Source organism: Ursus americanus, chromosome 15 (assembly GCF_024610735.1).
Source record: "Ursus americanus isolate L20-20 chromosome 15, mUrsAme1.1.p, whole genome shotgun sequence".
Lineage (NCBI taxonomy): Eukaryota > Metazoa > Chordata > Mammalia > Carnivora > Ursidae > Ursus > Ursus americanus.
The window spans coordinates 63,609,504-63,681,592 of record NC_142141.1 but is presented as its reverse complement, the minus strand read 5'-3'; positions in this window follow the sequence as shown (position 1 = coordinate 63,681,592).

Sequence of the window (72,089 nt, the reverse complement as noted above, 5' to 3'; positions counted from 1 at the left end):
GGAAGGTTGTTTGATTTCCAGGGGAAGGAATTCCACAGGGAAAATAGAGGGACTTCTGTAGCCGACACTATCAGTTCTAAAAAGGCAATTTCCGGGTTAATAACAAAGGCACTATTCTAGCTCGCTAGCTCCTTTAGGACGCGTGCTTGTGACCCACGAACATATTGTGCCCTGCGGCTCCCGGCTGAGTCGTGACTCGACAGTCCTCCCCGTTTCAATGTGCGACGTCTATTAAAACGAGCCGCTGCTTGTCGGGGGCCCCGTGGAGATGAGGCTCACCCGCTGGACTGGCCACTGGTTAAATATTAAAGCTGTGTCTTTAATATGTGAGCGTCTCCACGCCGCATTGAGAGAGAGACCTCCAATATCCAAGGCATTCTGACTTATTTCTTCCTCCTTAAAGTTTTTACACCAAGGGACTGTCTGGACACGACAAGACGTGTGAATCACACACACACACACACACACACACACACACACTACGTGCACACGTGCGTGTCCCCACAGATGTCCACATACACGTGCATATTGATACACACACGAAGGTATTTATTAATATGCTAATTTTAGACTATTTCACCACTTGTATCTCATCAGCCACCTTTCAGCCGAGTGGGAGGAGAGCAGGTGGGCTTAATTTAAAACAGAGACTCATCAATTAAATAAGAAGTTAAACTTCTTCTTGGGGAAGTAATCACACTCCAGGCAGATGACGAATGATGACCAACCGAGTGAGGAAAGGGGAGAGGGCCGCACGTGAGCCTCGGCAGCTGGTCCACCTGCCTTCGTGGGTGGACGAGAGGGAACGGGCTCAAAAATCAGACCTGCCAGGCAGATGAGAGGCTGGGGGCTTCGAAGGACGAGGAGGGCAGATCTCGCCTCCGAGAGCGGGCTGTTGAAATCTGAACACAAGGTTAACATTGCCCACCTGCTAGCACTGGTTGTGGTGTTGAGTGGGTAGAAACCGAGTCTGTGTGTTTTAAAAAGGACAGAACACATACAAATATTCCTGGCGACTGCTGTCCTTGTTACGCGGGCTAACGTAGGCACGTGGGTCCCGTATCCCCTCATGGTCTAGTCAGGTGTGGCACACGGATTAATAAATAGTATTTCTTGGGACACTCATATATTGTGAATTGAACCTAATTTGCTTAAGGAAACTGCCCAACAGATTCTGAATGTCACAGTGAACTGAGGCAAATGTGCTCAGGGAGGAGGTTGTGCCCAGGCTCCTGGGTCCACTGGCCAGATGCACGCACGCCTGGGCCAAGCCCACTCGCTGACGAATGGCACAGCCTCGGCACCAGGCTCTTGGGGGGCGCCCAAGAGCTGCAGGGCATGAGAAGAGAGCAGGTGGCTATGCAGGCGGCTGGTTTGGGGTCTGGGCACCTGGCCCAGGTGAAGTGTTTGCATCGATTTTCTCTCCAAGAACGATGGTGTTCCGGATCCCACCTCGGTCCTGTGTCCTGACCTCTGCCCCTGGAACTCCAAGTGGAGGAACTTGAGATCCAGCAGGCAATTCTGCAGTCTGGGTCAGAGGTCATGGGTGATGCAGCGAGAGGTCATAGTGAAGGTCATGGGCAGTGGCTGGAAGGGAATGTCAGAGGCACCGTCAGGGGCATGGTGTTCATGGACGAAGGTTGTGAGGATGCCTTCAGAGAAAGGCAACAAGGCACAGTCGTCTGGACCACGGGTGGATCTGGTCTCATCCAGGACCGGTTCTGTCGTGCAAACGTCTCAGACTGAGTTTCCAGGGAGGATGTGGTGAAGCCAAGGGGCTTGGAGGGAACTGTGTGCAATATGGAGGCGTGAGTGAGCCCACTCGCAAAGAGCAAAGGCAGTTCAAGTGCCAGTGAGTTAAATCCAGAAAAAAGGATGGGATGCAGATTTGCAATCTTGTTGGATTTCTTCTGTGGGTTCTGTGCCAAAGTTCAGGGAGACAGACCCGGAGGCGCGTCTGGCGGCCGCCGTGAGGTCCACACGCTCGTCTGCACGTGAGGCAGAGAAGGACAGCACAGAACACGATCACGGGACATACGGTGGGACCGGGGGCCGAGAGGAGGCGGGGGACGGGCAAGCTGGCTCAGGAGGGGCAGGGGTGCAGGCTTGGTCGTTCTCCCAGCTCTCCGGGAACCTTGACATAGTCGGGACGCCTGGATGTGAATCCTAAGCTCCTGAGCCTCCGTCCTCGGCTTCCTCTGCAAATACGAAACCTGGCCACTGTCTTCAGGTCTCCGAAGTCAGCTGTGTCCGAGAACACACACGGCCCGCGCGGTGCCCTCGGATAAAAGCCCTGAAGCATCGGGCCGCCCTCGGGAGCAGCGTCATGAGGACTGATCTCCCAATAGTTCGAGATACTTCCGTGAGGGATTGGATCAGATGATCAGACAGTCTCCACAACTTACCCGATCTGTGGTTTCCTCTCCGAATGCTGGACCCGACGGCGTTTGGACCGCAGGAAGGGACTTTCTGGGGACCGTGAGTGGGCGTTTCTTAATTTCCCTCTGTTTCTTTGCTCCGTCCTGAGCAAGAGCCAAACAGACGAGCAGTTTCACTGAAACTTTCCGAACAAACTCACCTTTGTGCTGAGGGAATTATGGAAGATTTCCATCTCGACTATGAGCTTTGGAAATGGAGGCCAGTGCCCGGAAGCCGCTGGGCACCCCTGGCAGCTCCCAACCCGCACCTCTCTCGCGCACTAATGTGCCGACGTGCAGGCCAATTTCACAGCTGGCGTGCTTCCCGCTGACCTGAGACCGCGGCGGGAACAGCAGCACATGGGCAGAGCACACCGCGTCTACGGGACTTGGACAAAAGGATGTGCATGAATCGGCAGATGGAATCTGGTGGACTGGAAACCAGCCGCGTTCCGTGAGATGGGAGCCCAGAAAGTTCCGTTTGGAGGAGCAGAAATAAAATCAGCTCGATAAACAGCAGAGCAGGCATTTCTCCAAAACAGTATTTCCAAATCATACGTTTCACTCAGGCAGTTCTGCTCGTTTAAGATGGTGTTGAGGTGGGTTCCAGGCTTAGGTGCTAGTCCTGGCTGTCTTCAGGGGCGTTCGTCGGTGGAAGAAAGGAAACAAACTTGGTCACGGCAGATGGCTGGAGTCCCGGAGGGCGCGGAAGCCTGGGGCAGGTCCCCGTCCATGCCACAGTGTCCTGGGAGCAGGTCCGCACTGGCCACCCTCACACCAGAGAGGAAGCCACCCGAGGGACATGTGGGGACACTCTCCTGCCACCAGCCTCCCTGGGCCAGCCACATCCTGCTGCTGCCATGCTTCTGGGAGGCTCTGCACACGGGGATCCACCCCAGGCAGGCCAGGACCACCTCCTGGGAGAGGGGACAGTCGGCCCCCAGCAGACAATCACGGTGGCTTACCTGATTTCCACTGTGCTCTCCTGGGGGCTGGTCTGCTCGGCCTTCACCTGCCGGTGTGCTTCAGAGAGTCACGGCCTTCCTGTGGTTTGACGGGCGTGGCAAGGTGGTGTGGGTGCTGGTGTCCGTGACCCCTGTGCCTCATGAGCCCTTGTCGTGGGGACGGCGTGGGATTAGACAATGGGGTGGGCCGGCTTCTTCATGGGGAAGGGACAGCGAGATGAGAAATACAACTTGGGGTTATTTTGAGGACCAAACACAGAACCTAGAAGAAAACTTAAGAAGCATTCGGAGGAGATGGTTGGGAATTGGGGCAGAAGAGGTGAGACTGGCCCCGGGATGCGGGTGGACACAAAGGACCCGCTGGGCTGGCAGTGAGTTGGCAGTTTCCAACAAGGGAGGATGGGGCAGCCTCTTGCCTCCGCGGGGCTGTCCTCAGCCGGCGGCCATACCGCGGGGGACGTCGAAGAAAGCCAAGGGTTTTGTGGTCACATCTTGGGGTCCCTGCTTCTCTGAGTGACTGGCCCCGTGCTGCCTCTCCTCTGAGGAGCAGTGGTGTCTCCGGCGTCACGAACCAAGCTGCCTGATGCCTGGAGGTGCTTGTCCGGAGAGCCGGGCAGCGGAGGCGAAGGGGCCGCGTCTGCACAGAAGTGCGGTGATGGGCACGGAGCAGGCTGCCGTGCGCCCGTGGGGGGAGGACCTGCTGTCCAGGGACACCCCGGACATCCGCGGGCACTGGCTACCACCGCGTGTCAGCCATCCCCGACTTGGGGGTTAAAAGGACAATCACTATTTGATGCACAATTCTGTGGGTCAGCGGTGCGATGTCGGCTCAGCTGGACCCACTTGGGGCCACAGACAGCTGCCCGCTGACTGCAGGCTGGTCCCGGGTGCGGCTGGGACGCCTCGTCTCTGCTCCGGGGCATGTCCCATCCTCCAGCTGGCTCTCCCAGACTTGCTCATGGGGCAGGGGAGTGTGTGTTGCTTCCTGTGGGTGGTCAAAGCAGGTCACAGGGCCACCCGGCACGGAAGGGTGGGGACAAAGCCCACCTGTCAGAGGGGGCAATTGTGAGGTAACATGGCCAAGCACGAGGACACGGGGAGCAGGGAAACGGCCACTTTTGCAATTATCGAAAGTCCCCTTCTGTTGCAGCACAGCGTGCCCTTCCGAGGAGGACTCCACGCGGTGTCGAATGGTTCAGAGACAGGGCGTGGAATCGCGTCATGGAGGGTAGCCCGGTGGGGGGAGGAGGGCGGGGGCCTCAGCTCCAGCCTCAGACCACCGTTCACTCTCTGTTGCTCCAGTCCCTCCCAGCTCCTGTGCCCGGGGACACCGTACCCGAGTGGACGGTGGAGGGAGGACCCCGCCAGGAGTGGACGTGCCTCCCACAATCCTACCCGTGCAGGAGCCTCCGAGGACTCGCGTGTCACCAGGGAGGAAGCGTAACAGAGACACGTTTCTGAGGTACGATGCACGTGCAGGAAAATGCCCCCCTGGGTGCTCTCGACGGAGCCACCAGCAGGCCAGCACACGGAGCGCGTCTATGACCCTGCGGTGCTCGCGCCCCTTCCCAGCCCGCAGCACCCCCGTCCGGCCTCCACGCCCTGTTCTTCACTGTGGGTTGGATTGGGGAACCTCCATTTGAGGGATGTTATTGACTTATTCTTCTTCAAATTTTCTTTAATTCACCCTTTCCCCATTTAGTCCAAGGTATTTGTTATTGTCGTAAAAATCTTTAAGGCAACAATGCAAGGAAAAAGTCAATTTTCAGGTTTTTACTTCCAAAATAGTAATAACATGTAACATTTTACAGCAAGACATCAGGGATTATTACCGTGATGAACGAAGAGGGCTTCCCAAATACCAGACGCCCCCTCACAGAGGAGAACAGACAGGCGGAATCACTCCGTCCCAGGGGTCTTCTGCCGTGGGGAGGAGAGGACAGAGGCCAGGATGCAGGACAGGGTGCGCGCTGCTGACAACCCCCCCACCTGCACCGTCCTGGCCTCTGCCGGCGTCGGTGTGAGTGTGAGTGTGCGTGAGCGTGTGTGGACGAGCACCAGGGCAAGCGGTCCTGGGCACCCCGGTACCAGGGGTTGTGCTGGGAGGAAGGCCCCGGAGGAAGAAAGACCCAGGCTGCTGCAGAGCTCTGGGCAGATGGCCCAGCCCCACGGACAGAACACGCCTGCCACATGGGCTGCACTGAATGTGGACACACAGGACAGGGTCAGAATCACCCACGTGGTGGAGACCAGCGTGGACCCAGAACTCTGTGTGGACCAGAGCCGTCCCACACTGCCGTGAGGCCGTGCCCCTGGGACAGGCGCCCGCTGGGAGGAAGTGGCGGGGAGCAGCCGGGGTGCAGCGTTTGGACTTGGAAATAGTTGAATCTGCACCCGAAAGATCCGAGTCGGCCCACAGGAGGCGTCTTCAAACCCGCACGGCCTCTGGCGTGTTAGCCTGCAGCCAGACAGCAGGGCGGGGTGAGCTGCGGGGCGAGGGCCTTGACATGTCTGAGTGCCATGGGCTGTTCGCCCCTCGCAAGTGTGGGTGTGTAGAGGACATAACCAGCCACATTCAGTCCCGGGGCGCGAGCCGCAGCAGGGCAGGGCGAAGGTCTCCGTGACACCCTGCTTGTCCTGTGGACGTGACCAGGAGAAGGCAACGCCCCCCGCACCATGGGGTCAGGTGTGGGGTGGTCTCCTCTAGATCCTGGGGGGCCGGGTGGGGGACATGGTGCCAGGGTCTGGGGCCTCCGTGCTCACCCCCGGAGCCCAGCCGTGCTGGTTTCTTTCTCCGTGGGGACACCCGAGGAAGGAGCTGACGTCCTTCACAGGCGTGTCCTTGCAAGCCCATCACTCCAGAAGTCAGCACACTGAGAGGCGGAGGCTGGCTCCTGGCTGTGCTTTGGGTCACAGCAGGAGTTTGGCAGTCTCCTGGCCTTGCCCCCACCACCGACCCCCCACGTCCCCCGTGTTCCCTGGGCAGACTGGCACCAGTGTCTCTCCGCCCAGCGTCTGTCCCATCCCACCTCCCCTCCGTCCACACTCAGAAGCCACGGGGGCTGCGGTTCTGTGCTATCACCCCAGCACTGAGGGGTGGCTGGCCCCCTTCCTCCCATTCTCTACCCCCTCCCCTGTGCTCTGGACAGCCATAGCCATTCTGTCCACACCGCACGCTCCACGGCTCTTTCCTCCTGTATGTAATGAGCCATTCTCGACAGTGCACTACAACGCCACTAAGAGAAAGTTCTGGTGAATAAAAGAAACATGCTTGTCTTGGACCATTTTTTAAAATAAAGGAAACCACCTCATGGATTTGCAAAGCCCCATGAAGACAGAAGCCTGATTTCCTAGCTTGCTCAATGGAGACCAGAGCTGGAGAGGATCCGTGTGTGTCTGGACGTCCTGTCCCGTGAGGATGGGAGCTGGGAGCTGGGATTGTCCGGGTGTGCACATGAACACGGACCCCACAGACACGGCCAGCAAGACCAGATTCCTCGTGTCTTCCTGAAAGTGCGTCACCGAACATGCATGGAGCCGGAGGGGAGCTGGCAGCAGAGTGGCCGCTCCTGCCCAGGAGGGTCTCGGGCCCCGTGCAGCTTGGGAAGCCCCAGAGCACCGTGGGCCACCGCACCAGCCCCCTCAGCAGCCCCCGCTTCCCACTTGGGGAGCTGCGTGCAGGCAGGACATCGCCCCAACCCTTCTGTGCGGCTAAAAGACGGCTGCTGCACAGAGCTCAAAATCATCTAGAAGGATGCATTTTTCCATCTTCAGGACGTAGGCCTCAAAATTAATGACAAACCAGAAGGAAATTAGCTGTGATCTGGGTAACTTACGAAGGCAAAGAAAAAGAAATCAGTACAAAGAAAGACAAAATTATCTTGAATGTGAAACAGTTCAATGATATTGCCCACCAGCATTGAGTCATTAGTTGTGCCCCAATTCCCGGAGATTTGCCCCCGTAGTGTCCTCCAGGTTCGCCCTGCCACTGCCTGTGGTGGGACATCGTCCTCGGAGGGGGACCGGTACTCTGTTACACACACACGTTCTCTTCGTCCATTCATCTGACGGTGGGTGCAGGCGGCTTCCGTGTCGTGGCCACTGGGAACGTGGGTGCAGAGCACTCCAACATCCGGACTCAGGGCAGTCACGGAAGGACAAGCACTGCGTGATTCCGCAGACACGAGGCTCCTGAGATGCTCAAACTCACAGAACCGGTGCCGGCGGGGGTTGCTGCCCATCGGGGACGGTGTTCGAGTTCTCAAGGAGATCGAGTTCTAGGGACCTGCCCTACAGCGCCATGTCTGTAATTAGCAACACTGCACGTGCACATAGAGCTTGTTAAGGCGGTGGATCTCTGGTAAGCGTCCTCACCCCAATAACACATGTGCACGTGTCTCTGTAGGCAGGTTCCCATTCAGCTGAATCTGCCCCAGGCTCTCCTCCTGGCGTAGTGACCGAGGGTGTCCACCCCAAGGGCCTGGCGTCTGGAAGGCAGGAGGGGTTTGCACCCCAGTCAGGACTTGGCACTGGCACGTGCCTTTTGTTCTGTGAGGGACTTGTTTACCCCGAATGTCCTTGACTCGAAAACCCTGCCGCTAAAGCCTTGGGCGTCTGGAGTGCAGGAGATCCCTGCAGGTCCTAGGATCACCCTGCAAGGAACTGGGACCTATGAGCACCTCGGTGTACCCCAGAGCCATGTGGTGAGGGGCCTGCAGGGGTGTGCAGGGGACGGCTGGAGTACAGGCTTCTGAGGAGGCAGGCGGGGGGCTCTGCAGGGGGAGTGGAAGACACTCAGACAGCAGCTTTCCCAGACATGGGGAGAGAAACAGGATGGGATGTCTAAAATTGGAGCGTGGTGGTAATTTTGGAATTCCTTCCAGATGCATCCAGCCATCCAGTGACAGCTTCCAGCGAAGACAGCCCCTCTCCCAGAGCCGGTGCCCTGGGATGTCTCAGGGCCAGAACCGGGGCCAGGAGGCACAGCCCCCTCTTGGCCCCTTTGCTTCCGGACGGCTGTCACTGCTGGATCTCGAGGAAGGTCAAGTGCCCTCTTGGCCAGGCTGTTGGGTGAGGACCACAGCATTTCGTGTGAACTCAGCTCCCTGCGTGGATGCGGCTGCCTCTGGACTCTGTGTCCCCGGGAATGGCCGGGCTCTGTTGCGCCGCCACAGTCTGCTTCTAGGTGCTCATTCCTGGTGGGACAAGCCTCCCTGGTGTCTCCCGGCTGCAGGATCAGTGCATACATTTCTCACATTCCACCAGCCTCCTTGCTCCCCTTTGGACCCTGTCATTTCCTGGACTCAGGAACACAGTGAACTTCTGGGAACGAGAAAGAGGAAAAAGGGGTCTTCTCCGCATGGATGAAAAGATCCCATGGAAAAAAGTCACACTGAAATGTGAATTGTAGAACCACGGAGAGACAACGTGTGGACTACACCACCTGCTTCGTTTACCGTTTAAAAAGAGTATTTTTATGTCTTGACTGCTTCTTGTCAGCCAGGACCAGACAGCACTGGGAGACCCCATGAAGAAACCCCACCGAGGGCAGGCAGTCATGGGACCTTGAACCCATGCGTCCCTGTGTCCTCAGGAGCCGACAGCCTGCAGTGACCTGGAATCACATGACGGCTCTGCAAACCGTTCCAAGAACTAATTCCACGTTAACACTCATCTAATTCATTATTTATGTAGCAAATTATCTTCCTCCACAGCAAGCAGAGAATTTGCCAAATAGGCCACCACTGTGTCTTCCTGATTTTCTTTTTTTCGGAAGGTGGAGGGGGCTGGGAGTTGGGCACACAGCGGACTGAAGACCTGGGCCGCGGGCACTCTGGCCACTGTCAGTCCTAAGGGCCCAGCTCCTCCGCGCACTGCTGCCCGCTCCGCAGACCTGCTTCACGGCAGATCCTGCACTTTGCTCGGCTTTGTGCCTGGTGGAGTCAGCCCTCTGGCTCCCAGGGGACCTCCCTGCTGCCTCCCCCTGCCCCAGTCAGGGGATGTACTGGCCATCTTCCAAGCAGCAGAGAAATAATGAAAACCCAAGGCTGATGGGCCTCATGAACACCTCAAGAGAGCTTTTTGGTGCAGAACACTTTATTATTTGGGGAAAGACATGGTTTTAAATCTGTGTTATTTAGCGGCAAAGAACGATGGTGGACGTATGTGAGGCTGCAGCTGTGTGGCCAGGGTCGGTGGGAGGGAAATGCTTTGTGCCTTTGTGCCCCTCTCTGAGGGTGTTTTGGCCAGCTACAGGGTACGGGGAGGGAAACACTGAATGCGCACGGGGGTGTTGCAAGCATGGCTTGCTAGAAGGACGCACTTGCCCGGGGCCCTTGCTATAACTGTCTTCCTTGTTCCCATGGAAGTTAACTTATGTAATGGTAGCATTAACTTAGCCTAGTGGCTTGGCCGCTGGTGCACCTGCTTGTCCCACTGTCTTTGGAAGGGTACGAGGTTCATCTCCAGTTTGGCTTGTGACTCAGGCTGTTGTAGGAAAAAAGAAAAGCCAATAGGCCTTACAGTATGTAAATGTTCTGTAATTTTAAAATCACCTTTGAAAACCTCTTCCAGCTTTATGGGGGTAAGTCTGTATGAATAAATTAACACCAGGATGGTTCCCCTCTTTTGTTGAATGATTTGTTTATGGCCCTTTTTCTGTGGATAGGACATTTCAAGAAAACCAGGAATGAGTTGAATTTCTAAGTTAAAATTGAACAGAAAATGATGTTTTTCACTCCTCGAGGCCATCCTGGTACTATTTAGTGACATTGAGGTCCAGAACATTCAACATGATCTCCAGTCCTAACGCTGGATTCAGTGACGTGGGTCTGGTGCAGAGGAGGGGTGGTTTGGATGGGCAGCCTTGTCCAGCTTGACGGACTGCTGGTAAATGCCTGCTCTGAATGGCTTCTCGGCCAGGTGCTGAGATGCAGGGATCCTCATGCTTCTAGAAAACAGTCTTCCTGAAGGAAGATGGCGGCAGGGTCATCAGAAGAGGCTGCATGGAGCACGTGCACACCTCAGTGGGGCTGGGCGCTCACGCTCACGGGTGGCCGTGTGTCTAAACCATCTCATCAGTGATCATTCTCTGCTCTGATTACCCAATCTGCAGGTTCCCCAGGCCCTGCTGCTGTTGGTGCTGGGGCTGCTGATTGGGGTCTGCTTTAGCACCTCTGGAGAGGACGGGGTGGGAGCCATGGATTCTGGGACAAGGTCCTGGTGACGAGTTTATCATCCATCTGTGATGGTTTGCTTTGTGTCGCTTGGCTGGGCCATGGAGCCCAGCTTTGGGTCAACCATCATTCTGGGAATAGAATAGAGAGCCCCGAAATAAAGCCACGTATATATGGCCAATTCATTTACCACCAACGAGCCAAGAATACTCAGTGGGGAAAGGACAGTCTCTTCCACGAATGCTGCTGGAAAAACTGGACAGCCACATGCAAAAGAATGAAACTAGGCCACTATCTTAGAACATCCATGAAATTAACTCAAAATGGATTAAGGACTTAGTGAAGATCTGAATCCATATCAGTCCCAGAAGACACAGGCAGTGAGCTCCCCAACATGGGTCCTGATGTTGGTTTTTAAGGATCTGACACAAAAAGCAAAAGTAACACAAGCAAAAATAAACTATTAGGACTACAAAGCTTCTGTACGGGGCAGGAAACCATCAACAAAAGGGAAAGACAACCTACTAAACGGAGGAAGATAATTGCAAATCGTATCTGAGAAGGGGCTAATATCTAAAATATATAAAGAACTGATACAACTCAATAACAAGAAAATCCAATTGAAAAGTAGGCAGAAGATAGGCACAGACACTTCTCCAAAGACACACAGACGGCCAACAGACAGATGAGAAGATCTGAAGACAGATGAGGCTGCACATCACTCAGCCTCAGGAAATGCCAATCAAACCTACAATGAGATACCAGTTCACACCTGTTAGATTGACTAAAATCATCAAAACAAGAAACAACAAGGATGCGGAGAAAGGGGAGCCCTCTTACGCTGCTGGTGGGAATGCAGACTGGTGCAGCCACTCTGGAGAACAGTGTGGAGGGTCCTCAAGATGTTAAAAAGAGAGCTACCCTATGATCCAGCAATCACACTACTGGGTGTTCATCCCTCACTATTTCAAAAGGATACGTGCACCCATATGTTTACTGCAGCATTATTTACAATAGCCAAGATATGGAAAGAACCTCAGAGTCCACTGATGGATGAATGGATTAAAAATTATCAGTCATATAGATAGATAGATCTAGACGCAGATACAAATACAGATATGGATATGGATCAGTCATAAAAAGGAATGAAATCTGCCATTTGTGACAACACGAATGGACCTGGCAGGCATCGTGCTCAGTGAAACAAGTCAGACAGAGAAAGACAAATACAGAATCTCTCTGGCACGTGACGTCGGGCTGCTGAGATGGGTGGTGGAGAATGTCAGCCATGGTGCAGGGAGGACGCGGCTCGCAGCCTCTCCTCGGGCCTGACGTGCCCTCAAGTGCGCTGGACCTGGGCGCCAGGGCTCAGGGCGGGAGCCTGCACTGCCGTGCGCCCCCAGTGACGCACGCAGAGGAGCCGACTCGGGGTGCATCTCAGCTGGGGAGCATGGCGGCAGGGAGCAGGAGAGTTGAGGAGGAAACGTGGAAGCTGCCTGCATGTCTCTCTTGCTCTGTCGTGGAACCCTTGACCTTGGTGGCACACTCCCTGGCTTCTGCTCCAGCTTCTTCCTGAGGGTCTTTGCGAGCCGGGCCTGAGATGGTGACTAGCGATGAAGGCGAAGACTGTGAACAGAGCGCAGTGCGGTGGTCCCTTCGACCGTTCTGCAAGGACCGCAGGCGGGACACATGCTGACACAACTCCACGTGGCCATGGACCAGCCACTGGAACTCTGACCAGAGCAGACAAGACAAAACAGAACGTAACAGGCACAGTTTTACTGTGAAACAAGAGGAGGCAGTTTAAGGAAACGGTCACGTGTTGAACTGTCTCCCAAAAAGATACGTTGACTCCTAAGCTCCAGGGCCTGAGCATGGGGCCTCGCCTCCAAGCAAGGTCAGTGCCGGTGCCTTCCGGAGCTCTGAACGGGGCTCTGCTGGGCCGTCAGCCACTCTCGCAGGTCTCCCTGAGAAAGCGATTCTAGACACAAGAAGATGATTCTAGGTTTCAAGAAGGTGGTGGCCCACAGGCCCAACCTGCACGCACCTAACGTTCGGTCCAGGTCGTGGTGCAGTGTGCCCGAGAACAGGATGTGTCCCAGCCCTTTGTATCGAGCGGGGACCATTTATAACCTGACACACCCAAGGAGGCTCGATGTGGGTGAAGGTGAGCATCACGGTCCCAGTAAACAGCAAACGTTAGCTGCTGCTAACCGTCCTTTGTGCTAAAGGGACTTGGGCAGCGGTGGTCTGGGCGTGCAGGCGCCAGACAGGGCGTGAACGGTGCTGAGCCCGTGAGCTGTTCCAACACGGCCCATGTGCAGTTATCCGCCCGGCCGTGCCTCGGTCTCTCTTTCTGTAACACGGAGCTGACAGCTGCCTCCACTTCTCAGGTGGCTGTGAGGGACTGATGCCCACAGAAGGCTTTGCTGAAAACAAAAGAAGGAGGAGAAGAAGTCTGGGTGGAAAAAAGTCAAATCTGCCAGTGCTCATGGTGGGATAAGTGCGTTAGCTGGGGTTCTCCAGGGTGAAGCAGTATAAACAGATCTATTATGGGGAATTAGCTCAGGACGCTGAGGAGACCAAAGTTCCCACGGTCTGCTGTCCATGAGCAGGGGGCGCGGTTCTGGTCTGAGTCTGAGGGCAGGAGACACTGCCGTCCCAGCTCTCAGGCAGAAGGCGGGTGAATGCCTCCTGCACCCCTGCTCTATCCCGGGCCTCGAGGATGGGAAGACGCCTACTCCCCGAGTCCCTGGATTCGGGTTCGAATGTCACTTGGGAATACCGTCTCAGACACACCCGAGGCAGCTTAACACACAAAATCTACCATTATGAGGTTGCAGGACCGTTGTTTTCTTCTCTGTTTTCCAAAATTTTAATGAGTCTCTAGTATTTTCCTTTTATGATAATGAAAAAATTCCAAGCTCTGAATTTATGCTTTCCCCACCTGGTCAATGTCTAGCAAGGCCGTGCCCGGTGCGGGGCCCCCGGATCTGTCAGAGCACAGGCTGAGCGAGACATGCGGGGTCATCTCCTTATTTGGGCAAGTCGCCTGATGTCTTTGGGCCTGCGTCTCCTCTTCTGTAAAGTGGGCTGCCAGGGAACCCCAGGAAAGCCGTCTGCCGTTTTCAGGAGAAAGGCACAGCGGGAACGAATGAGCGATGGAGCCCAAGGAGCAGATGACACCGTGCGGGAGACTCCTCTCTGGGCACCTCCCAGTGCGTGCAAGAGTGAATTGAGGAAGACTTGTGGAAATAGCGACATCAACGGTATGTTTGCTTTGATGCCCCACATGCCAAACACCATGAAAAACACAACAAAATGTAGGACATAAAAAATAAAAAGCAGAATTCTCAGGCACAGGAAATAGCAGAACACAGCAGTGAACGGGTCGTGGCACAGGGGGTGGTCTCCAGTGGAACAGCCAGGAGGAGAGACCAAAGGGAAGGTCAGGGAAGTGAAGTATGCAAAAACTACCTTATTTAAAAATAACCCTAGTAAGTCGACCTTGGCTTTTCCCAGGTCATCTCACACGCACCTGGACATAACTGGGTCTCAGCACCAGTGCGTGGTCCTCAGGCTGGTCAGTTTGTGCACCGAGCGGCCAGCCCCTTGCACCTGCCCCTGAGTCACTGAAAGTGTGCTTCGTGCCTGCGTCTCCCCGCGGGGATCCGCTGCCCCAGCTCTTGTGTGGGTGGCGGGTGTGACGTTCCAGGAGTTCAGAAGAGACGCCCCCGCACCAGGCACCAGGCACCGTCGGGGATCCCGAAAGCTGTTGCCTCGCAACTTCTAATGTAACGCACAGACTCGGAGGGGCAACCGCACCCCAGGTTTGTAGCAGCAGTGTCCGCAACGGCCCAAATACGGAAGCAGCCCGAGGGTCCACGGACTGAGGGAGGAACAAGGAAGATACGGTACACGTGCACAAACACACACACAGACACACGCATGCACACACATGCACGCACACACGCACGCACACACACGCACGCACACACGCACACTGAAATATTACTCAGCCATCAGAAGGATGGAATCTTGTCATTTGCAGTGACGTGGGTGGAACTAGAGGGTATTATGCTAAGGAAATAAGTCAATCAGAGAAAGACAAATACTCCAGGATTTCACTCATGTGTGGAATTTAAGAAACAGAACAGATGGACACACAGAAAGGGGGAAAATAGGAGAGAGGGAGACAAGCCATGAGAGACTCTTAACTCCAGGGAACACACTGAGGGTTGCTGGAGGGGCTGGGGGGTGACTGGTGATGGGCACTGGGGACGGCACGTGATGCGATGAGCACTGGGTGTCATACACAACTGAGGAATCACTAAATTCGACTCCTGAGACCGACATGGCACTGTTTGTTAACTAATGAGAATTTAAATAAAAAAATAAATTCCAATTCTGCTGGTTACTAACATGGACCTGTTTACGTACACATTTTTGTGCCCCTGTTTTCTTGCCTGTATAACGGGGGTATTAGTGGCCTCGGCCCTCACCTCATCATGGGGACCTGCATAGCAGTGACAACCTCTGAATTCAGGACTCTGTCCTTACAGAGCAAGCACTGAACAGCTCGTGGCAGGTGTCCTCCCGCCAATCAGCTTAAATTAGCTCTTTCACAAGAGGCTGACTTCCCCAAATGCAGCTGGAGTGGCTCTCGAGAGCAGTGCGATTCTTCGGAGCTTCTGTAAGTGTCAAAGGAAACCTCTCTGGAGGCATCTTGGACTCACATTGTCCCAAATCCACAGACCTGGGGGCAAACCAGACAGGCCCACGAGCACCAGCATTTGGAAAGAGCACCATGATTCATCCCCAGAAATGGTTATGAAACATGAAAACTTTGTTCCCTTAGTGAGAGTTTTGCACTCCGCACACCGCCTGGCTATGCCCTTGCAGGAACGGAGTCGGAGCTGGGTCTTCGGCCACACTGCTGGGCGTCTGCCGCGGCTCGGCTCCCTCAGCACCGAGGCTGCGTGCGCTGCTCCGCGAGAGCGGACGCCTCTGTCGGGATGCCTGCGGGAGGGTGCGGAGGGCTGGTGACGGCCCAAGATGCCCCCTCCTTCGACGCAGGCGGGCATCTGCCTTGCGTTTGGAGACAGCACGGTCTTGTTGAGGCAGGAGCCATGGAAAGCCAGTCTGCGGCGGGTTTTCTGGGGCGGCGGAGGCTGAAGGTCAGGACTCGCATGAAAATTGATGACCAAATTTGGAATGAAGACAGGAGGAGATAAATGATGAGCTTGTCGATATAACTGGCCTGACCATTAATTATGAAAGTCACCGGGTGGCTGCATCTCACAGGCAAGTTGCCGGACACCGGTCACTTGGTCGGTCCATCTCTGGCTCTGAACTGCGTCTCCTGAGGTTCGCGGAGGAGGGGGAGGGGTTCCAGGGCTCCGGATCAGAAGGATGGTGGACACAGCGATGCTTGCATGGGCGTTCTCAGGCTCGCACTCTGGTCTTCATGTCCCTGAAACAAACCCAGTTAACCTCTTCCCTTGTCTCTCCCTCCCAGCCTGGCTCCTCCGGTGCTCCTGCAGCCCATCCACGGCGTGAGTGAGGACCGCCCCGGGCCCGGCTGTGTGACAGGTGCCGACGGCCCTGACTTCACACTCACTGTTGAGGAGGCCAGGCAGAGGCCCGGGCACTTAGGGAAGCCCGGAGCTCGGCGCCGCCCCAGCGATTTCACGGGTCAGCAGGAAGCTCCCTCTCCCGTGGCTGCCCCAAGCAGAACCCTGCTCCCCAGCGTGCTCGTGGGGCACTCACGGGAAGCCCCCGGGCAGCCCCTTACTCGGGGTTGCTGTCAGCCCGGCAGACGCGGCCTCAGGGGGGCGGGGGGAGGGAGACACAGGCGGAGAGGCCGAGGGGCTCAAGCTGTTCAGAGCAACAGCATCGGATGCAGCAGTCATTCCGAGACCAGACTTCGGCCTGGCCAGCAACGCACGAGACGTCGTCTGCTCAATCCTGAATTTTCCGCATTTTCCATTGCAAGAGCTTGGTTCTCTGGGCTGTTACTCAGGGTGAAAGTCATGTGCACGTTCTTGGTACGCTGCAAAACGCGCCCGACACTCACTGGTAGCCAGCGCTGGGCTGGGGGGCTTCTGCATGTGGGCCCGTAAAGAAGAGTAAGAAAGGACGCGCGGAGCTGCGGGATCCGGGTCCCCCCGGATTCTGACGCGATGGGCAGGTCATTGGGCCTGATTCTCTCTGGAGGAAGACGTCAAGCAGTCTCTCTCCCATTCAAGCAATTATCAAGGAATCTACCAGAATTTCTGGATTGTTAAGGCACTCTGTGCTTACCCCTCCCCCCCAGAAAGAGTGTTGCTGAAAAGTTACCGAATGCGATTCCTGGCGGCAGGTCTGACTTGTTTGTGATACACGGAATCCCACACACGCGTGTGCGTGCCGAGCCACGCACGCCTCTTCCTTTGTTCCCTTCCAGCGTGGTGCCCCTGGTCTTCCTGCAGTTGTTGGCAGCTTCAAGGAACAGGTCTCTTTAAAGATCTCCTATAGAGAAATCAGGTTTTTAAAAAACTATTATTTTAAGCACTGGTTTATTTACAGCAAATAGTCATAGAATATTTACGCAGTCGTTTCTCCTAATCTGAATCTCATTCCACTCAAACGTCACCAGTATTGGGGAGTGTGAGCTAGTTATTAAAAAACACAACCCCTTTGCACACAGGGCTGAGTTGTATTTTAGGCATTTTAAGTAACAGGCACAAGGTGACAAGTGAAAGGCAAAGCCAAACTCCACACCGGTCCTGCCTGAGCCCAGCATCTGGGGTGGGGACACACCTGTAGGCTGCCCTTTGCATATCTGTAATGACTTCTTTGTCCAGAATCCCTTCCCATCTCCGGGCACAAGCTAACCTCCTTCCTCTGAGGACCTGCCCTCTTGGCTACAGGCTGGCTACGCCTACCTGCCAAAAGCAGCCAGTTCTCAGCTGGAGCTGGGACAGGGGACCGAGGCAGAGAGAAGTGCTGGTGGCTGAGGTTGCAGACCATGGGACACAGCTAGTGGCTGGGGTGGGTGGGTGGGGAACTGGGTTCTGCGCTCTCCGGACTGGCATGAGAGCAAATGCACTCTTCCCCTTCCTGCTGTTATTCCTGTGCGAGCTCAGGCTGGGTTTCTGTCTCCCAGAGCTCGAAGGTTTATGCAGGTTCTCAGATGGCAGCTAGCCTCGGGGAGCGCGCACATCCTGGGCCGTGACCAGGCGTCACTCCAGCATTAGCACTTGTGAAGACAATGACGGGCGCTGGCTCCATCGCCGGGGGACTGTTGGCAAGGCAGGCACAGCGGGGCTCCTTGCTGCTCTTGCCGGTGCATTTCTTTCCAGACATCCTCCCTGGGGAACAGCTGCAAGACTGCCTCACCACCCAGCTCCTCCTCCACGTCTCCGCAGATCCGGAAGGCCCTGTTCACCCACCTTTAGGAAACCATCCCTTTTTTGGAAAGAGAGCAGACGTGCTTGGTCCTCAAGTTTCAGACAAGCTGGCATTCCCTCCTGGGTCCTTGTGAGTCTGCAGAAACCACGTGTTTACTTCCAGAAAGTGCCCTTGTCCTTCTGCCTTAGGCACCCTCCCCTCCCTGCCTGGAAGTTCTCAGACTCACCTGGACCCCTCAAAGGGCAGGGACTTACCCCTCAAAGGAGGGATGGTGACATTGGCTAAAGAAAAGAAACGTTCTCGGGTAATGGAAAGCAACTTGTGTGCATTTTTAAAACAGTCTAAACAAATTCCGTTGAAGAGCTTGCAGACCCATCAATGCACAGAAAAGATGGGCTCAATTGGGCAGCCAGCCGCCAGCCTCCCCTGACTTCAGGGGAGGGCCTGGCACCTCCGTTGGGCTGGTGACTTAAGAGAGCCACCCACTTATCAGAAGAAACTGAACACCCTGGAAATGCAAAGTCCACAGGAAACAAGAGGCCTCCGCCTCCCTGGGCACGTTAGGAATTTCATTTCTAACAAGGCAATTAAACGCTAGCATATTACTTGCCATTATTAATGGTAAGAGTGGTATTAATACTTCACAGTTATATAGTGTTTTCTTCTTTTCGAGCTGTTTTTATGAGAGCCCCCGGATCATGAGAATCGTGCGACGTAAGGTGGCAGATGCGTCATATTTTGTAAAATGCTCTTCTTTTAAAAAGTGGGAAAACTTAGAAGTTTATTTTGTGAATGCCGTAAAATAAGACAGGGAATTACTAATTATTTTAAGGCCACTGTGTAGAGAAACTGCTTAAATATACATAAAAATAGATCTTAATAGAGAATTCGAGTAATTTCATAAAAACTCTTGCAAGTATATGGAAATTAAAAGTGGGGTTGGATTAATAGTTGTAGAGTTACATGCTCTGGGGCTTTTAATCTTGATTTTCTTCTTCCTTCTGTGTAATTACACTGCAACATGAAGATAAAATACACCAATTTCGGTTATGATTATCCACCTCAAAGGGAGCGGTATACAACAGCTTCCAGAGTGTAATCTTCTAGTTCGTGCAGTGATTTTTATTAAGAAAGGTCTACGATGCTGTGCCCTTCCCTGTACAGTCAGCGCTCCAACGCCGACACGTTTCAGAACACAGAATTACTCCAGAGAGTTGACACGCGCACCCGTGAAATACATATGGGTAAGACAGCACATTTCTGAGTCAGTTCAACCCTAAACACTTCTTTACGGGCACTTTCCATAAAAAATAGGAGTTTTAAACAACAGCTCTAGGTTAAACCCTGCGTTAATAACACGCCTGTGCGGGAGGCGCCCCGGAGCCGCGCGGCTGCCGCGGGCCTGCAAGCATCGGAAATCGACAGTGTGATCGCCACCGCGGAACTGGACAGGCGGTGATAGCTATTGACGGGCAGGACAGGTGCGGGCGCTCATCAGGCCGCAGTCCGAGGCTGAGAAGTCGGTGCTGGAGGACGGGGGAGGCCCGAGCACAGGCAGGGGCGCGGGGAGGGGGCGCGGGGCGCAGTGGGGCTGGGGCCCTCCCATCCCTGGGCCAAGGCCGCAGGACACACGCGGAGAAGAGCTTTCAGGAGCGGCCCCTGGTTTCCATTTTCAAGGTCCTTTTCTAGTCCTCTGTTTCGTTTGTTTTCCGATGGAAACTTCAATGTTAGGAAAACAATCCGGAGGGGGTCCAGATGGGGCTCGTGGGAGGGGCTGGCTGGGGATCCGGACTCTGGCAGCACTGGCCCCGTGACCACCGCGCGCGGGGATGCTGACCCATCAGGAGGCCTGTCCAGCGGTAAGCAGAACTTCTGACGGCACGAGTCGGGGCCCCTGGTCTCGTGGCTGGTGCAGCGCACACGGGACCTGAACTCTCCGCATCGCTCCCGACGTGGCCGAGCTCAGCCGCGCACTGGAGCGTGAGGCCGGCGCGTGGGCCGTGCGCTCTTCCCTCCCCGCTCCGCGCGGCCGCACAGAAGCGCGTCTGTCCTGGCGGAGAGCGAGCGAGCCCGCCTGAGCCTCAGCTTGCCCCGGCCTGTGCGCCATCAGGACCCGGGGCGCATTTCGTGCTGAAATGGGCAATTGACTCTTAACAGTTCTTTTTTCTAGCATTCAAAACATTTTCTCTCTTTCGAATTTATTCATTCTACAGGGAACTGAAAGTTGGTAAGCTTGGGTTTTTTGTCGTTTAGCTTTTTTTCTTCTGTCAGTTTACTTTAGCTTCTGAATAAACAGAAGATTGTCACAACTATAACCCAGAACATAAACACACGCTGAACTGACCGACAAGTACAAGATGATTTGATTGTGTGAAAAAAAGAATGTTTAATAATGTGGGAGAGTGTAAGACAATTCAGGTGCCTATGTTCAGAAGTTTTCCTTTATCTGAAGAACGAGCACGTTTTTCAGCATCTGTGATGACAACAGTGACATAGTCTCTTCTCCAGACTCTAGCTGACCTTGGAGTCTCAGTCGCTCTGTGGCGAGGGTGGCTGGGGACCTGCGTGGGCACGTGGCCTGGCACGACTTTCTCTGAGGACAGCGAGGGGTCCTCGGCCCCACGTTCAGCATGAGGTGTACCCGAGCCCAGGGCTGGTAAGGTCGACCTCACGGGGGGGGGGGGGGCGGGGGGGGTTCCCCAGGAGGCAGGGAGCTGTCCCCAGCCTGCCGCAGGCTTCTACCTGCTCCCGGACCTTAGGGAGGACAGGCTCCGCCCGCCGAGCTGGGCCTGCAGAGCCGAAGCCAGGGTGAACCAGGCCCAGGCAGTTCGCACTTTGCCCTGTGAGGCGGCGCGGGGTCCCAGAGAGCCTGAGCTGTGCTTTGCACCTCCGTAAGAAACTTCCTGCCCAAAGCAGAAAGTAGCACGTGAGCCAGTCAGAGCAACACTGTGAGAGGGCACCCAGGCAGGAACACACCTGGGACACGCTGGATCCTTGGGCAGTAAGGCAGGAAGCCCTTCCCGGCGTCAGGCTGGACAGTAAGAACAGGGACCTGGTGACACACTGGGAAATCCCACCAGGCCACAGGAGGAAGGAAGAAGATGGGGAGATGCTGAGAGGAAGGGAGGACTGTCCAGAGGGCTGGTTCAGCTTGTAAATAAAGAGAATATTCCAGAAAGAGGAAATGGAGCAGATGGACTACAGGCTACAGGAAAAGTGGGAGAACGCCTTACCAGTCCAGCCTGGGTGGGGAGCCTCACCTGAGGTTGGGCTGTGTCCTGCTGCCCGGCCTGCACACTGCACACTCCCTCCTCCATCCCCACACCCTGCCTGCTGGCTGCTGGCCCTCTCCAACCGGTCGCCTGGAAACAATGCTCATTGTGCAGGCCTTGGACTCTGCACCCTTTTCCAGGAAGGCCCCGTGCCCGCTGCTGGGCGCTAGCTTCCCGGCAAAGACACTTGCTTGGTCGGACCAGGAGAAATTGATTGTGGGTGATCACGTTTGTCGAGCAGTTGCGTATTGGCAATTTCGTAGCGGATTCCCCTCTGGGCCACACTGCTGGGTCCTGGGAATATCAGACGCTGCTGACTTCCACATATAAACTGCAGAGGACTGTGGAGACACCTCAGTTTGTGCTCGGGTGTTCCCAAACACCTGGATTCTCTCTGGGCTAATGATTTATCAAATGAGTAGGTATTGATTAAGACAGTTTCTTGAAACCGCCTGAAAAATCCTGTGCAAGCTGCCAGTCAGGGACTGCAGGACTGTTGGCGTTTAGGTGGGCCCCCACGACGGATGCCACATGTGGGAGATGGGAGAAGGCCGCACAGGCTGCTTCCAGGCTTGGTCTGTGGCCTCCGCGGCTCTCCCTTCTCCCTTTCTGGAGCAGAACTTGAAATATGGCGGACTTCCCCTCTGAAGGATGCGGATCTCAGTGGGGTTATGCATACAAAGGGTTTGGCAGACACAGAGCTGGAACAGAACAAAACAGAAGGCTTTAAAGACAATGCCGAGCAGCCACCTGATCAAAAGAGAAACAGCGATTGCGACATCCAGGGGTTCAAGGCTAAAGCTCTTTCTCCATCTGCCCACTGGTCGATGGACATTTGGGTAGTCTCCAGTGTTTGGCTTCTGTGGCTGGTGTTCTGGGCATTTGGGCAGGTGTCCGTGTGGTCACTCTTTCCCCTCCCTTGAGTAATTACCTAGCAGTGGACTTGCTGGGTTCTGCAGTGAATGTTATACTTTGCTTTTGAAGAACGTAGCAAACGGTTCCTGCTCCCCCACGAGTGGTGCGTGTGGGTTCCATCTTCCTGGGCCCCTGGACACACGTGTCACTGCCCGTCTTCCTGGTCGTAGCCGTTCTAGTGTGTGTGAGGTGGTATCTCACTGCGGTTCTGATTTGCAATTCCCCGATGACTAATGATGCTGAGTATCTCTCTATGAACTTAGCAAGCTCGTATGTTTTCTTTGGTGAAAATATCTTTTCTTTGGTGAAATCTCTATTTAAACATTTTGCTCATTTTAATTGAGTTTTCGTCTCGGTTATTCCACTGGAATCGTTCTTTATATACCCTGAATACAAATCCCGCATTGTATATATGGTTCCCCTCAGCAGTGGGATGACTTTTCATTTCCTTGATAGCATCTTTCAATGGGTTTAACTTCCATAAGTCCAACTTACTGTGTTTTTCTTTTATGTGTCATGATTCTGGTGTCAGGTCTAAGAACTCCACCTAATACACCTCTGTTTTCTTCTAAAAATTTCATACTTTCAGCTCTTACATGTAGGTCTGGGATCGGTTGGCAGTCAATTTTTGTATGCGTACAAGGTATGGGTTTAAGTTCATCTCATTGCATGTGAATATCTGGTAGTCTCAAATCATCTATTAAGACTCGTCACTTCCTGAATTGGTTAGCCCCATTGCTGAAGATAAATTACCCATGAACGTAAAGGTTTATTTCTAGGCTCTTAATCCTATTTCGTTGATCTGCATGACCACCTCTATGCAAGTCCCACACTATTTTGATTACCTTTGATTTACACTAAATTTTGAAATGCTGGCATGGACGTCTTCCCACTTTGCTTTGGCTGTTCTGGATCCTTTGCATTTCCATATAAAATTCAAGATCAGGGGCGCCTGGGTGGCACAGCGGTTAAGCGCCTGCCTTTGGCTCAGGGCGTGATCCCGGCGTTATGGGATCGAGCCCCACATCAGGCTCTTCCGCTATGAGCCTGCTTCTTCCTCTCCCACTCCCCCTGCTTGTGTTCCCTCTCTCGCTGGCTGTCTCTATCTCTGTCAAATAAATAAATAAAATCTTAAAAAAAATAAAATAAAATAAAATTCAAGATCAGGTGTCCATTTCTGCATCAACAGTCAGCTGGGATTTTATGGGGCCTGCAGCCCTCCAGGCTGATTTCAGGAGAAATGCCTTCCTAACAGGGCTGAGCTGTCTAATCCGTGGGCATGGAATGCTACCCCGTGCTTTTAAGATCTTTACATTCTCTCAGCAATATTTTGTTATTTTCAGTATACAAATATAAACCTTCTACTCCTTTCGTTGAATTTCTCCTGAGTATGTTATTCTTTTTGATGCAATCATGAAAGGAGCTATTTTCTGAACTTTTATTTTTGGTGGGTTCATAACTACTGTATGGAAACACAATTGATTTTCTACATTGATTAAGGGTCCTGCTACCATTCTGATCTCATTTATTAGTTCTACTAGACTTTTTTGGTGACCTTAGAATTTCCCACATACAGCATTATGTCATCTGTGAATAAAGGTATTTTTTTCCTTTTCCTTTCCTGATGAATGTCTTTATCTCCTTTTCTTGTCTGATTGCACTGGCTAGAACCTCTGCTACAACGTTGACTAGAAATGGCAAGAATGCACACCTTGCTCCCCACTGTAGAGAAAAAAGTATTCAGCCTTTCACCATTGAATTCAGGTTAGTGAATTTTTTTGCAGGAGTCCTTTATTAGTTGAGTTTCCTTTCACTTCTAATACATTGATTATTTTTATCATGAATGGGTGCTGAATTTTTTGAAACGTGTTTCTACATCTAAGGTGATGATATATTTTCTTCCTCTTCGTGTTATTAATAGAGTTCATTAAATTAATTTTGAATATGAAACCATGTTGTATTTCTGGACGAATTCTACTTGCCCTGGGTGGCTAATCCTTTCTATATTGATGAGCTTGGTATGCTGACATTTTGCTGAGGATCTCTGAGTCTATATTCATGAGAGATGCTGGTCTGCAGCTTTCTTTCCTTGTGATGTCATTATCTGGCTTTGGGTTTAGGTTAATACTGCTTTCATAGAATGAGTTGAGAAATTTCCCTCTATCTTCTCTTTTATGGAAGAATTTGGAAAGATTGGTATTATTTCTTCTGTATTGGTTTGATACAATTACCGAGTAAGCCATCTAAACGGCCTTCCTTTTCATGAAGGTTTTTTTTTTTTTAGGCTTTTTTTTTAAGAGCAGTTTTAGCTTTACAGCAAAATTAAGAAAAAGATACAGAGATTTCTCACATACCCCATGATCTTACTCATGCACAGCTTCCCCCTTATCAATATCCCCCTCCACGTGGTACATTTATGATAGTTGATGAACCAGCATGGGCGCATCCACAGTTTCCCTTAGGGTTCAGCTTCGATGTTGTACACTTTATGGGTTTGGATTAATGCATGAGGACATGTATTCACCACTATAGTATCATATTATGCCATATATCATACATATCCACTACCCTAAACAGCCTCTGTGAGCCTCCCATTTGTCTCTCCATCTCCCATCCCCTGGCAACCACTGATCTTCTTACTGTTTCTGTAGTTTTACTTCTTCAAGTTGGAATCACATAGTACGTAACCTTTTCAGACTGGTTTCTTTCACTGAGTAATATGTATTTAAGGTTCTTCCATGTCTTTTCATGGCTTCATTCATAGCTCATTTCTGTTTAGTGCTGAGTAATATCCCATTGTCTGGGCGCACCAGTTTGCCTAGTTACCCATTGAAGAACATTTTGGTTGTTGCCAGGTTTAAACAATTATGAATAAAGCCCCTATAAACATCTGCGTGCAGGTTTTTGTATGGACACATGGTTTTACTCCATTGGGTAAATACTAAGAGGTATGATTGTTGAATCAAATGGCAAGAATATGTTTAGTTTTGGAAGAAACTGCCAAACTCTCAAAGTGGCTGCACCATGTTACATTCCCGCGAGCAATGAATAAGAGTTTCTGTGGTTCCACATCCTCACCACCATTTGGTGTTGTCTGTGTTCCAGATTTTGGTCATTTTGATAGGTGCATAGTGGGAGCTTATTGTTTTTTTTAATAATAATTTTTTATTATGTTACATTAGTCACCATACAGTACATCCTTAGTTTTTGATGTAGTGTTCCATGATTCATTGTTTGCGTGTAACACCCAGTGCTCCATGCAATATTATTTATTTATTTTTAATTTTTTAAATTATTTTTTTAATTTAAATTCAAGTTAGTTAACATATAGTGTATTTTTAGTTTCAGGGGTAGAATTTAGTGATTCTTCGGTTGCATATAACACCCAGTGCTCATTCCATCAAGTGCCTCCTTAATGCCCGTCCCCCAATATTGTTTTAAAACACGTTTCCCTGATGATATACAATGTGGAGCTACTCTTCATATGCTAATTAACCACCTGTATATCTTCTTTGGTTACGTGTCAGTGTCTTCAGACCATTTTTAAGTCAAGTTGTGTGTTTTCTTAGTGTTGAGTTTTAAGAGCTCTTTGTATATTTTGGAGACAGTCCTTTATCAGATGTGTCTTTTGCAAATATTTTCTCCCAGTCTGACTTGTATTCTCATTCTTTGACATTGTCTTTCAGAGAAAGAAATTTTCAGTTTTAGCGAGGTCCAGCTTCCCAGTTCTTTCATAGATCACATCTTTGGTGCCACATCTAAAAAGTCATCTCCGTATCCAAGGTCTACAGTCCATTTTGAGTTCATTTTTGTGAAGGGCAAAATGTCTGTGTCTAGATTCAATTTTTTGCATGTGGATATCCAGTTGTTCCTGCACCACTCATTTTTTAAAATAAAGATTTATTTATTTGAAAGAGAGAATGAGAGAGAGAGAATGAGAGAGAGAGAGCAAACATGCATGAGTGGGGGGTGGGGGAGAGGGGGAGAAAATCTCAAGCAGACTCCCCACTGAGCACAAAGCCGGACCTGGGGCTCAATCTCACAACCCTGAGATCATGACCTGAGTGGAAACCAAGAGCTGGACGCTCAACCAACTGAGCCACCCAGGTGCTCCCCAGCACCCCTTGTTGAAGAGATGAGCTTTGCTACATTGTGTTGCCTTTGCTCTTTGTCAAAGATCTAGTTGAGTGTATTTATGTCTGTTTGGGGCTCTCTATTCTGTTCCAGCGATCTGTTTGTCTGTTCTTTCATCAATACTGTGTTGTCTTGATTACTGTAGATTTATAGTGAGTCTTAACACAGGGTAGTGTCAGTCCTCCAGCTTTGTTTTTCTCCATCAATATTGTGCTGACTATTCTAAGTCTTAAGAGAAAATGTTTAATTACTAATTAAATTACTAATCAATATCTCTGTTTGTAATATGTTTACTCATATTTTCTCTTTCTTTTTGAGACTTTTGATAATTTGTGTTTTTCTAAGAATTTGTTTCTTGTAGGTTGTCTAATTTGTTAGCATAAAGTTGTTCATAGTATTCCCCTTATAATCATTTAAATTTCTATGAAATTCCTGGTGATGTGCTCTCTTTTATTCCTTATTTTGGTAATTTATGTTCTTTTTCCCCCTCTGCATCAGTGTAACTAAAGATTTGTTAAATTTCTTGATCATTATAAGGAAATAATGTTTGCTTTCATTGACTATTACTCCATTTTTTCCTGTTTTTTTTATTTGATTGGTTTCTACTCTTATCTTTATTATTTGCTTTCTTCTGGTTACTTTGGTTTAATTTGCTCTCTCTCTTTTTTTTAATTTTGTTAATGGAAAGTTCGGCTAACTGGTTTGGGATTTTTTTTCCTTTTCTAACACAGACTGCTAAAGCTAGAAATTTCCCTGTGAGCACTGGTTTAGCTGCATTCTGTGAATTTTGATATGTTGTGTTTTCATTTTTATTCATTTAAAAAATATTTTCTAAATTCTGTTGTGATTCCTTCTTTGATCCATGAGTTATTTAAAAGTGTGTTATTTAATTTCCAAATATTTTGTATTTCATAAATTGCTTTTGTTGATTTCTAATGAAATTCACAATTGTATTATGGTCAGAGAACACACTCTGATTTTAGTACTTGCAAACTTATTATGTTTTTTGGTCTAGTATATGATTTACATCAAAGATTATTCTATATGCATTCAAAAATTATATATTCTGCTATTGCTCAGGGAAGTGTTTGCTAGACGTTAGTTGGGTCAAGTCGGTTGATGATGTCCAAGTCTTCTGTATCCTTGTTGATTGACTATCTAGTTTTCTGTAGTTATCTACAGTGGGATATTAACTACTATTACAGAATTGTCTATTTGTCGTTTCAGTCTTCTTAGTTTTGCATCATGTATTTTGGGGCTCTGTTGTTAGTTGTGTATATGTCTATAATTGTTGCATCTTTTTAGTAAATTGACCTTTTTATTGTCATAAAAATCTTTTTTCTTTAGTAATGTGTTTTGTCTTGAAGTTTATTTAATCTGGTGTTAGTATGACTCCTCTAGTTCTTGCACGGTTCCTATTTGCATGGTATATTTTTAAATCATCTACTTTTAAATATTTTTGGATGTCTTTGAATCTAAAGTGTATTTCTTACAAAGAGCATAATATTGGATCTTATTTTTCTTGTCATTTGCTTTTAACCCGGCCAATCTCTCGTTTCTGACTGGAGTGTTTAATCCATTCATGTTTAATGCATTTGTTAACATGGTCAGATTTATTTCTCCCCCTTTGCTAATTGTTGTCTTTATGTTCATGTCTTTTTGTTCCCCTGCTCCTCCTTTAATGCTTTACTTTGTGTTAAATAGTAGTTTTCTAATGTACTATTTTTATTCCTTTTTAATGTCATTTCCTTAGGGAAACACTGCTTGAGGGATTACAGTATACATATTTACTTATCACAATCTGCTTTATGTTGACAGTAGCTTAATTTTGGCAAAATATGGACACTTTGCTCCGATATAGCTTCATGCCATCCCCCTTTATGCTCTGATTGTCCTGCATATTACATTTACATATATTATAAGGCCACCAACACAGTTTTGTAGTTATTACCTACAGTCATTGTATTTTAAATGACTTCAGACACAATACAAAAATAGATATTTAAAAAAAATTTCATTTATTTATTTGAGAGAGAGATCGAGCGAGAGAGGGAGCACAAGCCGGGGGAGAGGCAGAGGAAGAAGCAGGCTCCCCGTTGAGCAGAGAGCCTGCTGTAGGGCTCGATCCTAGGACCCTGGGATCGTGACCTGAGCTGAAGCTGGGTGCTTAACCGACTGAGCCATCCAGGCACCCCAATGAAATAATATATTTATATTGTCTTTACATTTATGTATATAAGAACTTTTTGTCATTCTTTATTTCTTCATGTTACCATCTGGTGTCATTGCCTTCCAGCATGAAGGATTTCCTTCAGTTATTTCTTGTAAAACAGGTGTATTAGCAGCAAATATTCTCAATATTTTTTTACCTAAGAAAGGCTTTTTTAAGTCTTTGAAGCATATTTTTGCTTATTATAGAAATCTTGGTTGACAGGCTTTTTTTTTTTTTTTTCTTTTAGTACTATTAATGTTATCTCAATAGCTTCTTGCAAGCACTCTTCCTTATGGGAAGTCAACTGTTAATCTCATTGAAGTTTTCTTGTATGTAGTGAGTTGCTTTTCTCTTGCTCCTTTCCAGATTTTCTCTTTAGTTTTGGTTATTAATGGTTTGCCTATGATGTGTCTAGGTGTGGATCTCTTTGTGTTTATCTTATTTTTAATCTGTTGAGCTTCTTGGGCATGCAGATTTTTCATCAAATTTGGGAAGTTTCCAGCTATTACTTTTTCAATAATATTTCAATATTTCCTCAATGATTTTTAATTATTTCTTCAATGTTTTCTGCTACTTTCTATCCTTTCTGTGAGTCCTGTTAAACATATATTGATATATGTGATGGTGTCCTATAGGTCTCAGAATCTTTGTTTATTTTCTTTACTCTTTTATACTTTGGCTTTTCAAATTGCATATTTCCTTTTGAAGTATTTTTAAGTTTGCTGATTATTTGACCAGAAAAAATACTCTATTGAGTGAATTTTTCATTTTGGTTATTGTGCTCTTCAACTCCAGATAATTTCTTCTAATTTGTCTTTTTAAGAATCTCTACCTCTTTGTTGATGACTCATTATCATTATATTTGTTTTTAATTCTTTGAATATGATTTCCTCAGTTCTTTGAACATATTTGTAATAGCTGCTTCGAGGTTTTTTCTGCTAGTTTCAACACCTGGGTCCTCTCACAGAGCCTTCCCACCCCATGTATGGATCACATGCTCCCATTGTCTTGCATGTCTTGTGATGGGTGCAGGAATGTGTGTTAAAAACTTGATATTTTAGGTCTGCTATTTTAACAACTCTGGGTTATGATTTCCCTTCTTCCTGGTATTTGTTGCTGTTCCTGGTTTTGTTTCTCGTTTGTTCAGTGACTTAGACTAATTCTGCAAATTCTGTCACCCCTGAAGTTTGTTACTTCTTCTATCTGTGTTCAGTTTTTAAAAGCTCTTGCTTTTATATTGAAGCTGGGATTTGTAGGGGTCACTTCTGGCTGCTGCAGCTTAGTGGTCAGACAAGGATTGGTGAGAAGTTGGTCTCAAAATACCTTGAGCTAATGAAGTTTTCATCCTCAGCCAGCGAATCTGTGTGTGGATTGGGTTGTGCATTTAAACGTTGGACAGTTTATAGGACTTGCTGCAATGTTTGTCTTTTGGGGTTTTTGTTGTTGTTGTTGTTGGTGGTGGTGGTTGGTTTTGTTGCAGGGATGGCTATTCTATTCAACACCACACACCACTCCAAATGAAGTCAGCTCCCCCAACAGCCAAGATGCTGGTCTCCACTGCCCACCCTGTGCTGGGAGAACTATGAGCCACCATGCTTTGGGAGCTGGTGGTATGTGGGATTAGGAAAGCCCTATAAAGACACCATATGCTGCAATTTTCTCACCTGAGGTACAGCAGTGTTTCTTGAATGCATGCTTCTCATTTTTGATATGCTTTTATTTAATTTCTAGAGTTCTGAAGCAATTTTTGACAATACTGCCCAGTTTTGTCATTGTTTTTGGGGGAGATTTATTTAGCGTCTCACTCCATCTTGCCAGATGTCCCACCTACCTAGGATAAAATTCAAGATTAAAAATATGTGTTAGTATTTGATGGTTGATATCACCATCACAACAGAGAGTTGGGGAGAAATATTGATACATTCTTGTTTATTCTGAACCATCTTATGACTTCTTGATGTTATTTCTCTAAGAAGTCCAGTTTTATCCAAGACCAGTCCTGGAAATGTGATGTCATGTCTTAAAGCACCAAGACATAGACTACACACAGTTCAGAATTCCTCAGGTATCACTACTATTTCTTGGAGAATGTGGCATTATTAGAAGCATTGCCGTGGAAACAGGACATCAAGTAGAAGTTCTTACCAACCATCTCCAACATTCTCAAGATGTGCTCTAAGAATCCCCCAGCATTATTTCAAAACCCGATGACCTCAGCATTGCCAAGACAATTCCCAGCTGGAAGAGCTGCTACTGTGTGTCCCGTGACGGCTGCATTTGCCTACAGGTAATACACTTCTGTCATTTAATCATCCACATACCTGATGCAGAATTCATTGTCACACTCAAAGTTACGTACAGATGCATTCCTCAGACCTACAGGTGCAGAGTGGGAAGAGCTGAGTCAGTTGTTCATTTCATCAGGAGACAACCTGAAGTCCTTGGATTGCTCAGGAGGGTCTTCTAGGTCACATGACACAGCAGGCCCTTACCCTCTCTCCACTGACACACGGACTTGTAAGCAAAAGCTATTTTAAAACAGACGCTTTGTAGAAGTATGATTCTCCTTGTTGATTTTACATCTGAATTCAAAATGTGGAAAATCAACTCTTGAATATTTAGAAATAGAAAAACAGGTGTTAATGTTTTCATTTCAACTTAACCCTTTTACTATATTTTTGTTTTCCTTATTTCAGAAATATTTTGCGTATAAAAAATGCTGAAATTACAAATGAGGAAAAATGAAACATAAGGTCAACGCTCAGGTCACCCCCAGAGGTACTTCCTGCTGATAGGTTAGTGCATTTCCATAAGGCATTATAATGAGGTGTCAACAACGTTTTCTTCTGTTGTTCAGCTTTATCCCAAACTTGACTCACAACATTGTTTTCCTAAGAATCTATCACAATCTCCTACTGTTGCGTTTTTGTTTGTTTAGCTTCTATTTGTTCTGTTTCAACAACACTTTTGTCCATGGTAGTTTTCAGGACTTATGAACATGTTTTAGACTAGATACCCGAAGTGGGGAGTTTCTGGGTGGAAAGACAGTAAAATCGGCAATTCTGGTGGGTGTGGTCCCGTTGCCCTCTTGAGAGGGTGTCCCCATCTGCTCTCTGCTTGCTTGTAGCAGCACGGTTAGTGCTCACTGTTTTAAAAATAAACTTTACTTTTTAAAATGGTTTCGATTTGTGGGAAAATTGTGAAGTTGGTATAGAGAGCCCCCATATACTTTGCACTCCTTCCCCTATTATTAACATTTCTATTAGAATGCTACTTCTGTTACACTTAGTGAATTAACACTGACACATTATTATTAACTAAAGCCCGTACTTGATTCAGATTTCCTTAGTTTTTAAAAATTTAGTTAATTAACATATAGTGTATTATTAGTTTCAGAGGTAGAATTCAGTGATTCATCAGTTACATACAACACCTAGTGCTCATTACATCACATGTCCTCCTTAATGCCCATCCCCCAGTTACCCCATCCCCCACCCACCTCCCTCCTTAGTTTTTATATAACGTTCTTGCTGTTCTAGAATCCCGACCAACATTCCAGAGCACATTAGTGAGCATGTCTTAGCTCATGTCATGAGGGATGAAATAGTTTCATTGACAAGTGAAAAGCTTACGGGAAGTTTTAGGAAAAGGTCATAGATATATATTTAGAAAAGTGGTGTTAAATAAGATGTCTGGGTAGTCTGCAGTAGTCTGAGCACGCACACTCGGGCTGGTTTCCAGCGTCTGTCCCGTGTGCCGTGGGACCATCCTGCTGGCCTCTACACCTGCGACAGGGTCCCTTGGAATCCACCCGCCCAAGGCCTTGAGGTGACAGGGACACTCAGCTCTCATGTCACAGCCTGGGGGAGACCAGAGGGTGGTGACACTGTGCGGCGTAACGTGTGGGGACCTGGAGTCATGGGTCAGGACGGAAGCCTTTTGGGGCAGGTGGCTGTGGGGTGGCCCCAGGGAAGCCACCTCACATCTCTGAGGCTCATCCCCTTTCTCCAGAAGAGGCAGGTGTGGGGCAGGCACCACCCTTTTTAAGCTTCATTCTCACATGGACCCAAATTCTTGGGCACAGGTCAACGTTTGCTGATGGTTTTACAACTTTCCAAAGGAGACGGGACTGTGAGCAAACACGATGTCAGCCTGGAGGTGCATCTTCTGCCGCTTTTGTGTGTCCGGCCATCACTGTGAGAGTCCTGTCTCCCGCTTGCCTTTATCTTGGTGGTTCGACGCTCTTTCATATTTGAAAACAAAACAGAGGAAAGTTTTGATTTCTAGAAATGACTCTTGCAAACTTGTTTTGGGTGGTACTTTATCCTTGATGTTCATCCAGGTAATAGCAGATGTTTGTGCTAGGATTTGTACTAATAAGTTACCAGGCACTGATAGTAAGTGACCAGTGAAGATGTAACAAGGTTTGCTCAAAAAGAAAAATAAAAAGTATTGTACTGTCCCTTTAGCTAACATCTTGGATTTTATCTGTCATGAGGATTTTCCAAAAATACTATTTAGAAGTGGTGTAATGACATAAGCTCATTCCTAAAGGATTCTTGAATCGGAGATTAAGACGTTAATAAAAAAAGTAGCCAGGAAATGTTTGTCCTATTGCTAAGATACACATAGCCTGTTTCTTCTCCCATCTGCCAACCACTGAGAATTGTCCTCTGTTAAGGTCTTGACAGACAATTCCTGGCACACTTTCTTACCTCTGGGAAGGGGAAGGAAAAGGAGCAATGATCTTTACGGAGGTCATGGAAGATTTTCAGTCCCTTGGAAGTGCTGGGAAGAATTCATGCCCTTACACAGGAGAAGTGTAATGTGGCTTCTCCTTATTCTCTCTACCTCCTGGCTCATCTCAAGTCGTTGGAAATGACTTTGAACTGTTAAAACTGCTTCTCTCCCACACGACAGCTGCTCCACATGTGCCCATTGCCCTCTGAACATGCCGTTTCCTGGAATGCCCTTTCTTCCAACCATGCCTGGGGTCTTCCAGTTTTCTGCACAGGGTCATCCCATCCATAAATCTGCCATCGTGCCTCCTGCATACACTCATGAACCAATTGGCTTCTTGTTCCCAGGTTCCAGCACGGTGCGTGGCACATAGTAGGGCCCTGTTCTTTCACACTGACCCGCAGTGGCACATAATGTGTCACTGTACCAGACATGTGAGCCCGTGGTGTGAGACAGCATATTATTAAATCCTCCTGCATCCCAAATCACCACTTGCACTTTGCAGAGGGGAAGTGGAGGCTTTACAAAAATTCTGCCCCAGTCCACCTCGAGTATGAGCCGGACTGGATGTAGTGAAGCCCCGAGGCAGGACACATCATACTCTGCTCCCGGCTCCGGGATGATCTGCTCCTGTTCTTTGTAGACATCTGGGTCTTCACTCACATGCCCCAAGAGCAAACCATTCCTTGGGGCTCCCACTCCCACCTCTTTCCCTCAGGTGACCATCATATGCATCTGGTTCAGGGTTACCCTCCACCGCACTGTCCTCCATCCTGGACCAGGTCAGCATCCACGTGTCCTAGCCTCCTCAAACTGCACATCTGAGAGTTATTGTTTCATGACTTGAAGATGACTCTCGATCTTAGTGGACCTCCCCATTTTCCCAGACTGTTCTCTATTTCTTTCTTAACCAGCCTAGATTCCATGTTCTGGGGTCAACAACACTCCTGGTCATGTGTCACATTCCCAGGTGCTGTTTATGTTCACCCCATCACCTGAAAAAGCCTGGGACTGGACAGACCCTACTACTTTTTTAATTTTTTTAATTTGGAATTGGAATTTTCTTCTGTCACAGACCACTTAGCACTGTCCTTCTGTCCTTCTCCTACAGCCCACTAAGATCAGCTCTTCCAGAGGAAGGTTCCGAAAGTCACAGTGCATACTGGGAAAAACCAGGTTTTAAGATGCTCTGAAAAAAGAATGGATTTGGAAGGTAGTATGGGATTTAGGAAATGCTGAATTCTATTGTCAGAAGAATGAATTGAGGCTAGTATAATTAGAATACCCTTAGAAATGAATACATTTTAAAAAGCATTCAAAATGAAAAGCCGCGTATCTGCAGGTGTTCCAGTGCTGACGGCTCACTTTGGTGTCTTTCCAGGGTGTAGTTTTAATAGTGGTATTGAAGACACTCAGTGGGCGTTCAGCCGTGGCCTGCTCCTCTAAGCTAATAGGCCCTCAGGCCTTCTAGAAGATGGATCTAGGTCCACCGAAGAAGCCGCATGCTCTTGAAGAGTCCCACAGCAGGATGGCTGGGTTCCCTTCTGTGTTCAGGACCCCTGCCTCAAATAGGCCTCCAGGCTGCCCAGTGTTCCCCTCTGTGCTCGTGACTGTTTGTCCCCCACTCTGCTATTTCCAACCTTCCTGCTCTCAGAGCCTCCTCCTCACAGCACCCAGCATTGGCCTCGTTTCCCAGAGTCAGAGAAGACAGAGGCTGCCAGAGATCATCATCCTTTAACTCCAAGCAACCATGCTGCCCTCTGCTTTGTTCCTATTCCTGCAGAGAAGCTGTACCTTTCCCCACAGAAGTATTCTCCCCACCTGGTTGCAGATCCCACTCTCCCTTATTTGGGAGCTTTGTCCTGTGGATCATCCCCTTGACTGCACAGCCTGCCACTCTTCATGGTAGCTTTCCGATTATGCTCAGATCATTCCCACAGTGATGGTGTTGAGGGATGCTCCTTGGACCCACACCTATTTCCTATCCTATCTCCCTCTCTTTCACAGAAAATTTCTAAAAGATATGCATGCACTAACTCTTTCCATTTTCTTATTTCACATTTGCTTCTCCAATGAACTACAAGTCTTTTCACTTTTAGCATTTTAAATTAGTTCTTAACATCCAGATGTCCTTGATTTATGTTGGCCTTTTAGTTCCATAATCTTCCTGTTTGGTCTTCTTTTTTTTATGTTAAACATACTAATTTTAAAGTTCTCTTTAGGTTGTTTTATTATTTCTACTTCCTTAGGAGAGAGTTCTCCCATTTGCTGACTCTGTTTTAATGGCATTTCTTCTTAGTGTGTTTATGATTTCGTTTTCAAGACTGTCCCTCTTTTCTACCCCTCCATGAAGATTTGTCTTGTGATTGGCTTCTCCCTTCTTCGCAAGACCTCCAGTTCAAAGCCCATGTTTCAAGTGTACTTTCTCTTGGTCAAAGGCCTCTAATCTGAACAGATCTCCTGCCGCACCCCCAGCACATAGCAGTGACACTGAGTGAGGAATGCTGATAAACCTTCCCGCTCCAAAAAGGGAGAAGGAGGCGCTGGAGACAGTGTTCCTGAGTCCTGCCAGGCACATGTCATCACTTCCACAGTGAGTTCCCAGTCCTGCCCCTGGGAAGGAGCCTCCACAGCTCTTGTCAGTCAACTGTGTTAATTCACTTAAAAACCCCATGGAGTTTTATGTGTCAATTTATAATCCATTCTGTTAGACCAAAGCACAAATTATAATCCATTCCATTAGACCAAAGCACATTCACAGATCTATTTGAGATAAACCCTTCTCTGCCACCTGTGAGGCTGCACAGAGCCATGTCCTGTCTTTGAAGCACTATTGTCCCTAGGGTTATTTTTATTTAATGGAGGTCTTCTGGTTTAGTGGAGGGGGTGCATGATATTTTACCTTGAATCATTCTAATACCCTTTTGAAGGGTCTCTCAGCTATGCCCTGAATTCCACGAGGTGATATTCTCCTGGAGCTGCCTTCACTTGATCTTTGCTCTGAGGCCAGCTCTTCATTGTGAACGCTTTGTGGCTGAAAAGACTATCCTGGACCCTTTACATTTCATGCTCACTCTGCTGAAAAACTAAGTACATTGTCTTCATTCCATCTCCCCCCAACCCCATCTTTTCACAGGCGGCAAGAATGTGCAGGATTCTTCCAATATTCCCCCTAGAGATTTCCTTAGCAGAAGCACAGTAATTGTTAGGTACATTTTCTACATCCTGTGTTACCACAGACAACAGTGTTGCCAAGTCTGTGCCACCACATAATGGGGGTTCCTTTTCTCTGGCTTCCAGTCCCACCTTCCTCACCTCCCTCAAGGTGTTCCAGCAGCTTCATCACAAGACCATTCTGTCAGTGGCTGGGCTCAAAACCAATGCTACGTGATATGTCTTGTTCTGGCAGCATCCCCCCAACCATATTCTGTCCTAGTTCTCTATGACTGTGTAGCAAAATGCCCAACATTTAATGCATTTAGAGCAACAACCAGTTACTATGGCCATGGAGTCTATAGGCCATGAGTTTTGGAAGGGCTTGGCCTCATGCTTCTCACTCTGGGCTGCTTGTGTGCTGTGGGCAGGTGCAGGCTGGGCTGCAGGCAACTGAAAGCTCAGTTGGGTTGGGTCTCCATGGTGGCTCGAGGTTGGAAGGTGATGCTGGCTGCTCTCTGGGAGCCAGGCTCGTCTGGTGGCTGGAGTATCCTCAGTGATGAGCTTGACAGCTCTCAGCATGGTGGCTGAGTCCAAGAGGAAGCATCCAGAGCAGAAGCCCCTGGGAATGGGTGAATCTAGAGACAGAGGCAGCAGCTGCAGCCTTTCCTCACCTGGACGTGGGCGTCACGTGGTCGTTAACACTGCAGGTACTTTTCTGTTGTGGTGAGAGCCTGGGGCTACACCAAATCGGGGGGAGAAGAACTAGATCGACTATCTTGATAGAGTTTGTGGCCATCTTTAATCCATCCGTCATAGCTCAGCTCAGCTGCCCCTTCCTAGGGTAGAGTCCCCCATGATGTGCCCAGTACTGCACACACTCCCGAGCCACCAAAGAGCTGGGGTGTAATCTTACATGCATTTGTGTGATGGATGACCCCTTCAGCGTCCTCACCAGACTACCTCCTTGAAGGCCACAACCTTTACTTTCCCCTAACATTTGTGGTCTGCGCTCCCAGCAGCGTGCTCAGCAAGTGTTAAACATGTAAGAAGCAGTTGTGGAAGATGGTTGGATGTGCTTGGAAATCTGTAGAAAAAGTTCTGAAAATGTTCCTTTGCTCCACTGTACTTGACTCCTGTCTCTGCAACCACTTCCTGCTTTGAGTGATCGCTGACCCACATCTTAGCTATTTCTGTCCTTCTGGTTCCTAGCACTGCACCCGAAACCTTCAGCAGACACTGGCTGAACATACACCTGAAAAGGGCTGCATAATTACATCTCCGTAGGCTGTGTAATCTGTGGAGCATTCTCTAAAGAGCAGTGCCCTTTCTTCACGCTACCTGCGTTTGGTTTCCCTATTTGCCTTTGGGTAGGTTAAAACCTTAACTCCTCTTTCCTGTGGGTACAAAGACCCTACGTCGTGGTGCCCACACAGTCCACTTTGCGTGTCCATCCTGCTTCCTACCTGCCTGTGCCTGCATACACACCCACAGAGTCCAGAACAGACCCGCTGTTCTGTGCACATCCTATCTCGACTCAACGGATACAGGGCCAGGGAGCTGCCCTGAGGGCCCCAGTATTTTTAAACTATTTCACTGTGAACTCCCGTAGTTTCATCCCAATTAATAATCTCTTAAAAATACTTCATTGTGATTACTTCTCTCTTTGCAGTGACTTCTTTTTCTTGGCATATGAATGTTATCTTTGTATATCCACTTTTACTAAGATTTCTAGCTATCTGTAGAATATCTGTTTATTCCAAATATTAGAAACCCTAGGCTATAGATGGAAATTTTCTTCTGTTCTCCTTGCACTGTCCTAGGAAATGTGCAGTAACCATATCATCCAGGGCTGGGCTCTTTCATAGTCTTCCACCACCAGATTCTGACCCATTGCTCTGTTAGGAGGGCTAGAAGGGCTTGTCCCCTCTACTTGTTTGGAGGGTGGGGGAGATGCTATTAAGGACGCCATGGTATTCATTAATTGTTGTTGACACTTAAAACCTGATGCTATCTGTAGGATCCAGTGAAATCACTGAAATTGAGCCCCGTATGGAGGTCCTGCTAATAAGAAATAATGTTCCCTTTTCCCTGTTCTATCTCATTCTAGCCTTGAACTTCAGCTATCCTTTTTATACCCTAATTTTGTATCCGTAATATTATGCTATATATAATACACAGTATATATTTTGTTCTTATCTATATATAATATGAAATGTATATATTCTGTTAACAGCCCTACTTATTATACCTATCATCTGAAATACATATAATCCCTAGTTTTTTAACCTATATATCTATAGATAATATATATAAAATTATATGCAATTATAAATAATAAAATTACATGTGCAATTATATATTAATATAATTAGTATTATATTAGTATTATATATTATGTATCCGTATACTGAAAACAGTAGAATTTCTCCTGCTTTTCTGCATTCCCCACATTTGTGCAGCCAAGGGGTCTTCTGATTCATTGGTGTGTTACAACTGGAGTGTGTTTTCACATTAAAGAGCTAGAGGGGGTAGCTCATGTATACAACGTTGAATAAACAAAAAATATACCAGTAAACATGAACTACTGGAGAATATTTGCTGATCGTGGGGAGAGGTATGGCCCTGTAATACAAACCTGCTTTTCTTAGTGGCGGGAAGGGAAGGCTGTGTGTCACACGGAGGGCAAGAGAGTGAGACGGAGCTGTCATTTGCCGTAAATGAAAGGTGTGCTGTGGCGTTTTGTGTCTGTACATTTAAAACATTTATCTCCTGTTTCTATTAATAGGATGTCAACAGCTGTAATTAGAGCCTTCTTTCATGTTTTGTGGTGCACACATTTCATGATAAAACATGTTTATATGGGTGTGTGTGTACACATATATATACGTATACATATGTATTTATTTATTTTCCCCCTGGAGAATGAATGCTAGAAAACCCCCAAATCGCATCCATCACACATCCAGGGAGTTGAGGTCGGGACCCACGTTGCTCCACGTTTTGTGTGGGTCCTGGGCCTCCGTTTAATTAGAACCTGCGAGCTGACTTGTGAGCAGAACCGTGCCTCCCTGTCCCTCCCTGTCCCTCCCTGTCCCTCCCTGTCACCCTCCGAGGCATTCAGGAGGCAGGGTTAAGACAAGGACACAAAGTTGAGACCAAATTCCACCTACCTTCAAACAAGCCTCTGGTTGGAGACAAACCATATGTCTGAGGGAAGGGTGACATCTGGCAAAATTAGTTATAAAAAGTATTGTTTGTAAATCAGAATTCCAAGTACTGCTTCATATCTATGACCAACCCGAGTAGTTGACACAAATATCTTGTAGCTTATACGTTTTTTTAACAGATGCATTCATTAAAAAGATTAAAAATAAATGTGCATAGGAAAAAATGAGACACATGTTAGTATTTATAAGTTATTTCTTCCCCATGAAAATAATGAATGCTAGTCAAAACTTGGACTGGAGGAAAACACCAACTAATCTAATCCAAATATTAAATTAAGAAAAAATTAGGTTTAGAAATACTGCAATATTAAAATTAGGGAGCATGCAGCGTGGTTCCCCTCCCGGGGCAGGCGCAGACTGGACCCCGCCCCATGCATCCCCCCCTCGGGGCAGGGTGGACCCGCCCCACGCCATGCATCCCCCTGCCCCCACCCCGCAGGCTTGAACTACGCCTCCACCCCGGCGTCCCCCTCCCGTGGGCAAGCTAGAACCAGGCCCCCGCCCCGCCTGGGCGACCCCCTCCTCCGGGCAGCGCGGACCCGGCCCCGCGCCCCTCTCCCGGCGCGTGCAGTGCGGGCGCGGCGCCAACAGGTGGCACAAACGCATTTGGCTCGCGCAGCGCGCCGCTCCCGCCCGCCCCGCCCGGAATCCCGGACCCTCGGACCCTCGGACTCCCGGCGCGGCCACGCTCCCTTTCGCTCCGGCTGGGTCCGGGTCCGGGTCCGCGTCCAGGGCTGGGGTCTGGGTCTGGGCCCGGGGGAGGGGATCGGGGCGGGCCGTAGAGTCCAGGAGCGGCTCCGGGAGGCGCGCCCTCTGCTGGCCGCCCGTGGACTCCGCGGCCTCCGCGGGCGCCACTCTCCTTGCCTTCGGGGCTGAGCAGGGCCAGGCTGGGCAGGGGAGGCTGAGCAGGGCCAGGCTGGGCAGATGCACGCTGGGCAGGTGCGGGGCTGGACGGGGCTGGGGCTGAGGAGGGCCAGGCTGGGCAGGTGAGGGGCTGGGCAGGTGCTGGGCTGAGGAGTCAAGACTGGGCAGGGCCGGGAGTGAGCAGGACTAGTCTGGGCAGGTGCGGGGCTGGGTGAGGCTGGGACTGAGCAGGGCTAGGCTGCACAGCTGCGGGGCTGGGTGGGGCTAGGGCTCAGCAGGTGCGGGGCTGGGCAGGTGCCAGGGCTGGGAGGGCCAGGCTGGGCAGGTACAGACTGGGCAGTTGAGGGGCTGGGTGAGGATGGGGCTGAGCAGAGCTAGGCTGGGCAGGTGTGGGGCTGGGTGGGGCTGGGTTTCTGCAGGTGCAGGGCTGGGCGGTCACTAAGGCTGGGGAGGGCCAGACTGGGGTTGGGAAGGATTGATCATGGGCTGGGGCTGGTCTGGACAGTGGCTCTGTGGCTCTGGGCAGGGCCTGTATCCCAGGAATTCCCTGTAGGAGCCCTACCACTGACCGAGGATCCAGAATCAGAAGCTCCTCCTCATTATTCTTGTAAGTAATTATCTGAGGATTCAGTTAAACAACTGTCCCATCCTCTCTGGGTAGTATAGGGAGCATTGAGCATACAGCATTCCAGGAAAGCCCCCCACCTGCCCCTCCCTGTCTCCTCTTTCTGGAAGGCTCCTGTCTGAGCCAGCATGTGCAGGAGGGAAGGCAGGCCTGTCACTTCAGACGTTCCAACTCACTGGAGAGGAGCCTCGCTTGAACCTGTTTTTAATGTGTCAAATCACAAAGTCACTTCCCAGCAATAAGGTGGGAAGGGGTTACAGCCTCCCTGGGGTCCTCCAGGCAGCTGTGCCGCTGGAGTGACAGGTTTGTTCCAGCACACCAGGCAGCCGCCGTCGGCCTGGGTTACCCCCATCTTTGTCACTGTTAGCAGGCCTCCCGTTTGGAGGGCACCTCCCAGCTCATGGTGTCCCCTCCTCTGCCTGCCCCGAAAGCCTGCCTTACTGAGGGGTGTTCTGGAGCCTTTGAGTACCCGGAGTTACGCACCCCTCCCCCCAGCTCATGCCCAGCAGGCTACGGCTGGTCCTGTGGTGTTCTCACAAAGCAGGACCTGAATTTAGACCTGGTTCATTTTCTGGCTCTTACAGTCAGAAACAGATTTGCCCCTTAGTGGAACGGCACCGCCACTCACGGTGGGGGGGGGGGGGCAGCGAGCACTGCGTGGTCCTGAGGAAAGAGACGGAGAGACGGCTCATACGGATAACCCAACCCTTCGTAGCTAATAACACACTTCTATTGCTGCCCCAGCCTGTGCGTGAGGAAATTGAGTCTTCAAGGAACTAGTTTATCTGGAGCTGAGTGCGGCGGCCAGTGTGGGTGTGTCCACAGCAGGTCCTGGGCACGTCAGCAGGCTGGATGTGCTCCCTGGAGAAGAGATGGGTCAGCCCTCACCAGCCTCATGCTGGGTGCACAGGACCCAGGACACTTCAATTCCATCCTGTGGCCAGAAATGAACGCCCACCGTCTCCAGTGGACTGACCTGGAGACGAGTCCCCAGGGCCCCTTGGTTTCCCTTTGGTCTCCATCTTGTGGGCTTCCCAGCCCGACCAGGGTCAGGGCCTGGGAGCGGAGGACCTTCAAAGGAAGCATAGGTCTCACAGCCCCTGATTCCAAGGCACGGATGGAGGTATTTATTTTAGGAAGAAAGATCTATTCTGGGCATCTATTAAATAGAACTTCAGAGACTAAAAAATCATCTTGATTCTACCTGCACCAAAATTATAAGTGCTTTTAATATTTTTAAAGCTGAATTACTGGATTTTGGGGGGGGAAAGTGGATGGTAGAATTTACAGAGGGCAAAGACAAAATTTGAAATTTCTTCATTGCATCTAAATACAGACAAGTTTGTGGGACCACAGCTCAAGGCCCCGAACGTCATCTCGGCTAAGTGAGTATCTGTCGAGTGGTGATCGGTGCCTGGTTTTGGCTGAGGGGGTGAATTTATGAGCTTGACATTTGAAGAAGTCAAACTTTTAGTGCATTTCAACACCGGTGGAACATATCTAAAACCGTATTGCCGTCCGGTGGCGGTCCGCTCAGACTGAAGTCTGACTTTGAAGTAACACTGACCTTTGAAACGTCTCTGGAAAATGCAACGTGTGAGGCCCGGGGAAAAGCACAGAGTCAAATCTTTTCCCTCTTTAATTGAGACCATTTCAAAAATGTTATGCAAGGACTAGAACATTAATTCCAATTATTTTCATAGAAATTGGTAAGAAAAACATGAGAACCAAACGGAAGAGGTAGGAACATTCTAATGAAGAAAAGAAGCTCAGAACACCCAGTACGCTTTGGAAAAATGTCCAGACTCATGGTGAGCAAAGACATACACGTTAATACAATTAAAAAAAAAAAAAAGAAAAGAAAAGAGCAGTTTTCACCCATTCTTTTGACAGGCACCGAGCTTTGTGGTGGCGGCCAGTGCTGGCGACAGGGCCGTGGGCCGGTGGGCGGTGGACGCGGAGGAGGGTCCGGCTTCCCTGGAGAGCACTTTGGCAGCACTCACCCAGAGCCTTCTGTTGCGTTGCTTTGACCTTGTGATTCCACTTCTAGAAAAAGAAAAGAGTCCCAAGGGAGCCAGAAAGTGGCACAAACGTTTATGTAACTCCAACCCTAGTATAATGTGAGTCGGGGGGATCCTAGGGAAGACCCACCCTGTAAGCGCAGGCGGTGCGAAACCAGGCAGGGCCGTGCGCCAGCTGACGGGCTGGGCTGGGGCACCGCGGTCGTGCTTTAGCGGCTGTTCAAAGACGGGAGACGATGCGATGCTGGGATGTTCCATGAGAAAAACAAGACAGTAAGCTGTATAAACAGGACACTAAAAGGACTACCAAAACCATATACACACATCTGTACTTACCTACATAAACATATTTATTTATGGTTTTTGTAAATTTATGTGTTCTATTTACATATAAGATAAAAATACATATACACATATGTACACATTTTCAGAGGCTGAGAAGGAAATAAGACAGTGTGGCAGGTGCAGCAGCAGGGGAACCTTCCTGAAGAGGCTCAGTGGTCAGTTCAGGAAGATTTGTTATTTGTCATGTTTCACATTTTCTAGAGATCCGTTTTGCCTTCATAATCACAAAACGTAATAAAGGTGTTTAGCCAAAAAGCAACCTGCCCCCCCATTGCCCCTGCCCTGACAGTGTTATTATGAACAGGTGTGTCTCAATATTGCGACACCCAGCCTCCCTTCTCCCTGACAGCAGCGCGACTGGCACCGCCCAGAGCCCCTGAAGGGCTCCTGCCCAGACAGCCGCCTTTCCAGGATGCACTCGGGGGGCCGTGACGGGAAGGTCCCCGCCAGCTGACACGGTTCAGAGAGTGCCTCTGTCGGCACAGGAGCACCTGGAAATTGGCCGGATCAATCACAGAGCTGCGGTCCCTTGTAACATTTCGGAGAGTCCCGACTTCAAGAGAGGGAAAGAACAATGGTGGCCACGGCTTGGTCGCCTGTGTGCAAAGGTTGACCAAGAGGTCACCTTGGAGGGAGGAAGACAAGCACATGGATTTAGCTGACCTGCTGGAGCGGGCCTATTTTAACATGTTGGGGGTCATATGTCCACCTGTTGGGGTGCGCTGTTTGTGTGTGCCAGGGTAGACAGTGTGCTGAGACTTCTGAGCCCTGAAACAGAGAATAAGCAGCCAGAGAGAGATGGTCCTCACCCCGCCCCCGAAGGAGAAATCACTGATGTGGTTCATCTCCACCCAGGGTGCTCACGTGTGCGCAGAAGGAAGGAAGATGGCGGGCATGGGGCTTCCTCAGTTGGGTCTTTGCTGACACCCATCTGTATCTACCTGAAAGTTGTTGATGTTATCTGTGCCTTGTGCTGCCTGCGGGACCTGAATGAGAGAATGTTCACAAGGATGGAGCCCAGCACCCGGGCCCCCCTCCAGGTCCCATGCACACCCCATGGCTGCCCCTGTACTGTAGTCTACTGTCATTGGCTTACATTCCAGTTTCTCTGGTGGCCTGTAAGATCCAGCAGGGCAGTGTTCATGTCCCATGTGACCAGCACTCTCATGTCGTACTGTAATATCTGAACACACTCAGGAGGGACCCCATGAGTGTTTTCTGGCAGCCCTGGGAGAGGAGGGGCCCTGTCCTGGGATTCATTGAGACTACAAGGGTCTAGAACCATCCCAGACACAGGCAGATGCCCCATTCTATCTGCTGCATGCTCCACGTCAGAGTAAATGAATGGGTAAGTCTGTGTCTTCCCGGGTAAGAAGTACTGGAGATTCCCCGAAAGTTCTGTGGGAAACTGAAATATGAGCCAGGATAAGAAAACCAAGCATGGGGCTTGGAAAGAGAATTGAGACACAATTAAAGAAAGATTGATGTCTGTTTGTGTTAACGTTTAACCATGCTCTTTGTTTCACAGATGGTGACTCCTGAGATTTCCCCGGGCCAGTTACGCGTCCCTCCATGAGTCAACTTGCTTCCCACTGGAGGGATCAGCACTCATGCCCTGAAATTAAACTGCCCAGGCTCAAGCCTGCCTCAGTCACCTGTAGCACATACCCACCTTTTGGTGACATCTGGGCTGGTATCTGGAGTCAATTGAATACAGCTAAGGAGTAGAACTATAATAACAAATACCTTAAACATTTCATTTCCATTTTAAACAAATGTTTGGCACCAACCCACTAATCTTTCAGTGTGGAGCCCAGGATTTTTCTCAGAGAATAACTCTACTACCTGGAGTCGAGCAGATTTCTCTTCCTTCTTTTATACATATGTATAGTGTATTGACCTCCGTTCAGAGGCTGGGTTTCCTTCCATCGGGTCAAGAACATGAAAACATTTTGTACAGCAACTTGAGTGAAGAATCCTTCTAGATTCCTAAGAGACTGTTGCAGTCTTTTATGGCTATTTTATCCAATACTAATTTCATAGGAATTGTTGTAAGTCACTTTTCTTGCTAGCAACTATTTCCCTCACATTTAACTTGGTTTTCACTTTCGTCAGGTTGCATAACATCTAATTACCTTATATATTTATTATAGAAATATGAGTGGCATAAGCAAATTTTGGAAAAATTAAATATTGTTTTTGGAAAGTGCACAAGGCAAGTAGTGGTAGCAGATGGACACATGCACGACAAGCAGCCTTTCAGCTAAGACACAGTCCTGGGTGGGATTGCAGAGTATGAGTGACTAGAACTGAGATCTGGTATGAGGAAATGAGCCAAGAGGGTATCATGGTTGAATTGTGTTCCCCCAAAATACATGTTGAAGTCCTAACCCCCACTACCTCAGAACGTGACCTTATTTGATAATAGGGTCTTTACAGAGGTAGTTAAGATGAAGTCAGTAGGGTGAGCCCTAATCCAATATGAGGCATATCCTCATAAGAAGGGGACATTTAGACACAGAGACAGACACACAGAGAAAGGACAATGTGAAGAGACACAGAGAATGCCTCGTGAGCGAGGATGGAACATTTGCGGGGGAGCCCTGGGTACATCTGCGACACCAGATTGTCAGCAGATGACCAGAGGCTATGAGAGAGACCTGGGGCTGACTCTCCCTCATGGCCACAGAAGAAACCAACCCTGCAGATGCCTTCAGCTAAGATTTCTGCTCCAGGACTGGGAGTGAATAAATTTCTGTTATTTTCAGCTGCCCAATCTCACTGGTTCCTCTTTAGTCCTCAAGGCTCAGTTCTTAGATCTCTTTGTCTATACTCTTCCTCTCTCAAAAGATCTCATTTGGCCTCGGGACTTAAATCATGTCTACAGACCAATAACCCAGACAGTCATGCCTCCAGTTTAGACCTTGCTCCAAAACAAGACCCATATAACCAATTGCCCATTTGACACCCTTATTTGGAGTCCCCCTCCCCTGGCTTGGAGTTCTCATAAGCATCTCACTGAACATGACCAGCTTTGAGTAGATTTCTCCCTCAAACCCACTCTTCCAAAAAGAATTAAGGGAAGTATCGGGGGTTAATTAGAACCAGAACTCAAATGTGTGGAAATTGGTGTCTAATAGCAAAGCTGTGTTCACTCTGCACTTTGGAGTTTCCTAATGGAAGGACTGGTTCACAACCAACTCAGCCTAATGTGAAATTTGCTGGTTGGTGAGCTCCGCCTGTGTGACCATAATCCAGGAAATAGAACAGCCTGGCTCTGGGGAAGAGAAACAATCTAGGGAACACAAGAAAACATTGACAATAGCTCTAATATTCTCAGAGAAAATGAAAGAAGGTATTGCATCTTTTAAATAATGAAGAAGCAGGAAACTTATGCTAGAACAGTGACCACGAACTTCAAATTTCCAAGAAAATGTTTTCCCTCTAGAATTATTTACCTGTGGAGGCAGACACTCCTGGGGCCTCCTATACTCCCCTGCAATGAACTTCCCTGAGCAGATTGATGCTTCCCAGTATGACACTTGCGAATCTTTGCCAAAGGGCTTTCTCTGGTTGAAGGAACCAACCTGCAGGTTGGAAGTTCTAGGCACTTAACACTCTTGGGAGAAGCCCTCTCACTATGCCTGATGGGGTTCTTTTGGCTAATTACTCTGATTGAGATAATTTGGGGGATGTACCTATCAAACAGTCTCCCAGAGGTGCTCACTTGCTAACCTACACATTAACACACACGGTGCCTTACCTACCAGAGCTTCTTGGGAGCACCTCCTGAACAAACTGCTTGAAGTTAATGCCTTGTCTCAGGCTCCAAGTCTTAGGTAGAAATCAAACTATGAGAATAGTATAAAGAAAGTGTGGATGTGTAAGCATCATCGCTTACGTCCCTGCATTAATCCTTTGTTAAGATATTACTTGAGGAGGTACTCTAATACAATAACGTGGAAATCAAGAAGACCAGAAGACATGGATCAGCAAGAACAGCAGACATCACTCAGAACACTGAGAAATTTAAGTCCTAGGATAATAGACCAAGAGAGCAATAAGCCCCAGAGAACAGAGATCTCCAGGAGGGAAGGCCCTGGGGAGAAAAAAGTCATGATGGTGGGAGATTTCATTGATTTGATACTGCCGTTAAAATATTACATTTTAAGGACAAGGCAAAAGCAAATGATGCAGAAAAACAAGGCAATTAGAAACTCCAGAGAAACCAAAAAGCTATAAAAGGAAGAGAATATAATTATAACATATGGTTTCACTTTACAATTCATAATGTACAAAGTTCATAATGTAATGTGGTTCAGTGATCTTCCAAGCTTTGGAATCAAACAGACAGAAATCAGAGAATATTTAATTATGATTATGGAATAGAATGCCAATGCTATCAAACTTGACAATATAAAAGTAAAATATAAAGAGAATTTAGGACGTGAAAGGGAGGGATGATGGTAAATGGAAACATAGGAGGTGTTACAATCTCCTATTATGAGGTAAGGAAGCATATTTCTCCATATTTAATGGAACAGGAAGTAAAATTCCAATTATATAGTTTAAAGTGACAAAAAGTAATTAACATTGGAGCTGAAAATAGATACAGAGAGGGAAAGGCAGGGTGAGGGAGCGAAAATCCTAACTCCCACAATGGGAAGTCAGTAGATAACACCAAAAATGAATATTTCAATAAATATGCTGTAAACATATTATTAAGAGATATGGAGGTATAAATAGCCAGAGAAACTAATAACAGAAATAATTAGAAGTGGCGTTTTTCAGGGCATGTGTGGTTAGGCTGTGGAGTGAGAGCGTTGTTGCCTCTTAACTAATTAATTTAAAAATCAGCATATTTGAATGTTGTTTTTGAAACAGTTTACAAAAACAATTTAAAATTTTGGTAATTTAATAACCTACAAGGTCCTTTTTCCCTGTTTTCACAGTGCAGTTCATTTTAAAGCTAAATGTACATTGTTTTAATTGCCTGTCAGTCGGGTTCGCTCCTGCCACTGACCTTCTCTTGTGATGGATAATTGAGAACTGAGTCTGTAAAGGGACAGAGAGCTTAAAATAACCGCTGTACAAGTGAATGGCACAGCGTCGTGACGGGATAACTAATTCCCAATGCAGAATACTTTCCCAATGACATTTCCCCCCTGACACCTGCTTTTCAATGACAAGGAGGTATCTAAAAGGGGAGTAAGTGGCTCCTGGAGTGGTTGGTGACATGTCCTGCCCCGTCTGCTGTCACTGAAAGCCACCCCCCACCCCCCGTGCCGGAGCCTGCCTGCTGTGTGGACCATGCCTCCCCGCTGCACAACTTTACATCATTAAACCTGACCAGAATTACCCTCATTATGACCCATCTCCTGATAACGTCCAAGCTACTTGGATCCCGGGATCCTGTTGTAACAAGGAGGTCCTGTTCTATATTTGGCTTTTAACAAACGAGGCACTTTTCCCAAACTGCAGAAACAGACAAATAAAAGGCACAGGCGCAAATCAGTCCAAAAGTAGAGACCAGAAAAGGTAATTTGAGAAAAGCCATGTGCTTTTCATTGTGTGACATGAAACTGAAGGACGCGCACCGGCACCCAGGCAACTTTGTCATCGGAGTTAGCGCCATCTCCGAGGTACTCACCTGGTGGAAGTAACCATTTTTCATCACTGATAGGAAAGTGCCGGAAATAACTTTGAGTTCCTCACTCCGCACCCCAGTTTCTGAAGGAGACTTCAGGGCCCCCAGGCTCCAGTAAGCTGGTCTTCCAACACGTCCGCGGTTGCTGATCAAGTTCCTTGCATTAGGTCCCTGCAGCTGCTTGGGACTTTATTACTTGTTTAAAAATTGTGTTGTTAGAAAGTCAGAGAAGAAGAATGGAGATGGTTTAGGCTTTCAGCTGTGCTCTTCCAAGTAGCTGAGTAACCGCGACTGCTATAAACGCCGGGAGCAGAGGGTTCTTTCCCCTCCGCAACATGGTGCTTTGTATAAAAATAGTGAACAGCACATTGGACACTTCGTAGTCAGAGAATGCATTTGTGGAGAGGCAGCATGACCACGTTATGACATCCGCAGAGCTGGAAGCCAGACAGACCCACCGCCGACCTGCATTTGGTTCGGGCGGGTGTCCCTCTGTGAGTCTCACACACGAGCCTGACGTCACAGCTTTGCTGTGAGGACGGCATCAGCAGGTGCTGGAAGACACCCCTCTGGTCCCAGCACTTCAGGGACCTACAGAAGCGCTGGTTGAATGTCGGAGACTTCGGTGCATGTGTAAGTAGAGTGTATTGCCCGCATGTTTGCCCAGAGCACACTGCCCCAGGGAAAGCTGAGCCTGACCACGGACAGGCTTGGACAGACACGGGGCCTCGGATGCGAAGGTCTTGCTAGGTGCCCTGCTGAAAACCACCCCCGGCATCTACACTCGCTGCGGCCTGGAAAATGTGCACATGGGGCGTCACTGCTGGGGGCTGGCCGGGCATCCTGGAGCTGATTCTGGGAGGGCTGAGGCTGGGGCCGGGCACTGTTCCACTCCTGCCACATGGGTGAGTGCAGGGCAGGCCGTGTCCGCTGCCAGCGTGTGCTCCCAGTGAGGGGCTGGCCTTGCTGGGCTGCCCTTCTTCCTGAACACAAGCACGGGACTTCTGTGTTCCTTAAAACTTGGAATAAGGCAACAGCGTAAAACCCACAATTTCTTTCTTTTTTAAAAAAATCAAAGCACTTAAATATTTATATTCTCCCTGAATTCAGCTATTGCCGCATCGTTGATTTCATGTGTTGGGCTCATTTCACTTTTTAAATCAGTCTTTAATTTCTCTTTGAGTAGTGATTCGGATTTTATTCTTCAAGTTGCATAATTGGTTTTTATTTTAAACTCCTGTTATTTGTTTTTGATTTTCTTTTATTGTCCTTAAACTGTGGTACAAATGCATCATCCAATAAAATCATCAGTGATTTCTTTGAGAACTGGCATACGATGATTTTCTACAAATGTTTGGTTATTATTCTGAGTGACAGGGAGGTCTTTGTCTCAGGAAGAAGTTTGCTATATAGCTATTAATTTACAATTTATTTATTACGTTTCACAGACCCTGTTGTTTTTCTCCGCTTGATCTGTCCAAGGCTGAGAGATGTGCTCACCTCTGATAATTCTCAATGCACATTTAAACCTCTCCTTGTATTTCTGACCGTTTCTTTGCTGTAAGATCTCGCTAACTGAGGTTGATGACGACTGTTTCTTCAGTGCACGCCACAGATCTCGTCAGTTTCAAAGACCCTCCTTGGTTATTGGATGCTTTTCGGTCCTGCATCTGGGCCTGGTGACGGTAGTGACATCTGCCCCTGGTTCTCCACGCCCTCGCTGTTATGGACTTGCTCCTTCCACACCCGTGGCAGCGTCCCTTCCCAGGGTTCCCACAGGGTCAGTGGAGACACTTCCCGGCTCAATGACGGGTTCTGATGGGCTTGGCCCATGACGAGCTCTGGACACCGGAGGTTACAGTTGAACTGCACGGAGCGGACTGGTCTCGACCCGCATCCTGAAGGACAGCCCCCAGCTGAACTTCCGACCCTAAGCAAGAGGCCGGTGCTTAGTGGTTTGCACTGCTGAAACTTTAAGGTTGTTCAAGCAGCATTACGTCAGCGGATGTCGAGGGCGTGGTGCTCTCGTACCGTTGGAAAGACTTTGCAGCAGACTGCCCACATACCTAGGTCAGTTCGCTTGTTAGGAGAGTAAATTTCCCCATATTCAGAGTTTGTACGAGAGAGCCCCAGACACACTGAATTTTTAGATGTGCTGTTTCGTTTTTGTTTTTTTTTTAAACTCATTAGCTACTTTATAAATGAAATTGGTGTTTAAGAAAATCAGTTGGCTTAACTTGGGTTACATCAACTGATAGAAGAACAACAAAAGGATGACTGACTTTACAGGACGCACCCGTGGAATCATGGTGCCTGCAAATCAGACTTGAATCCACGGGGAAATTTAGGATTTTATTTTATTTTCTTAATGATTTTATTTATTTATTTGAGAGAGAGTGAGTGGCGGTCCCTGCGGCTCGGCGGGTGAGGGGCCAGCAGTAGGGACTCTGACACTCCCGTCATAAACACACGGATTTTATTTTAACTCCAAAACCATTTTCATGAATTCCTCTAATTCGTTTTAGGTTTGACAAAACATTTTACAGATCAAATAATTTGTTTGCTTTCCTCCCTGCAAACGACCCTCCTGTCCCAGGCACACATCTCCCCACCTTCCTTCCTGTCACACGGTGCTGAACGCGTAAGCCCGTCTTCACAAAGAAAAGAAAGATGTTCCACTGACGTGAGTGGGCCGTGCCATTTATCACCCAACTTGGGAGAGACTGCGAACGTGCTGGGGGCACAGGATGCGTCTCATGGCAGACAGCAGACATGGGTCCGGCAGGGCGCTCTCCACACCCGGGGTGCCCCTTGATGCTGCGGGTGGGGGGCAGGCATGAATGTGTCATTGGGTTCCTGACTGTCTCAGCAACGCGTTCCGGCTGATTAAGGGGGCAGGGGCCCTGGAGAAGGGTTGGGATGGGCTGCATTGTCTGCTGAGACATGGTAATCCACGGGTTCTGGGCTCCACCGAGCCCGTGGCACCCTCGCCAGCCTCGTGGCTGTGGACGGCAACAGTGGTCAGAGTGTCTGCAAGCAGTCGGATGGAATCGTCAGTCAGATGGGGCCCGAGGGCCCTTTTTAAAGTAAGATAAATACTGTCTGATGGGGAAGAGCTTGTTATGTTTCTCTGATGTGAAAATTATCAGCAGATAGTCACCAGGTCCCCTCTAGGAATCCCTGTGTCCAGCCAGGCTTTGGGTCAGATCAGCGGCTGGTTTGGAGGTGAGAGGTGCTTATTCTTTCCCAGCCCAGTTCTGAGTCTGTGGTGGTGACCCAACGGAGATAAGCCACTTGGAGAAAGCACCTTCTTTCCTCCCTCCCATACTTTACATCGCTACTCCCCCCGACCCTGTGGTTGAGGTTGGCGGTTAGATCCCAGATGTTTCCCGCGGGACTCAGCAGCAGGACGACGAAGAAGAAGGAGTGTAGTGCAGAACCACCAAAGGGAAGGCTTGGCTGGTTTCCGTTTGTTCAGAAAATATTTTTAGGCTACTCTCATGGCCTTATCCAACCAGTGCTTATGAAAGCAAAAGCAGCAGTCTGCCATGACGTATGAACAAAAGGCTGAATTCTAGCATAATTTCACGTAACTAATTTTAAGTGGGTGCTTGTAATCCCCCGCATTTAGCTAAATTTTCTACTGCTTCCAGCAGGTGTGGCCAAGTCCCTGTCCCAGGGCCGAACAATGTCATCTCAAGGTTGTTTTTCTCCTTCATCTTACAACTGGAGGTGGGTCTGGAACACAGGCTGGGAAGTCCACTGTAGGACAGGGTGAGCCTCCCCTCCCTGCGGCCCCTTTCCCTCCCCAGGACTCCCACACTCCAAACACTTGACACTGGGCACATGGGTTTTCCCACACCCAGCACTCCTGCCACACCAGCTGGAGCTCCTACGATTTAACTCATTTCCGACACTGTCTTCCTGGAGCTGGGGTCGGATCCCACAGATTCGGGCTCAGTCCCAGGAGACACCCCCACTTCAGACACCAGTCATAAGTAGCAGTTCCCCCAGGTACCTGAGACTTGGTTACAAATCGAAGTTCCCAGGACCCCTTCCCAGGTTCCATTCATTTGCTGGACTGGCTCACAGAGCACAGAGGGACAGTCACTCACATTTACCAGTTTAGTAAAGGACGTGATAAGGGACAGAGAAGAGCAGCCAGAAGAGACGCACAGGGTGACTCTGCGAGGGTTCCGAGCGCAGGAGCTTCTGTCCCGTGGAGCTGGGGTGCGTGACCATCTCAGTGTGGATGCATTCACCCCCAGAAGCTCCCAGAACCCTGTGCCATCGGGACTTTATGGAAACTTCCTCATGGAGGCGTGATCATTACCAACTCCATTTCCAGCCCCGTCTTCTCTCTGGAGTTTGGGGGTTGGTGCTGGAGAGTCCAAGCTTCGAATCATGGTTTGGCCAGCAGCCCCATCCAGGAGCCACGCAGGAGCCCACCCAGAGTCCGCTCTAGAACACAAGACGCTCCTAGTGCTGTCATCTCTTGGGGGACTTCAAGGGGTTCAGGAGCCCCGTGCTGGGAGCCAGGGTATGCATTCTGTCCCCCGTCCACTTTCAGAAAGAGTCTGCTCATCCCGGAGCCTCAGCCACTGTGAGTAACGGGTCCCACGGATCCCCTGGGTCCTCACAATGGCTTTCGTGTTACAAGTCTTGCTTCTGCTTTTTAAAGCATTTCTCCCAAATGCTTATCAAAAATTCCCTTTGACTATGTAGACCACTGAGCAAAACAACTTCCCGGCCACAAGAATAAATCACTGCCTCTTAGCAAAAGTCAGTGAAAAAACAAATTTGAGGCGTTAATAACACAAGCCTAATTCAGACAGTGGTATGAAAATTATAATCACTGACACGTTTTGAAGGACTAATAATATAAAAGATACAAAATATTAAAACAGATATGTCATAGTCAAGTAAGGGGCAGGGAAAAGGGAAGAATAATTATCTTACCAGTGTTATTTTGAGGAATAGATTCAAAGTGAAGGCTTTCCTCTTAATAAACCTGCCGTTATGGAAAAATGCTGACAGATGCTAGGCCTCAGTCTCCGCATGTAAGACACAGAAATTGCATGCAGGTTTCTGGAGGTTTTGTTATAATCTCTCATCTGGGATAAGCATTAAATAATGCAGGAAGTGCAGTATTTTGTGCAAATCATCCAATGATTGGTGTTCATAACACAAACGAAACCCCATGAACCAATACGGCACGCGTTCTCCCTTGCGGCAGACGTCCACGTGCGGTGTTTAATTCCGACACGAGGGAGCGGGGCAAGCTGTGCTCCGGGAGACACGACGCAGGGCCTGGGAAGAGAGAGAAGCTGGGAGACTCATCCCCAGGAGCCTAAGCGGCGTCCCGACCGGTTTCTGTGAAGGTTCTTGGCCTCCCCTCGTCAGCAGGGGGGCATTTAACTCCCATTACAGGGAACAAATAATTCCACCTCTTGTCCTTCAGCGATTCCACTAAAGACCTGTAAAAAGGTCACGAGAAGGAAATATCCTCCGTCCACTGTTCTAACCAACAGTATGTTGCAAGCGCTACACTTTGGAGCAAACGTCATTGGAAAAACTTACAATCCAGTTGTCCGAGTCCCTGGTGAACTCCAGCGTCCAGCAAGAGGTTCGAGGACAGACGCTGGGTGGCAGAGGGACCCTCACTGTCTGTTTTCGTAGCATGTGTGCTTCCCCCCAGAATGAAATGAAAATGTCCAGTTGTCAAAGGAAGTGGGTGGGGTCACAAGAAATAGGTTTATCCTCCCACACATGTTTCAGGTGAAATTCTACTTCCAATAAACCCAGGAGAGATCATCCATTCTTCAAAAAGCCGCAGTTCTTCCTTCTAAGTATTACATGCGGGTTGATCAAGTAGATAAGGTTTCTTATCTGTCGGGTTTTTCCTCCGTCCCCCCCGATCTTCTCTCTGCTCAGATGGGGACAGGCATCCCTGTTGTAAGCCAAGATGAAGGGATGCACGGTGCACCTGTCTGGGGCCAGCCCTCCCCGAACATGCCGTCTGCAGGAAGGACCATGTTGTGTCGAATCCTCTGCCCCTCAGCCCTTCGGGGCCGCTGCCCGCCGCTCCTAATCCGTGCCCACCACTCCCCGGGATCCCTGCTCACTGTCATCTCTTCCCTCAGCACCTCCCTGCGAGCGTCAACTTCCAAAAGAGAAAGTCGGGGTTGATGTTGTGAGTGGGTCGAGTTCAAATGACACATTTCGGTTTTAACCGCGGCTTATGAAGCCACGTGTGTTCCTCTCTGGGGCTCTGGGAGCATCCGTGCTCCTGGTGTTGGCAGGGTCTAGTCCCTGTGGGGCAGGATGGGGCTCGCCCTGCTCTTGCTGGCTGTCAAACAGGGTCCGCCGCGGCTCCCAGAGGCCTGCCCGCATTCCATGGCTCAGGACACTCGTCCTTCACCTCCAACCCAGCAATGGTGGGTGAAGATCCTCTTCTGTTTTGAATCCCCCTTCTTCTTCCATGTCGTCTCTGACTCCTTCTCCACACTCAGAGACTCGTGCACCAAGGTCACATGAGGCCGAGCCAGAAAGTCCCGGGTGAGGTCCTGTTCAGATCAGCGACCCTACATCCGTCTGCACACAGACCACGTGGCATAAGCGTCCGCAGGTCCTGGGACTGGGGTCAGGATGAGGACATCTTTGAGCCAGCACTGTTCTGCCTGCCACGATATGCGACCCTCAGGCGAGAGATGGGATAGATGAAAATGCATTCAGATCCAGAAAAGGGAACCAGAAGACACCGGAACAGTACCTTTTTGTACACGACTTTGGCTTCTGTTCCCTGTTTTCATGAAGGAAACCGCTATGTGACCTTCAGCAAGTTGCTTCTTGATTTTTCTCTATTGTTCTTCTGTTTTTAGTTTCATTGATTTCTACTCTCTATGATTTCCTTCCTTCTGTTTGCTTTGGACTTGTTTTGCTTTTCCTTCCCTGGTTGTTGAAGTGAGGAGACCTTTCTTCTTTCCTGGTGGATGCCTTAGCGCTACAAATTTTCCCCTCGGCACTGCTGTAACTGTTTTCCATGAATTTGGTTACTTGCATTTTTATTTTTATTCAGTTCAATGCTCCTTTTATGTGTGTATATATATGCATACATCTATATTATTTATTTAAATCGTACTTCGTTAACATAGAGTGACATATTGGTTACTGGAGTGGAATTTAGTGATTCATCGCTTACATACAACACCCAGTGCTCATCACAGCAAGTGTCCTCCTTAATGCCCATCCCCCACCTAGCCCATCCCCCCCATCAACTCTCAGTTTGTTCTCTGTCATTAAGAGTCTCTTATGGCTTGTTTCCCTCTTTCCTCTTTTTCTTTTCCCCCTTCCGTATGTTCCTCTATTTTCTTTCTTAAATTCCACATATGAGTGAGGTTTATGGTATTTGTCTTTCTCTGACTGACTTACTTCACTTAACATGATACACCCTAGCCCCGTCCATGTCATTGCAAATGAGAAGATTTGGCTGAGTAATGGCTAATATTCCATTGTACTTTTACACCACATCTTCTTTATCTATCCATCTGTCAATGGACATCTGGGCTCTTTCCACAGTTTGGCTATTGTGGACAATGCTGCTATGAACATTGGGGTGCAGGTGTCCCTTCGGATCACTACAGTTGTATCTTTGGGGTAAATACTTAGTAGTGCAACTGCTGGGTCATAGGATAGCTCTATTTTTCACTTTTTGAGGCACCTCCATACTGTTTTCCAGAGTGGCTGCCCCAGTTTGCATTCCCACCAACAGTGCAAGAGGGTTCCCCTTTCTCCGCATCCTCACCAACATCTAGTAATCTGTTAATTTTAGCCATTCTGCCAGGTGTGAGGTGGGCTCTCACTGTGGTTCTGATCTGCATTTCCCTGAGGCTGAGTGATGTGGAGCGTCTCATCTCTCTGTTGGCTGTCTGCATGTCTTCTTTGGGTGTTGAGTTTGGTAAGTTCTTTATAGATTTTGGATACTAGTCCTTTATCTGATAAGACATTTGTAAATATCTTCCCCCATTTTGTAGTCTCCCTTTTAGTTTTGTTGACTGTTTCCTTTGTTGTGAAGAAGCTTTTTATCTTGATGAAGTTCCGGCTGTTCTTTTTTGCTTTTGTTTCCCTTGCCTCTAGGGACATGTCTAGTAAGTTTCTGCAGCCAAGGTGGAAGAGTTCTCCTCTAAGATTTTGATGGTTTCCTATCTCACTTTTAGGTCTGTCATCCATTTTGAATGTATTTTTGTTTATGGTGTAAGAAAGTATCCAGTTCTTTCTTCTGCATGTTGCTGTCCAGTTTTCCCAACACCGTTTGTTGAAGACAAATTTCCATTGAATGTTCTTTCCTGCTTTGTTGAAGATGAGTTGACCATAGAGTTGTGGGTCCATTTCTGGGTTCTCTATTCTGTTCCATTGATCTATGTGTCTGTTTTTGTGCCAGTACCATGCTGTCTTTATGATCACAACTTTGTAATAGAGCTTGGAATCTGGAAACTAAAGACACCTGCAGATTGGAAGTGAGGGGATGGAGAACCATCTATCATGCAAATGGACATCCAAAGAAAGCCAGAGTAGCCATACTTATATCAGATAAACTAGATTTTAAAACAAAGACTGTAACAAGAGATGAAGAAGGGCACTCTATCATAATTAAGAGGTCTATCCATCAGGAACATCTAACGGTTGTAAATATTTATGTCCCCAGCTTGGGAGGACCCAAATATATGAATCAGTTAATAATAAACATAAAGAAACTCATTGATAACAGGAGGGACTTTAACACTGCACTCACAGCAACGGACAGATCATCTAAGCAGAAAATCAACAAAGAAACAATGGCTTTGAATGACACGCTGGACCAGATGGACTTCACAGATATATTCAGAGCATTCCACCTAAAGCAACAAAATACACATTTTTCTCCAGTGCACATGGAACATTCTCCAGAACAGACCATATACTGGGTCACAAATCAGGTCTCAACAAGTACAGAAAGACTGAGATCATACCGTGCATCTTTTCTGACCACAACACTGTGAAAGTGGAAGTCAACCACAAGAAAAAATCTGGAAAGACCACAAATACATGGAGGTTAAAGAATATCCTACTAAAGAATGAATAGGTTAACCAGGAAATTTAAAAAATACATGGAAGAATTTAAAAAATACATGGAAACAAATGAAAATGAAAACACAACAGTACAGAAACCTCGGGATGCAGCAAAGGTGGTCACAAGAGGAAACTATCGAGCAATACAAGCCTTTCTCAAGAAACAAGAAAGGTAAAAATTAAAAAAAAAAAACAACCAAATACAAGGAAAGCTGACTGAGCTAATTACAAGTAAAGGATTAAAAAATTAACCTATTGAATAGTTTTTGATATAAAAAAAAAACAAACAAGAAAGGTCTCAAATACGTAACTTAACCTTATACCTAAAGGAGCTAGAAAAGAAACAGCAAATAAAGCCTAAACCCAGCAGAAGAACATTAGAGCAGAAATAAACAATACAGAAACAAACAAATAGAAAAGATCAATGAAACGAAGAGCTGGTTCTTCAAAAGAATCAGTAAAATTGACAACCCCCTAGCTTGATTTATCAAAAAGAAAAGAGAAAGCACCCACATAGGTAAAATCAAGAATGAAAGAGGACAGATCACAACTGACACCACAGAAATACAAATAATTGTAAGAGAATGTTACGAGCAATTATATACCAACAAACTGGGCAATGTGGAAGAAATGGATAAATTCCTAGAAACCTACAAACTACCAAAACTGAAACAGGAAGAAATAGAAAATTCGAACGACCGACAACCAGCAAAGAAATTGAATCAGTAATCAAAACACTCCCGAGAAACCAAAGTCGAGGGTTGGACGGCTCCCAGGGGAAGTCTACCAGACACTTAAGAAAGGGTTAATACCTATTCTTCTCAAACTGTTAAAAAAACAAACACACAGAAATGGAAAGAAAACTTCCAAACTCATTTTATGAAGCAAGTTCCATTTTTCAAAGAGAATTCTCTCGAGCAATTTATGAAAAACATGAAGCAACATGACCACCGAGTTTAACCCAATAACACAAAGTTGGTTTTTACTTGAAAACCAGTTAATATAATTCACTATCTTAACAGAATAAAGATCACGAAGAAAATGATCTTCTCCATAGATGCAGAAAAGACCTTCGACGAACCTCGGCACCTTTTCTTGTGATAAGCAGCCAGCAAGCGAAGACTAGAAAGGAGCTTCCTCAGCCTGCTGAAGGGCATCGGAAAATAAACACGCACCATGATGGAGGCGGAACAGGAGTTGCTGATGCTCCGAAGCTGGGAACGGGGCCTGTCTGCCCTCAGCACTGCTTGCACTGCTGGATTCTGAGTGTGCAGAGACCAGACACAGCAGTCCGCAAGCATGGAATCCGCAGGACGGACAAAGGAAACAGCGCAACACAGCGGCGAGCCAGAACAGACACACTCACAGAGCCAACTTACTAGTTGACAAAGGTGCTACAGTAATTCAGTGGCACCGAACTGAGGGCCCGTCTGCAGGGATAAAGGTGAAACTTGAACTCCACTTCACATCATTCTCAAATATTAATTGAGATTGATCGTAGACCTAAACTTAGAAGCTATATAATTTCCAGAGGAAATCTCAAGAGAGCATCTTCATGACCTGAATGTATACAAAAATTTCCTAGAAAAGACACCAAAATAAGAAACAAAAGATTATGCAGAATTACAATACACCAAAAAAAAAAAAACCCACAAAACAGACCAAGGTCATCAAAATACATCAAACAGAATCAGTAGGGCAGAGACCAGGAAAATACTTGCATGACATACATCTGATAAGAGGCTGGTATCCATAACATGGAAGGGATTTCACAACATAGCAATAAAAAACAAACAATCTAATACAAAAAATAAAACAACTTGAAATGACACTTTACAATCATCACTTGGCCAACAATTCCACGGAAAGATGTTCAACACCATTTTTTAAAAAATCAGGGACACGCGAATTACAACTATAATGAGCACACCACACGGACTTTAGAATCGCAAGAAAAGAAAAAAGACCAGCGTTCGAGCAGGTGCAACGACGGCTCTCCCGCTCCGCTCTGGGGAGGAGAGAATGGGAGAAGACATGCGGCCGACACACTCAGCAGCGACCCTGCTGCATATTTACCCACAGAAGGACACATCTGTTTTGGCAAAAGGGCTTGCACAAAGTTCACAGCAGGTGATTCATAAGAGCCTCTAACAGAAACAGCCCAAACGTTCCCAAAGAGAGCAGCGGGCAGACCGACTGTGTGCGTTCACAGGACGGAGTGAGGAAGGGGCAGCAGTGCAACAACCCCCTTCTCCAGTGGGGACGCGGGCGGAGCGGACCTCGCGGGAGGACTCCCACCACGGACCCATCACGTGGTTCTCCAACAGGTGAGGCTAATCTACAGTCACAAAACCCAGAGCAGTTTGCTGGGGGTTTGAGGGCTGGCTGTGAGGCGTGGAAGGGGACTTTCGGAGGCACCGGGAATGGTCGATATATTTATGGGTTCGTGGGTACGTGCAGCTGTCAAACTCCATCAGATTATACACGTAGGATTTGTGCATCTCCCTGTATGTAAATTGTAAGCAAAAACGAAGAAAGCCTGCAAATATTGAACTCTGAGCACACGCTCGCTTTCATCACCTCTACGGGTGAAATCTCTGAAACTTTTTTGCGTACATTCTAGGCCTCAGCAAAGGAACAGCCGTCCGGAGGATGGTGGAAGCTAGTGCCTCCCTGTTGGACTGGAGCTACAGAAATTGAAGAGGAAAACACTAGGACGTTTCCTGTGTTTTCAGACTGGAATCAGAGGCGTCATCAGCAAACTCATGATTCTGGTTTTACAGCTGGAGAAATGCAGATACGGATTTATGCACCTGTTTCTTCGTCCTGTGTGCTTCTTTCCTGGCTTTGTCTGCCGAGAGAGTCTGAGGGTGGTGATGCGTCTGTGGTGATGACACTCCTGCCATTAGGTCTCAATTTTCGATCACTTTCTCCCCTGAAAAGAAACAGGGAGCTTGTAGAACAGACGGATCCAGCCTGAGGCCAGGAAAGCCCAGAGCACCTTGTTTTCCAGAAAGTCTGAAATGGCCCCCAAATTAGAAGGACTCCTCCAATCGTGCACTTTGTAACGAATCACCTTAAAACGTAGTTGCCTGGAGCAACCACTGGTTATCATGTCCCGTGTTCTGTGGGTGACTGGCTGGATTGGAAGATTCTCATTTGGGGTCTTTGATGAGACAGCAATTAGTTGCCAAGTGGGGGTTGGAGATGCTTTGTTCCCAAATTGCACAAACACTGCCTTAGATTTCATTCTCATGCTGGTGGGACTGATGGCCAGTAGACAGTGGCCAAAGCTGAGGACTTACATTCATGTTCAAGGGGAAGGGGCGGGGAAGGGACATGCCTGTGAGCTTGGGCCTGTCCCTTTTGTCAGAAGCAGTGAGGCACCTGGAAAGCCCCAACGGCACTCGTCTGGCATAGATCGGCTGGAGCTGCTGTCTCGGAGAATTGTAGCTGCAGGCAATGTGGGGTCTGCAGAGTTTTCTCTGTAACGGGCCAGGGAAGGGAGAAGGAAGACCCATCGGTGGCATGGGGGGTAACCGACCAACCGGGGCCTGCCTCGCCCGATAGTCGAAGAAGCTGGTAATATTCCTAACATTTGTGACAACATGGATGAGCCTGGAGGACAGTATGTTGAGTGAAAGAATCCAGACACAGAAGGACAAATACCACACGATCCCACTTCTATGAGGAAACGAAACTAGTTGGGCCGGGAAACAGACAGTGGGATGGTCACCAGGGCCGGGGGCGGGGAGACGGGAGGTGCTCGGGGACACAGAGGCGCCGTCGTGCGAGACGAAGGAGTCTCGCAGACCCGCTGCTCACATACCCTGCACTTCGCAACACTGTTTCCTGTGCTCAAAGGTTGGCCGCGGGGGTAGATTCCACACCAGATAGTAACAGTAAGGGCAACAGTGTGGCGGGAGGAAACTCACGTGGGTGACGGATGTGTTCCTGGAGTAGCTTATGGTGACTTTCACGGTGTGTGTCTACCTCCAACCTGACCAGTCGCATACCTTAAATGTGTGCGGCTTTTTGATGTCAACTGTACTTCAATAAAATGGTTTTACAAAGCCTCGTGGTTTTCTAAGATGACAATACGGATAATGTCAGTGTGTGCTTCACACGGCTTCTGCGGGTGTGGACGCAGGCTTCAGCTGAGGGAGCCCGCCTGCTCAGAGAGCTGAAGGAGGACACGTTTCAGACCGCTGGCATCCTCGGACAGCCGGCCGCTGCGTGGACGGTCTGTAATCTGTCTCTCTCACTGGAGTCCAGTCCGACAACAGCCAGCGCCTCTCATCTGAACACAGAGCAGCCGAAAGACGGCCGAAATCCCGTCCACACGCCGCTCGGCACTCCCCGCCCCCAGCTGCTCTTTGTTTTGCTGCCTGGCAAACTGTCACCGTTGACATTAAAAAGTCTTGTTAGAACACGTCATGAATTAAAAACAAAAACAAGAAGGCACATTTAAGAGAAGTGTGGACTCCTCTCTCCCAGCATTTCCTCTGGGGTCTTGCAGGGGGAAGCATTCCTTGGGTTTTGACTATTACTGACTCTAATGCCGTTCGTCTGACACAGACTTGGCCGTCCTTCTGTCTATGACCCTCCAGATACGCTGAACTGCCTGGAAGGAGGTTTCGTGGAAATGAGGAGAAGCTGGGGCCGGCGAGGGGAGCGGGGCGTCCGTCTGTCGCACTCTGGTTGTCCCTTGGTTTGGGCTCCACACCTGCCTGGAGTCAGGAAGCTGAGCCAGCCACTCTGTGAGTGACCCCGAGAAGGTGTGAGACCCACCAGCTCCCCTCGCGGCACTTTTCTTGATGCGACGCGGAGGCCTCCGGATTGTCCTACAGCTTGGCTCAGAGCTTGCGACGGGTGCTTTGCCCTGTTGTCTCTCGGCGCGTGCGGTGGGGCCCAGAGCTCGGTTCTGTGCACTTGGCGCGTAGGCGCACCTGTCTGGATGAGGGTGAGTTGAGAGTAACAGCAACAGGGAGTGTGTGCAGGTGGAGAAAGCCACATTTAAAAGTAATAGTGATTTAACAAGGATTAGTTTTCTTTTGTTTATCCAAGTGGAAAGCTTTTCCACTAGGACATATTTTTAGGTATCATGTTTTCCTTTTTCAAAAGAAAAATCTGTTATGTGGAATTTGCAGTTTAATGAGTTTTTCTGCTTACACCAAGCAGCTTGCCAGAGATGGGCCCAGAAGCCAGCCCCCAGCGCAGGGCCCCTGCCGAGGCAGCCCGAGAGGGATTGTCGGGTTTCCCACCCCATCTGAGCTAAGCTCGGTGATTTCCCAGACTGATAGCTCTGCAAAAGGTCCCAGGGCCCTGCTCCCAGGGAGCCCCTGCTGGCCGGCTCTGCCAGGAGTGACGTGTGTCAGCCAGCTCTGGGGCTTCCTGACCTCCTGCGGCCACGTGCACACTCTGCTTGCCAGGGCAGCTGGGGAGAGGGAGGGTCTGTGCGTGCAAGCGCCTGGATGCGCCAATCCGGGATTCTCTCCAATGGCCTCCGCTGGGTTTTCTGTCGGGAGCGAGTTTCTTTTCCCTTCTCAGGTCGGCAGCACACGTACCTCCCGCACATACAAGTTCAATAGACTTTGGGGTGAATGCGGGCTTGCTCTTTCCAGACGTCTTCAAGGATATCTGGAGAGGCCTCGTTTCTTCTTTGTTTTATTTATTTTTTCTCTGCCCATAAAAGGACGACAAAAGAAAAAAGAAAAGCAGAAGAGAGGCTTCTCTTCAGTGACCATTGAGCTGCTTCCCTGGTGTGGGGACATCGGTGGCAGGTGGCCCTGAGCTGGTCCCAGGGTGGGGCTTCCCCTCCCACCCTGGCCTCTGTCTGAGGGTCCCTCTGAACTCAGGCCCCCACTAGGGACCCCTCCCCATGCTCCCTGCCAAAAGAGATTTTTGGGCCAAACAAAAAGGAAGATTCAACCCTATGCTATCTGCAGTAAACACTTTTTTTTTTTAAACATAAAGACATTGATAAGTTGAAAATACACCAGTAGAACTTCTTCCTGTATACTTCCAAAAGACTGTGCATATCTTATTTTAGAATTATCATTTTGGCTTGAAGTGATTTTATAAAAGATGTCTGAAGAAATTCTTTGTTAATTGTCTGCTGTTTTCTAGTTTTCCCGTTGACATTGATTTCTTTTTTTTAATAATAATTTTTTATTATGTTATGTTCCCATGGCAGAACCCACAGGGCCACTAAATGCTGTCGATTCAATACCATGTTTAGAAGTATAGATAGATAGATGATAGATGAGAATATGAAATATTTTTTGAAAATAAAAACAAGACTGCTTAACTTAAAATTCAACAAGGTAATAAATAGCAGAATGGACAATTAAAAAAAAAAAGAAAATACACCAGTAGAAACACACATGAAATATGAAAATACTAATCTTACGGTAGGTGGTGTGGTGATGACGATACAACAGAAATTAAGCTACAGAACACGGTCAGGACAAGGAGGGGCAGCTGACCAAGGGGACCGCACGACCCCAATGTGTACACACTTCACAACAGAGCTCCACGACGCAGGACCCCCGAGCTGACAGAGTTGAAGGAGAAACACACAAGTCCACGTTTCTATGCGGGAATGTTGACATCCTTCTCTCAGGAATTAGTGGAACCCGTGTACAGGAGTCAGTGTGGAGGTGGAAGCCTGAGCACTGCTGTTAGCCGACCCGGTCCCCCCGACAGACGGACACCCCCACAGCAGAGCCGTGACCGTTCCTGTGCGATGCTGGCCACGAGAGACCACCCTGGGCCACAGAACAGGTCTCACTGAACGCGAGAGGGTCAGATGGCCTAGAATCCGTGCTCGGACTCCACGGACATCAGTTAGAGATTCTTACGACGCAGTAAGATGACAAAAGCAAAGCCCTCCAGAATGAGCAAATAGCCGCAAAGGTATTTTACAAAAGACGTGTGATCGGCCGCGTGTGCACAGAGGGTAAGATCATCGGCCATTCAGAAGTGTAAACGCAAGAAAGAATGAGCCAGCACTAGACGTCCGGTGCAGTGTCACACGGCGGAGCGACTGCAGCGCGAGCCGTGAGGGCGCAGAGCGGGAGGCGTGGTGAGCACGTGCAGACCCGTTTCGCGGGCTCCGGCCACCGCTAAGCACACGCTTACCAGACGACGCAGTGATTCTGTCGTGGATACGTACCTGAAACGATGCAAACACAGGTCCTCACAAAGGCTTATGCACGGATCTTCCTAAAACTTTCAGCTGTTATAACCAAAACCTGGACACAACTCAAATGTGGGTCAAGAGACGAGTGAACAAATGATGGTAGAGGAATATGATGAAATACTCTTTCGCGATAAAATGAAATCAACTGCTAATACAGGCAGGAGAATGGATTAATCTCAAAGTTGTTACGTTGAGTGGAAGAAGCCAGCCACAAAAATGTACATAAAAAATTCGGGAAAATGCAGTGTAGTTGTGGGACATCAATCAGTGGACGGTTTCCTTGGGCTGGGGGAGGGGAGCAGGCGGAGAAAGGGCTCAGGGAGTTTTTGGGGTGGCGGGGGCAGGGGGGGTAGGTAGTGTATCTCTGTCTGCAGTGTGTGCACAACTGTTAAAACTTACCATCTCCACACCTAAAATTGGACACTTTGTAGTATGCAAATTATACCTCCATCAGTTGTAAGCCCGGTAAAGTTTTGTTGCTTGAATCAGCAGCAAGAACACGAGGCAGGCAGGCAGGTGGTCCTCAGTGCAGGGGGTGCGCGTGATCCAGCTCCAGCAGCAATCGGGGGGTTGGAGAACTTCTCTAGCCCTCGTCCTGGGCGATCGGTTCTTCTGTGCAGTTCCGTCTACACCTCAGAACTTGAAGAAGCCAAACGAGAGTTGTAACACCTTTCTTTATATTTTCCTCCTAAGAAACATCAGGTCATCAGGAGCCATCCCCCAGCTTGCTCTCACTTCTGTGGGTGAGTGTCTGTCCTTGATTCCGAAGCCCTGAGAGGACAGACCCCTGGCTAATAGGTGACGGGGCCCAGACCTTGGCTGCCAGCGCTTGAAGGTCTCACTTTCTGGAATGAAGGGTCAGTATATGACAAATGGACACGAGTTCAGGCTTTCCAGGGCAGGTGGGTGCACCCGACACGGGACGTGGGGAAGTGCCGGCAGGAGGAGTGTGGCCAGGCCCGGGGCGAGCCGGCTCCAGAGGCAGCTCAGGACGCCGGGTGCTGAGCAGGGCCTGTCTGTACTGAGAGTCCTCCGGGCTCTGACCCGCGTTGCTGACCAGGTGGCGCCTGACACACCCGCCTGCTCCCTGCCCGTGTGTCCACTGCTGCGCCCACACAGGGGTGGGCCACGTTCCCAGTGGTCTGGCGGTAGGTTTGCCACAGTCCCCTGAGGGGCACCAAGCCTGTACCAGGTTCAGGGGTTCTGGATGTAAGAACTCACCCTCCAGCCAAACTTGGGGGAGTCCCAAATAATGACCGTTTACTTTGAATTTCCCAGTGGGTTAAATGGCACGGTGACCATGGGGGCTCTCTCTGATTATTTCTTACAACTGCAGGATGAATTTGTAAGGATGTCAACAAGGTGTCAGTTAAACACCGATATGGACTTAAAAAAGGCTGGGAAGTCTGCCCTTCGGCACCCCCTCGGCCCTCCTGCCCACCGCTCTGTGCCCCCAGCAACCAGGCTTCCACCTGGACCCACCTTCCCAGGGAGGCTGCTGGCTGCCCGCCTCAGTCCTGGGGGAGGAACGGGAGCTGTTTGACCAAGGAACTGGAGCAGGTCCCCAGGAAGCTTATTTGGACAGTGGGCTTCCTTTCCTCCTTGCGGTCTCATCTCATTAACTTCCCTGTGTTCCGACAATGTCATTTAAGAAGCTCTCTTGGAACAGTGGTGCCATGACTGAGGCACACACCTTCTGGCCACGGCCTTGTTGACACTTCCCCGTAAGGCATCTGAGCAGGAAACGTGGGAAACCCAGAAAATTCTTGTGTGGCCGCTGGACCCGGAAGCCGGCGCAGCCAGGGGCTATCCCCCGGGAACACCACGGAGAGCCGTGAACACACTTTACGGGAAGGTGATGGTTCATCTTCTCAGAGCTCGCGGGGAACGGTAGAGAACCAGCCCCTGAAGTGGCGGTATTGACAGTGCTCTCTGGTGGTCCCGAAATGCTGCTGCCCCCGAAGCAAGGCTGGGCGGCATCGGGAGTGTCGGCAAGGCAGACCTCACACCTCGCCGAGACTCCACTTAGCATCCAGCGGCAGCCTCCCCGGCCCCCTCCACAGGCAGACCTTCGGGGAGTCCCAGAGGTTCCCTCCTGGCTGTTACCTGCCCATGATTGATGGCCTCCGTCTGGATGACCTGAGGTCATCTTGTTAGGACCCAAAAGCTGGAGTTGCTGCACCACACAGAGATTGGAGCTGTCCTGGGGTCAACAGACACAACTGCCCCCCATTTATCTCCCAGGACTGACCTGTCATCCAGCTGCCGTGGCTTCGAGCGTGTCCGCCCAGGCCGTAGTGTGCAAGAACAGGGAAACTTCACCCGTTTCTGCGGTGCATCCCCGCTGCCCCTCACCCCGGCATGCTTCGGAATGCCTCCTCCAGCCTCTTGCTCGTTCCCTAATTCTTCAAGTTCCTAACCTGCCACTTAGCTAAGAATAGCTGCTGGACAAGCAGTGATTGCTTAGAATTGGGTGTTTGTGTTCAGAGCAATATTAGACTCCAACTTTTTTGTGGGACCACCATTTTTTAAAAAGATATTTATTCATTCATTCATTCATTCATTCATTTATTCATTTATTTACTTATTTGAGAGAGAGAGACCTGAGATCATGACCTGAGCTGAAGGCAGATGCTTCACTGACTGAGCCACCCAGGCGCCCCAGGACCATAATTGTATGGTGATCAGTTGCTCTGGCTTTTCCAGAGAGAGTGGTCCCTGCCTCCGTGCTGTGCGTCCTCAAGTCATTGAAGATCCCAGGATAAGCCACAGCCCTGCAGCCCCTGCTGTGTGAGCCCTGCAGCCCCTGCTCACCTCCGTGTGGGTCTGGCCGTGCTCGCCTCCCTGCTTGCCCCACATTACAGGAGCTCACTTGCTGCCTTCCCTCCCACATGTCAGCCACTAGCCCGGGAGGCAGCTGGTTTTCTCGAAATGTCCATAACGGCCAAATCCAGTGAGTGTTGAGAGCTCAGTGCCTCGCCTCTTGCTGCTCTGATCACTCTCGGCCTGGCCGCCACTGGGTACCGGACACAGGCTCAGCCCACTCTGGTGTTCCGTGGACTCTCATCACATCTCACTGAAGTCCGGGCACCCACGCTTCCAGAAACGGGGAAAGGTTGGCCATTCACGAGGAGACGTGCTCGGTAATGTCAGTGAGGCAGCAGAAGTACCCAGGCGTCCGAGGTCCAGGCCACAGCCTGCCAGGTCTTAGCCGGGACGCGGGACACATTTCTAATCTCCTGTCCCAGCTCTTCAGGCTGCAGAACGGGCACGCTGATGTCGTGCCCCTCACCGTGGCTGTGAGGGTGGTGGGAGTCCCCGGACGAAGGGCCCGGAACAGTAAGCGCTCGGGGAGCCCTGCGATGAGCGAGTCCCTGCGCGGAGGGGGTCCCCGAGGAGGAGAGACCATCTGCCGGTCGTGGAGCAGCTCTGGCTACACCAGGAATTCACACAAGCACACCTGAGGGGTTTTGGACGGTGGCTGAATCACAGCTGGAGCCAGTGGGCGTGCAGCGGGAACGTGCTTTTAGGGGAAGGCACGCACACGGTGCCTCAGCGTCTCCCTGAGAGAGGACGCGTGCGGGCCGGAGGGCAGCGGACAAGGCGGAATTAGAACCCGCTTCTCTGCTCCCCTCTGCCACAGGGCTGCCTGGATGCCTCCCACCGCGGTCGGACAGAGGCTTCTGGGGAGAAATTCAGCCGCAGGTATGTCCTGTTTCCGGCTGATATCAGGTCCTCCCCTAGACGGGGTCTGGGGGGTGAGGGCGCTGGCCGCCGCCGAGGGCGGGGTCCCGGGGGCGCCCAGCCTGGGCTCAGGGAAGGCCGGCAGCCAGAGGCAGACTGATGAGCAGAGAGGAAACACGGGCAGGACTGCAGCTAACTGGAAATCTCTAGACCGCAGACACGTTCCCCTGGGCAGCGTGTTCTAGTTCCGGGGATCTGAGGTCATGACCTCTTCTGTCCAAACGGCCTCAGGCTTAGATTGTTCTCTCCTGCCCCCAAAAGCTGTGGCTACGATAAGGACACGGTTCCTTATACCCTGACCCCTTCCTCCAGCTCCGGGAAGATAGGCCATCAGCTGTCCTGGGTCCCTGCCTACCCGGTGCACAGCTGGCATGGAGGTGCCGGGCACCCCACCACCGCCAGCCGCCCCTTCTCCGCAAAGCCGCCCCCGCCTGTACTTACTGCTCCACTGTCCACGTAGAGCCTCGGCCTGGGCCCATGTGTGCGTCCGTGCTGGGCCTCCGTGGCCCCGTCTGCATGGCCCAGTGGAGGCTCTTACAGCTTTCCCACCGGTGGGCCGGGTGCCACGCCCTGGGTCTGCCATAGGGTGAGCCTGCGTGCCTCCACGGCTGTCCCTCAGCAGCTGGAGTTTGCCCATTCCTTCTTCTAGCAATGGGCACACAGGCACATTTGTTATGAAAACGTCACAATTCACAAAACTCCACAATTTAGTCTTAGTTTTGAGTGCATAAAACTATGTTTAATAAAATACAGTCACACATTATTTTTGGTGGCCAACATCCTAACCCTAAATTAAATCTCCGTAAGATAACTTCGTACTGACCGGCCATGTAGAACAGGAATGTGGATGGTCTCTCCCAGTCCTAAACCCTCAGAGAAACAGTGTGTTAACTACAAGAGTGTTCTCTTCCCCTTGTGGTTAAAACAACTTAAGATGGTATACTGGTTTTGGAATACCACCTTCATAGTGTTTCAGAGAAGCATGGCTACTTTTTATTTTTTATATTATGTTAGTCACCATACAGTACGTCCCTGGTTTCTGATGTAAAGTTCCATGATTCATTAGTTGCGTATAACACCCAGTGCACCATGCAATACGTGCCCTCCTTACTACCCATCACCAGCCTATCCCAGTCCCCCACCGCCCTCCCCTCTGAAGCCCTCAGTTTGTTTCCCAGAGTCCATAGTCTGTCATGCTTCATTCCCCCTTCTGATTACCCCCCTTTCTTGATCCCTTTCTTCTCCTACCGATCTTCCTACTTCTTATGTTCCATAGATGAGAGAAACAATATGCTCATTGTCTTTCTTTGCTTGACTTATTTCACTTAGCATATCTGCTCCAGTGTCATCCATGTTGCAGTGAATGTTGAGATATCGTTCTTTTTGATGGCTGAGTAATATTCCATTGTTTATATGGACCACAACTTCTTAATCCAGTCATCTGTTGAAGGGCATCTTGGCTCCTTCCATGATTTAGCTATTGTGGACAATGCTGCTATGAACATTGGGGTGCATATGACCCTTCTCTTCACTACGTCTGTATCTTTGGGGTAAATACCCAGTAGTGCAATTGCTGGATCAAAGGGTAGCTCAATTTTTAACTTTTTAAGGGACCTCCACACTGTTTTCCAGAGTGGCTGTACTAACTTGCATTCCCACCAACAGTGTAGGAGGGATCCCCTTTCTCCACACCCTCTCCAGCAATTGTTTCTTGCCTTGTCAATTTTTGCCATTCTAACTGGTGTAAGGTGGTATCTCAATGTGGTTTTGATTTGAATTTCCCTGATGGCTAATGATTTTGAACATTTTTTCATGTGTCTGTTAGCCATTTATATGTCATCATTGGAAAAGTGTCTGTTCATATCTTCTGCCCATTTTATGATTTGTTTATTTGTTTCTTGCGTATTGAGTTTGAGAAGTTCTTTGTAGATCTTGGATACCAGTCTTTTATCTGTAGTGTCATTTGCAAATATCTTCTCCATTCCGTGGACTGCCTCTTAGTTTTTTTGACTGTTTCCTTGGCTGTGCAGAAGCTTTTTATCTTGATGAAGTCCCACAAGTTCATTTTTTCTTTTGTTTCTCTTGCCTTTGGAAATGTGTCATGAAAAATGTTGCTGTGGCCGATGTCGTAGAGGTTGCTGCCTATGCTCTCCTCTAGGATTTTGATGGATTCCTGTCTCACATCGAGGTCTTTCATCCATTTGGAGTTTATCTTTGTGTATGGTGTGAGATATTGGTCAAGTTTCATTCTTTTGCATGTAGCTGTCCCATTTCCCCAGCACCATTTATTGAAGAGACTGTCTTTTTTCCACTGGATGTTTTTTCCTGCTTTATCAAAGATTAGTTGCCCAAAGAGCCGAGGGTCCATTTCTGGGTTCTCTATTCTGTTCCATTGGTCTATGTGTCTGTTTTTGTGCCAATACCATGCTGTCTTTGTGATCACAGCTTTGTAGTACAGCTTGAAATCTGGCATTGTGATGCCCCACCTTTGTTTTTCCTTTTCAACAGTTCCTTGGAGATTCGGGGCCTTTTCTGGTTCCACACAAATTTAAGGGCTGTTTGTTCCAGTTCTTTGAAAAATGTCATTGGTATTCTCATCGGGATGGCATGGAAAGTGTAGATTGCTCTGGGTAGCATGGACATTTTAACTATGTTAATTCTTCCAATCCATGAGCATGGAATATTTTCCCTTCTTTTTATGTCTTCCTCAATGTCTTTCAAGAGCGATTTATAGTTTCTAGAATATAGATCTTTTACGTCTCTGGTTAAGTTAATTCCGAGATAATGTATGATTTTTGGTGCTATTGTAAATGGGATGGATTCCCTAATTTCTCTTTCTTCAGTCTCATTGTTTGTGTATAGAAATGCAACTGATTTCTGAGCTTTGATTTTGTATCCCGCCACATTACCGAATTGCTCTATAAGT